Source organism: Mya arenaria, chromosome 3 (genome assembly GCF_026914265.1).
Source record: "Mya arenaria isolate MELC-2E11 chromosome 3, ASM2691426v1".
Lineage (NCBI taxonomy): Eukaryota > Metazoa > Mollusca > Bivalvia > Myida > Myidae > Mya > Mya arenaria.
Window position 1 is genome coordinate 43,290,287 of NC_069124.1, and position 72,089 is coordinate 43,362,375.

The 72,089-nt window shown below is 35.3% G+C and overlaps 1 protein-coding gene across 1 annotated transcript; it reads left to right on the forward strand.

Moving 5' to 3' along the window:
* Window positions 1-28,585: 28,585 nt before the first annotated feature.
* LOC128229425 (serine protease inhibitor dipetalogastin-like) lies at window positions 28,586-33,719 on the forward strand. Its single transcript, XM_052941342.1, has 6 exons — window positions 28,586-28,607; window positions 28,854-28,911; window positions 30,256-30,361; window positions 30,725-30,838; window positions 32,316-32,429; window positions 33,497-33,719. The coding sequence occupies exons 2-6, from the start codon at window positions 28,860-28,862 to the stop codon at window positions 33,534-33,536; spliced, it is 426 nt and encodes a 141-aa protein (XP_052797302.1). The 5' UTR covers window positions 28,586-28,607; window positions 28,854-28,859; the 3' UTR covers window positions 33,537-33,719.
* Window positions 33,720-72,089: the final 38,370 nt, after the last annotated feature.

Genomic DNA, 72,089 nt, shown 5'->3' on the forward strand with positions numbered 1-72,089 from the left:
ACATTTCGATATCTCTGAGTTTTTTTTACACAACATTAAATATACAAGATTCTTGCATTCTCAGCATGCTCCTTACTTTTTTAAGTTTTTGAAGTTCACTAGTGTAAATGAAGATTGTATTTGTGAAGTGTTTTTCTATAAAAATCATGTAAGACAGTGAAATGATAATAAAAATAATTTCCAAATTAAAAATTGTATTTTTTGCACAATTGAATGTAACTCTCATTTCGGATATACACATATATTGATAGTTTCCTATTTTGAACGCAAATTATTTGTTTATATTGAATAACCTTATATGAGCATTTATGACCGGTTTCCTTCCGCCTCTCCCGAATAAAATACGAGTCTAGACTAATTTTATGACACACAAAAATTTCTTTATAGGTGGACAATGACAACAGCTGATTGCAGGAAACTGTTCGTGTCTGATATGAATTGTTAATTCAGACACTATCGTGTAAAATATTGCGGTAATAACAAAAACAAACCATTCATCAAATATGAAGTGTGGTAGAATAATGGAAGCGGATCTGTACAATAAATCCCAATATAATTGCCTTTGCTTTGATTCACTGTGACATCGGCATTACGCCTAAGAATATGATCGACTAGCAAGAAACGGGCTATACGACATTGAGACCGTTTGGCCACAAGATATTGTCAGCAAACAAAGCATTAAGAATAGTGTACGGTCATCATACAAGATAACGCACAATGCACAAAAGGCATACAGGATTTAAAGCAAAAGGCACGTACATCTTACAGGAAATAAAGCAGAAGATACGGACATCAAACAGGAAATAAACTTCACGATAAGGAATCATACAGGAGATAAAGCATAAGTTACGGACAGCAATAAGGACATAAAGCACAAGGAAAGGACATCATCAAATGCATAACGCGCAAGGAAAACATAAAAATATTAAGCACAAGGCATGAACGTCATACCGGAGATATAGCACAAGGCATGGTTAGCATACAGGAGATAAAGCACAAGGCACGAACAGCATACAGGAGATGAAGGACAAGACATGGACGACATACCGGAGATATAGCACAAGGCATGGACAGCATACAGGGGATAAAGCACAAGACATGAACGAAATACCGGAGATATAGCACAAGGCATGGTTAGCATACAGGAGATCAAGCACAAGGCATGGTCAGCATACAGGAGATAAAGCACAATGCATGAACGACATACAGGAGATAAAGCACAAGACATGAACGACACACCGGAGATATAGCACAAGGCATGGTTAACATACAGGAGATAAAGCACAAGGCACGAACAGCATACAGGAGATAAAGGACAAGACATGGACGACATTCCGGACATACAGCACAAGGCATGGACAGCATACAGGAGATAAAGCACAAGACATGAACGACATACCGGAGATAAAGCACAAGGCATGGTTAGCATACAGGAGATCAAGCACAAGGCGTGGTCAGCATACAGGAGATAAAGCACAAGGCATGAATGACATACCGGATATATAGCACAAGGCATGGTTAGCATACAGGAGATCAAGCACAAGGCATGGTCAGCATACAGGAGATAAAGCACAATGCATGAACGACATACAGGAGATAAAGCACAAGACATGAACGACACACCGGAGATATAGCACAAGGCATGGTTAACATACAGGAGATAAAGCACAAGGCATGAAGGACATACAGGAGATAAAGCACAAACATGAACGACATACAGGAGATAAAGCACACGGCATGAACAACATACAGGAGATAACGCTCAAGGCATGAACGACATACAGGAGATAAAGCACAAGACATGAACAACATACAGGAGATATAGCACAAGGCATGAACGTCATACCAGATATATAGCACAAGGCATGGTTAGCATACAGGAGATAAAGCACAAGGCACGAACAGCATACAGGAGATAAAGGACAAGACATGGACGACATACCGGACATACAGCACAAGGCATGGACAGCATACAGGAGATAAAGCACAAGACATGAACAACATACCGGAGATATAGCACAAGGCATGGTTAGCATACAGGAGATCAAGCACAAGGCATGGTCAGCATACAGGAGATAAAGCACAAGGCATGAATGACATACCTGAGATATAGCACAAGGCATGGTTAGCATACAGGAGATCAAGCACAAGGCATGGTCAGCATACATGAGATAAAGCACAAGGCATGAACGACATACAGAAGATAAAGCACAAGATATGAACGACCTACCGGAGATATAGCACAAGGCATAAAAAACATACAGGAGACAAAGCACAAGGCATGAAGGACATACAGGAGATAAAGCACAAACATTAACGACATACAGGAGATAAAGCACACGGCATGAACGACATACAGGAGATAAAGCACACGGCATGAACGACATACAGGAGATAAAGCACATGGCATGAGCAGCATACAGGAGATAAAGCACAAGACATGTACGAAATACAGGAGATAAAGCACAAGACATGAACGAAATACAGGAGATAAAGCACAAGCCATGTACGAAATACCGGAGATAAAGCACAAGACATGAACGAAATACCGGAGATAAAGCACACGGCATGAACGACATACAGGAGATAAAGCACATGGCATGAGCAGCATACAGGAGATAAAGCACAAGACATGTACGAAATACAGGAGATAAAGCACAAGACATGAACGAAATACAGGAGATAAAGCACAAGGCATGAACGACATACAGGAGATAAAGCACAAGGCATGAACGACATACAGGAGATAAAGCACAGGACATGAATGACATACCGGAGATAAAGCACAAGGCATGAACGACATACAGGAGATAAAGCACAAGACATGAACAACATACAGGAGATAAAGCACAAGGCATGAATGACATACAGGAGATAAAGCACAAGACATGAAAAACATACAGGAGATAAAGCACAAGGCATGAACGATCCTACAGGAGATAAAGCATAAGTCACGGACAGCAATAAGGACATAAATCACAAGGCGAGAACATCATAAAATGCATAACGCGCAAGGAAAACATACAAATATTAAGTACAAGGCATGAACGTCATACCGGAGATATAGCACAAGGCATGGTTAGCATACAGGAGATAAAGCACAAGGCACGAACAGCATACAGGAGATGAAGGACAAGACATGGACGACATACCGGAGATATAGCACAAGGAATAGACAGCATACAGGAGATAAAGCACAAGACATGAACGAAATACCGGAGATATATCACAAGGCATGGTTAGCATACAGGACATCAAGCACAAGGCATGGTCAGCATACATGAGATAAAGCACAAGGCATGAACGACATACAGGAGATAAAGCACAAGACATGAACGACATACCGGAGATATAGCACAAGGCATGGTTAACATACAGGAGATAAAGCACAAGGCATGAAGGACATACAGGAGATAAAGCACAAACATGAACGACATAAAGGAGATAAATCACACGGCATGACCGACATACAGGAGATAAAGCACACGGCATGAACGACATACAGGAGATAAAGCACACGGCATGAACAGCATACAGGAGATAACGCACAAGGCATGAACGACATACAGGAGATAAAGCACAAGACATGAACAACATACAGGAAATATAGCACAATGCATGAACGTCATACCAGATATATAGCACAAGGCATGGTTAGCATACAGGAGATAAAGCACAAGGCACGAACAGCATACAGGAGATAAAGGACAACACATGGACGACATACCGGACATACAGCACAAGGCATGGACAGCATACAGGAGATAAAGCACAAGGCATGGTTAGCATACAGGAGATCAAGCACAAGGCATGGTCAGCATACAGGAGATAAAGCACAAGGCATGAATGACATACCGGATATGTAGCACAAGGCATGGTTAGCATACAGGAGATCAAGCACAAGGCATGGTCAGCATACAGGAGATAAAGCACAAGGCATGAACGACATACAGAAGATAAAGCACAAGACATGAACGACATACCGGAGATAAAGCATACGGCATGAACGACATACAGGAGTTAAAGCACACGGCATGGTTAGCATACAGGAGATAAAGCACAAGGCATGGTTAACATACAGGAGATAAAGCACAAGGCATTAAGGACATACAGGAGATAAAGCACAAAGTTAACATGAACGACATACAGGAGATAAAGCTTACACAAAACATGAACAACATACAGGAGATAAAGCACAAGGCATGAACGAGATACAGGAGATAAAGCACAAGGCATGAACGACATACAGGAGATAAAGCACAAGACATGAACAACATACAGGAGATAAAGCACAAGACATGAACGACATACAGGAGATAAAGCACAAGGCATGAACGACATACAGGAGATAAAGCACAAGGCATGAACGACATACAGGAGATAAAGCACAAGACATGAACAACATACCGGAGATAAAGCACAATGCATGAACGACATACAGGAGATAAAGCACAAGACATGAACAACATAAAGGAGATAAAGCACCAGGCATGAAGGACATACAGGAGATAAAGCACACAGCATGAACGACATACAGGATATAAAGCACACGGCATGAACAACATACAGGAGATAAAACACAAGGCATGAACGACATACAGGAGATAAAGCACAAGACATGAACAACATACAGGAGATTAAGCACAAGGCATGAACGACATACAGGAGATAAAGCACAAGACATGAAAAACATACAGGAGATATGGCACAAGACATGAACGACATACATGAGATAAAACACAAGGCATAAACGACATACAGGAGATAAAGCACAAGGCATGGACGACATACAGGAGATAAAGCACAGGACATGAATGACATACCGGAGATAAAGCACAAGGCATGAACGACATACAGGAGATAAAGCACAAGACATGAACAACATACAGGAGATAAAGGACAAGGCATGAATTACATACAGGAGATAAAGCACAAGACATGAACAACATACAGGAGATAAAGCACAAGGCATGAACGATCCTACAGGAGATAAAGCATAAGTCACGGACAGCAATAAGGACATAAAGCACAAGGCGAGAACATCATAAAATGCATAACGCGCAAGGAAATCATACAAATATTAAGTACAAGGCATGAACGTCATACCGGAGATATAGCACAAGGCATGGTTAGCATACAGGAGATAAAGCACAAGGCACGAACAACATACAGGAGATGAAGGACAAGACATGGACGACATACCGGAGATATAGCACAAGGAATGGACAGCATACAAGAGATAAAGCACAAGACATGAACGAAATACCGGAGATATATCACAAGGCATGGTTAGCATACAGGACATCAAGCACAAGGCATGGTCAGCATACATGAGATAAAGCACAAGGCATGAACGACATACAGGAGATAAAGCACAAGACATGAACGACATACCGGAGATATAGCACAAGGAATGGTTAACATACAGGAGATAAAGCACAAGGCATGAAGGACATACAGGAGATAAAGCACAAACATGAACGAGATAAAGGAGATAAATCACATGGCATGACCGACATACAGGAGATAAAGCACACGGCATGAACGACATACAGGAGATAAAGCACACGGCATGAACAGCATACAGGAGATAACGCACAAGGCATGAACGACATACAGGAGATAAAGCACAAGGCATGAATAACATACAGGAGATAAAGCACAAGGCATGAACGACATACCGGAGATAAAGCACAAGGCATGAACGACATACAGGAGATAAAGCACAAGACATGAACAACATACAGGAGATAAAGCACAAGACATGAACGACATACAGGAGATAAAGCACAAGGCATGAACGACATACAGGAGATAAAGCACAAGGCATGAACGACATACAGGAGATAAAGCACAAGACATGAACAACATACCGGAGATAAAGCACAATGCATGAACGACATACAGGAGATAAAGCACAAGACATGAACAACATACAGGAGATAAAGCATCAGGCATGAACGACATACAGGAGATAAAGCACACGGCATGAACGACATACAGGAGATAAAGCACACGGCATGAACAACATACAGGAGATAAAGCACAAGACATGAACGACATACAGGAGATAAAGCACAAGACATGAACAACATACAGGAGATTAAGCACAAGGCATGAACGACATACAGGAGATAAAGCACAAGACATGAAAAACATACAGGAGATATGGCACAAGACATGAACGACATACATGAGATAAAGCACAAGGCATGAACGACATACAGGAGGTAAAGCACAAGGCATGAAAGACATACAGGAGATAAAGCACAGGACATGAATGACATACCGGAGATAAAGCACAAGGCATGAACGACATACAGGAGATAAAGCACAAGACATGAACAACATACAGGAGATAAAGCACAAGGCATGAATGACATACAGGAGATAAAGCACAAGACATGAACAACATACAGGAGATAAAGCACAAGGCATGAACGATCCTACAGGAGATAAAGCATAAGTCACGGACAGCAATAAGGACATAAAGCACAAGGCGAGAACATCATAAAATGCATAACGCGCAAGGAAAACATACAAATATTAAGTACAAGGCATGAACGTCATACCGGAGATATAGCACAAGGCTTGGTTAGCATACAGGAGATAAAGCACAAGGCACGAACAACATACAGGAGATGAAGGACAAGACATGGACGACATACCGGAGATATAGCACAAGGAATGGACAGCATACAAGAGATAAAGCACAAGACATGAACGAAATACCGGAGATATATCACAAGGCATGGTTAGCATAAAGGACATCAAGCACAAGGCATGGTCAGCATACATGAGATAAAGCACAAGGCATGAACGACATACAGGAGATAAAGCACAAGACATGAACGACATACCGGAGATATAGCACAAGGCATGGTTAACATACAGGAGATAAAGCACAAGGCATGAAGGACATACAGGAGATAAAGCACAAACATGAACGACATAAAGGAGATAAATCACACGGCATGACCGACATACAGGAGATAAAGCACACGGCATGAACGACATACAGGAGATAAAGCACACGGCATGAACAGCATACAGGAGATAACGCACAAGGCATGAACGACATACAGGAGATAAAGCACAAGACATGAACAACATACAGGAGATATAGCACAATGCATGAACGTCATACCAGATATATAGCACAAGGCATGGTTAGCATACAGGAGATAAAGCACAAGGCACGAACAGCATACAGGAGATAAAGGACAAGACATGGACGACATTCCGGACATACAGCACAAGGCATGGACAGCATACAGGAGATAAAGCACAAGACATGAACGACATACCGGAGATAAAGCACAAGGCATGGTTAGCATACAGGAGATCAAGCACAAGGCGTGGTCAGCATACAGGAGATAAAGCACAAGGCATGAATGACATACCGGATATATAGCACAAGGCATGGTTAGCATACAGGAGATCAAGCACAAGGCATGGTCAGCATACAGGAGATAAAGCACAAGGCATGAACGACATACAGAAGATAAAGCACAAGACATGAACGACATACCGGAGATATAGCACAAGGCATGGTTAACATACAGGAGATAAAGCACAAGGCATTAAGGACATACAGGAGATAAAGCACAAACATGAACGACATACAGGAGATAAAGCATACTGCATGAACGACATACAGGAGTTAAAGCACAAGGCATGAGCAGCATACAGGAGATAAAGCACAAGACATGTACGAAATACAGGAGATAAAGCACAAGACATGAACAACATACAGGAGATAAAGCACAAGGCATGAACGACATACTGGAGATAAAGCACAAGGCATGAACGACATACAGGAGATAAAGCACAAGGCACGAACGACATACAGGAGATAAAGCACAAGACATGAACAACATACAGGAGATAAAGCACCAGGCATGAACGACATACAGGAGATAAAGCACAAGCCATGAACAACATACAGGAGATAAAGCACAAGGCATGAACGACATACAGGAGATAAAGCACAAGGCATGAACAACATACAGGAGATAAAGTACAAGACATGAAGGACATATAGGAGATAAAGCACAAGGCATGACAACATACAGGAGATAAAGTACAAGACATGAAGGACATACAGGAGATAAAGCACAAGGCATGAAGGACATACAGGAGATAAAGCACAAACATGAACGACATACAGGAGATAAAGCACAAGGCATGAACAACATACAGGAGATAAAGTACAAGACATGAAGGACATACAGGAGATAAAGCACAAGGCATGAAGGACATACAGGAGATAAAGCACAAACATGAACGACATACAGGAGATAAAGCACACGGCATGAACGACATACAGGAGATATAGCACAAGGCATGAACGACATACAGGAGATAAAGCACAAGACATGAACAACATACAGGAGATAAAGCACAAGGCATGAACGACATACAGGAGATAAAGCACAAACATGAAAAACATACAGGAGATATGGCACAAGACATGAACGACATACATGAGATAAAGCACAAGGCATGAACAACATACAGGAGATAAAGTACAAGACATGAACGACATACAGGAGATAAAGCACAAGGCATGAAGGACATACAGGAGATAAAGCACAAACATGAACGACATACAGGAGATAAAGCACACGGCATGAACGACATACAGGAGATATAGCACAAGACATGAACGACATACATGAGATAAAGCCCAAGGCATGAACGACATACAGGAGATAAAGCACAAGACATGAACAACATACAGGAGATAAAGCACCAGGCATGAACGACATACAGGAGATAAAGCACAAGCCATGAACAACATACAGGAGATAAAGCACAAGGCATGAACGACATACAGGAGATAAAGCACAAGGCATGAACAACATACAGGAGATAAAGTACAAGACATGAAGGACATACAGGAGATAAAGCACAAGGCATGAACAACATACAGGAGATAAAGTACAAGACATGAAGGACATACAGGAGATAAAGCACAAGGCATGAAGGACATACAGGAGATAAAGCACAAACATGAACGACATACAGGAGATAAAGCACAAGGCATGAACAACATACAGGAGATAAAGTACAAGACATGAAGGACATACAGGAGATAAAGCACAAGGCATGAAGGACATACAGGAGATAAAGCACAAACATGAACGACATACAGGAGATAAAGCACACGGCATGAACGACATACAGGAGATAAAGCACAAGGCATGAACGACATACAGGAGATAAAGCACAAGACATGAACAACATACAGGAGATAAAGCACAAGGCATGAACGACATACAGGAGATAAAGCACAAACATGAAAAACATACAGGAGATATGTCACAAGACATGAACGACATACATGAGATAAAGCACAAGGCATGAACAACATACAGGAGATAAAGTACAAGACATGAACGACATACAGGAGATAAAGCACAAGGCATGAAGGACATACAGGAGATAAAGCACAAACATGAACGACATACAGGAGATAAAGCACACGGCATGAACGACATACAGGAGATATAGCACAAGACATGAACGACATACATGAGATAAAGCCCAAGGCATGAACGACATACAGGAGATAAAGTGCAAGGCATGAACGACATACAGGAGAGAAAGTACAAGGCATGAATGGCATACAGGAATAAAGCACAAGGCATGAACAGCATACAGGAGATAAAGCACAAGGCACGAACAGCATACAAGATATAAAGCACAAGGCATGGACAGCATACTTGAAATTCAGCACACGGCGGTAACGACATCGTAAAGGGCATGGTGCATAACACAAGGAGAGCATACATGACACAAAGCACAAGACAATGACAGCATACAGGACATACAGGACATGACAGGAACAGCATTAATATAACAGAACAAAACATCAAGTCTACAACACGGACACCATTCAAGACGAACGACAAAAAAACTGACAGCATACTCGACATAGAGCAAAAGGCACAGACAACATACAAAACATAAAACACACTACTCCGACAGAATATAGGACAAAAGGACGGACAGGATAGAGTCCATAACGCACAAGCAACGGACGCACATAGGGCATAAAGGACACAAGACGGACATAATTGATAAAAGCATTTCGAAATTAATAAGTGAATATTTTATTACAACTTTAGCAACTGACATTAAAAAGATTACTTAGTCACGAGTTAAACAAACTGTTTATTATGTACATAACAGTAGTTTGATTTATCCAGTTCGTGCATATTGAATGCCCAAAATGCCAAACGTTATTTTTCATTAACTTTAGTAATCCAATTCTATCAGATACACAGAAATGTTTCTTGTCAATCTGGTAAACTCGTACAAAATATTAAAACAGAATCAGATACTGTTCATCACATTCATTCTGCTTACCAGTGTCAAACAACATTGGACGTCCTTAATTTACAAGACATATTGGCAGTTCGCCAGAATGGGATGGAAATTTTGCTAGACGCAGGCCAGTTTGGTGTATTTGTTTACTATGCATTTAGGCAATGTCTATACTTTTTGCCCGATTTGGCAATTGGCTCCTCCGTATTTTCAATCAAAATTCTGATAAACATGATTTTTCTTCGTTTCATTACGTTAACTTCTTATACCGTGAGATGTATTGATGGAGGCAATATTGTTTTACGCCTGAAGGTTAATCCGAAGGAGAAAACTGGCAAGTCTGGCTGGTACAATCGACAGCTAACAAATGAATAATCTGAAAATAAATAACAATTTTCCTCGCTATAAACGGTAACGATGCGTGTGGTAATAATCTCATATTAGACAGATGTGGCAATTATTTCTTCTTCTGGTTGCATTTTATTGCTGTGCATTTATGGTAAATAACATGGAACTACGTACTAAAGTATATTTAATACCAACATGATATAAAAATGACGCATCATTCTGCGGGCCGTGTGAAAAAATCACCATTCTTTATTCTATTGCTGATATTGCTATTTTTGATGTTTATTGTATTGTGGTTTCGATTGTGTGACATGTAATGCGTTGTCATTGACTATGCCGTTTCAACTTATATTTCGCTCTCATTGGCAATAAGTGAACTACCATTATAATCTTATTAGAATTACAGGGATGAGCCGAGCAGCACAGTATAAAGTTATGTGTATCTGTTTATCTGTGCCTGTAGATTATGTCTGTACTTGACAGAGTTTCAGGTTGATCGTAAGCTATGCAAAGTGTTCTGCAGGAATGAAGCAATCAGACTTTTGTACATCATGTTTTATGTTTGCAATTTTGCAGTTGGCTGAAATAAAACGTTTCTTTACATCACCATTGTTGTAATTATTGACAACTTGCCAAGATTCGTTACAAAATGTATTACCATTGACATTTCTTTGTTACTTATATTCTAGATTTGAATTGCAAAAATGGCCAGTATTTTTGGGAATCGAGACTGAAATCAGATTTAAATGACAAAAACAAAATCTGTGCAATTCATTAGTTTGTAAGCTTACCAAATAAGCTTGACTATACAAGGTTAGCTTGGTCGTCAGGATAAATTCAAGGTTCTGTTTTAAAGGGACTCTAAGATCGGTAAATAGCATCTTGTAGGGAAATGTTTTTTGGTCTAAATGCAAGTAATGCAAACTGTATCTAGTGGTAAAATTGTGTTTGCTTGCTACATAGCTAGCACAAATATATTAAGAGCGAGATTGGTCTAGTGGTACAGGCGTCCATTAAGGAACAGTTTCTACCTAGAAAATCGGCGCGAAAGTGATCCATATCAACCTTTAACTGTCTTGAATATCGAATTAAATCGATCCAGTCTTAATACAAGGTTAAGTGTGTTTTCTTTGCTGTGCCAACTGCGTCAATATCACGGTTGGTATACAATTCAAGTGCAGCGCATGATGTGCATCTGGCAATTCAATAATAATAAACATGCTTTTTAATACTATCAAGTGCCAATACCGCTTCCCTTTATTGCGTTTCACGATTGCTATAGTTTGGTAAAGGTCAATATAATTCAGGAAAGAAAACAAACATAATTGGTAAGTATTTAATGGATAATGCATTTGTTGCCAAACTATAAGAGAGTTCCTTGCATCACTTGTTCAATCGTAAATAAAGGTCAATTTGGCTTCGTATGATTCCGAAGACAACAAGAGCTTTCACAGAGACAGCGCGCTCGACTATTCCGCCGCTTTTCAATGTAAGGATTGAAAAGTTTTGGCGAAACATGCACGGATCACTGTTAGATTAGATTTCAATGCAATACATGGTGTGCTGAGATATAAACATAAATGTGGTTCCATGCAAACTATTAACGAGAATTTCTAAGTCTAATAATAAAGGGCCATTATTTGCCAAATACAGTTATCTAACTTGGTTATTATTATATTAAGTTGGGTGGTTGAATACCATTGTATAAAGTCTCAATGCAATACATCAAATAGTTGCTGAGATATTATCCTATGTGGTAACATGCAAGACCTTAACCAGAATTTCTAAGTCGCATAATAAAGGGGCAAAAATTATATATAATAAAAGATAGAGTTATCTTACTTGATTAAATAAGAAGTTTAAATAGATGGGAGCCTGTGTGTAAAGTTTCAATGCAATACATGATGTATTTACTGAGATAATGACTTAAAGGTGCTAACATGCAAAACCTTAACCAAGATGTGACGCCAACGCCGACGCCGACGCCACCGCCGACGCCGACGCCGACGCCAGGGTGAGTAGTATAGCTCTCCTTATTCTTCGAATAGTCGAGCTAAAAATGGCATTATTTGGTTTAATTGTTCTTCTTTTGCCTAACACCAACACATGGGAAAAGTACAACACATAATACACTGGCGGTCGTTGTTTTCAACTTGTTTTAATGCGAAACCCAAGGTGTACATTAATGAGCAGTCTCAAAAAGTTGGTCCAAAGAAATGACTCTTGAAAATGAGTTATACTGCTTATTTTTGTTAAGAAATATGTATCTAAAAGCAAATATCTGACTAGCACAAAAGCAAATTTCTGACTAGCACATTGCCTTATAACAACCAAAACTGATGTAGTTAACTCTTCTGTTAATCCTTACTGGAAACAGCTTGAAGTGCTGAGCATTAAGATGGCAACTATTCTTACTTACTGGAAGGACATATATGTCCGTAAGAATCGCAATGAATCATACTTACTCTTATGACATATATGTCCGTCAGAATGGCAACTATTCTAACTTACTGGATTGACATACATGCCCGTTCAAATCACAATGAGTCCTACTTTCTGGAAGGCCAAAAACCAATATCTAACTGAAAGAACAAGACAAAAACATCCATGATCTAATGAACTTAAATTGGTCGCAACATCTGAAAAAGGATTGATAAAACATTGATTTAGATCAAATATTATCTGTGTGCGTTCAACGGAAAACATTGTGATTAGTTTTCCCGACGTATTGTATATTATTTTAACATGTTATAAATATTAAACATCAAATGAAGTACTATCCACATCAAAATGCAAATCATGTGATGACGCTACTATTAATTTTTTTCATTACAATTTGGATTACGCTAATTTGGAGTTTATTCTTGGAAATGTCTTCCATAAGTGATATAATTCGATGAATCTGCAAATCAACTTAACCCGTCATCCATCTTTTAAATGGTTTATAACTAAACAGAACGGATTGAAAATTATAACCCCGAAATATATCCTGTTTCGCTGACAAGGCGGTAACCAAAACCTGTATTAATACAAATATTTGAATGCGTTTGTCATCTATCATTGTTGATGTGTAATTATGTCGTTTGTCTCTCATGGTGTGGCTTTAAAGCCTTAAACTTTTGCCTCTAACTAGGATCATCCACTTATGGGATTTCCAGGTAGTTTCCATTGGGTAAATGTTGTTACATAGCTACAATGGAAGTTATCTATGCCATGTTGGTTTGTTTGCAACCTAATTTACAGACGAGTGTCAACGTTTTTGTTAAATGTAGGAATGGTTATAGATATCAACGCCGTTCACTTTTAAAGGGAGAAGACCCCAGATGTGACAAAAATAGCAAACAAAAATTGACATAAAATTGATTTTGTGTACAACGCATTGCATCTTACTTATTTGATGTATCATAACGCTAACGTCATATTTATCGTATTCTTTGCGTATTATTTCCATTCGACTTTTACTGGGGTTGTTTACCCGGTAAGTTAATACATAACGTCTGTATATGTATTGACACTCATCACGTGACTTTTTCATGCCCGATATACACACTTCATGACCTTCCAAAAGGACGGACAGTTCAAGGAAGCGGAAAACTGCTGTAAATAGCGTCAACACAGACCCCAAGACACATCGGTGATGAAATTGATGGAAACATTTGAAAGAGATTAACACTGAAAGGTTCAAGTGCCTTTAAAAACCATTACGCGTTATATGTGAAGAGAGGACCATTCTGTTCTATTTTAAACGTGGAAAGGTCAGCTAAGATTGTTGCGTTCATTCTCTCAATTGCATTAAATGATTTTTTTGGCCATATACTGGCTCTTATTGACAATTCTAAGCTTGTTTTAATGAAATACTGTATTTGCTGATTTTGGTACCATTAAGTATCAAGTCCCTGTAATATCATAAAGCGTAATCAGGATATTCGTGAAAATAATTAATCCTTTCCGTAAATATTTACAAGACTATCCGCCATGCTTATGTAGTCATTAACAAGACCGTGTCTGCCTCTAGAGAGTTTGTTTTCCAGTACAAGATGTTTTAATTTCACGCAATATTGGATAGCCGAATCAAGCATGCAACATGAGTAAGATGAGACATAACAATCATAATTGTTTGCAGCTCAATAATTCAGGCATGGTCTTTGTCTGGCTAAACAACCACCGAATATTGCAGCTCAATAATTCAGGCATGGTCTTTGTCTGGCTACACAACCACCGAATATTGCAGCTCAATAACTAAGGCATGGACTTTGTCTGGCTAAACAACCACCGAATATTGCAGCTCAATAATTCTGGCATGGTCTTTGTCTGGCTTTACAACCACCGAATATTGCAGCTCAGTAATTCAGGCATGGTCTTTGTCTGGCTAAACAACCACCGAATATTGCAGCTCAATAACTAAGGCATGGTCTTTGTCTGGCTAAACAACCACCGACTATTGCAGCTCAATATTTCAGGCATGGTCTTTGTTTGGCTTTACAACCACCGAATATTGCAGCTCAATAATTCTGGCATGATCTTTGTCTGGCTTTACAACCACCGAATATTGAAACTCAATAATCCAGGCATGGTCTTAGTCTGGCATAACAACCACCAAATATTGCAGCTCAATGATTCAGGTATGGTCTTTGTCTGGCTTTACAACCACCGAATATTGAAACTCAATAATCCAGGCATGGTCTTTGTCTGGCATAACAACCACCGAATATTGCAGCCCAATGATTCAGGCATGATCTTGGTCTGGCATAACAACCACCGAATATTGCAGCTCAATGATTCATGCATGATCTTTGTCTGGCATAACAACCACCGAATATTGCAGCTCAAAAATTCAGGCATGATCTTTGTCTGGCATAACAACCACCAAATATTGCAGCTCATTAATTCAGGCATGATCTTTGTCTGGTATAACAACCACCAACTATTGCAGCTCAATAATTCAGGCACGGTCTTTGTCTGGAATAACAACCACCAAATATTGCAGCTCAATGATTCAGGCATGATCTTTGTCTGGCATAACAACCACCAAATATTGCAGCTCAACAATTCAGGCAAGATCTTTGTCTGGCATAGCAACCACCGAATATTGCAGTTCAATTATTCCGATTTATGTTCTTTGTAATTAAGTTTATTTTAATATACTTGGTGGGTGAAATAATATGTTTGCATTGACCGGTTTAAAAAGATTTTGTTTAAAGTTTAACTGTTTTTTAAAATGACGAGACTTAACATTATTATTCGAAATTATTGGTTATTTTTTACGAATGCAAGGTGAATTTCAAACTAACATTTATGACGTGTCGACTATAATGAACAAAATTATAAAAAGGCCCAGAAGTTAGATTTTAACCGAAAATCATCCTATTTGATCCTAACATCTAAAACGCTGTCGAGTGTGATTGAGGAAACAATACAGACTGTTTATGTTTATTGGCAAAATCAGCAAATGCTTTCCTTTGGTCACATTAAACAACACCATGTTTACACAGATAACCAGAGAAAAGAAAATTAAGAATATTTACATCTGAAGAGTATATTCAACATACATGAATATCAAATAAATAAAGCAAAACCTTATTTTTTGTCATACCATTATACCTAGACATGATGAAAACAAATCTATTGAAAGTGTTAAAAGATCGATTCAGATTACAAGTTTAGCAGAAAGTGTTTGAAAAAACACGAACAGGTTTTAGGAATCAATGCAATTTGGACAGAAGAACAATATAAATAGTTAACAATAATACTAAGATAGTGATGGCTTTAGACATTAAACATAGTTAGTATTTTGAGATTAATGCTAGTATCAAGTAGGATAATTTAAGAAATATTACACACCACTGAGAGTCATATGACATTATAAGGACCGGCCAGTCAGCCCCCGAAAGTGTATATGGACCGAGGCGTAAGCCGAGGTCCATTCACTTTTGGGGGCCGACTGGCAGGTCCTTATAATGCCATATGGCATGAAGTGGTGTGAAAATCATTTCAACATTTTACCGAACATTTTATATAACCAATAGTTTTAAAGTACCTTAGATGTGTTTAATTGAACTAAGTTAGCGGTCCATATTACATTTTTGGCGAGGTCCGGACCAGCCAATAAATGATATGGACCACGTTATACCACTGAAATAATATCCGGGAGGGACGTAAAAACGGGGGTCCGGTGTGAAAGTACTATTCAATGTCAAATATTAAAGAACAAGAGGTTTTGACAAGGGTCACATTTTAACAATCGAAGAAAATTGCCACTCCAACCGGTGCCGAAGCCGTTGTATAGGCTATTAGCGGTATTAAGTTATCAGCTATGCAAAACGTTTCAAATGATATACAAATTTTATGTTATTTTTTATGATCGACCTTATGAAGTTTTGTATTTGTTTAAGTCGTGGAAGGCGACTCCAGAAAGTCGTGTGCCTGCCCATATTATTTCTTGCCTGTATGTGGCGTTGCCGGGTTCACCTACGCCAACGACTGTGCACGGAATTGCGCGTAAGGAGAGATATGTATACGATTTAATCTCATAGGCTAATACTTTTAAGACACAGACAATGATCTAACAAAATACCTTTTTTATTTTACGATGACGGAATATATATTCCTCAGTTATTTTTCAACAAACAACTGGAAAGCCTGAGATCAAAAAGCTTATATTAAAATAATCATCCGATGTTCACTGCGATAAAAGTAAAAGACTTCCTTAATGTTCAATCACTTTCAGGATTTTTACAAAACATTTCAGACTTGTACTGATTTTTGAAAATTATATTTCTTTTTGAATTAAAAAACAAACAAACAAAAAACAACAACACGTGTTCTCTATTGCAAATGCGTCGTATAAGTTAACAACTGTTGTTGCAGAGGCGTAGCGAGGAACAATTACGGCCTTTGTGATTGTTTTTGCCGAGAAGATTACGATCCTGTGGCAGGGATGATGTCACGTACCCTACTCAGTGTGTAATGGCTTGCATGTAAGTGTTTGGACATGTTATTTTATTAAGAAAATATGCATTTTTTTTGTGTATTTTCAGTTGTATTAATAAACAAATAACACGACACGCGATAGCATTAAACATATGCAACCAATCGTTAGATTGTGTTAATTTCCACTCTAAAGATTTAACATACTGCAGCATTAGCTTTAAAACTAACTCTTACTAAACATTTAAATCATTTATCTAATTTAAGTAGAAGACATTTAATGAAAATTAAAAATCTTTTTTGTTAATACAGAGGAACATGGGGATTGCTCATGGTAAAAATAAAAGAGGTTTAAATTCCAAAATATTATTACTCAAATCGGATATTCAGACATGTTTCTTGTTAATCTAGTAAGCTTGTACAATATCTTATAACACACAGCATAACAAAAACAAGATAGAGGACATATAGAATAAGATATAGACAACAAAAAGGACATACAAAAAACGACACGGACAGCACACAGGCCTAAAAGCTCAAGGCGCGGAAAGCATACAGAACATACAGCAAGCGGCACGGACAGCATACAGGACATATAGAACGCGGCACCGAAATCATAAAGGAAATACAGAATAAGATACGAACAACATACAGGAAATACAACACGCGGCACGGACAGCAAACATGACATACAGCACGCGGCACGGACCGCATTAATGATATACAGCACGCGGCATGGAAAGCCTACAGGACATACAGCACGCGGCACAGACAGCCTACAGAACATATAGCACGTGCCACGGACAGCATACAGGACATACAGCACGCGGCACGGACAGCATACAGGACATACAGTACGCGGCACAGCAGACAGCATACAGGAAATACAACACGCGGCACGGACAGCATACAGGACATACAGCATGCGGCATTGAAAGCCTACAGGACATACAGCACGCGGCACAGACAGCCTACAGAACATATAGCAAGCGGCACGGACAGCATACAGGACATACAGCACGCGGCACGGACAGTATACAGGACAAACATCCCAAGGCACGTGCAACATACAACACCTACAGCATAAAATACGGACAACACACAGGACATACAGCAAACGACAAGGACAACATAGAGGACATACAGCATAAGGCACGGACAACATGCCGGACATAAACCACAGGGCGTATGCACCAAACAGGGCATGTAGCACAAGGCACGGCCATCATACAGGAAATTGATCACACGACACGGACAACATGCAGGACATAAGCATACGGCATTGACAACATACAGGGCATGAAGCTCAAGGTACGGATAGTTAACAGAACATAAAACGCAAGACATGGATTACACACTGGACATACCACATAAGGCACGAATTGTTTAACGGATTTAACAGGACATGAAGTCAAGGACACATACACAATACAGGACGAACAACAAAAGGTGCAGACGGCATACTCGACATAAAGTAAATGACACGGATAGCACAAAGGACACAAATGACAAAGGACGGACAGTTTACAGAACATAAAGCACACGGCACGGACAGCACAATAGGGCATTAATAACAAAGGACGGACAACATACAGGTCATGGAGCAGAATGCTCAGACAACATACAATAAAAAAGGCAACACAAATATTGATACAGGCATTCCTAAATAAATAAAGGAATATTTCATTTCAACTTTAGCAACTGACATTGAAATTAATACCTAGTCACAGGTTAAACAAAAACAAACTATTTAGTATGTACAAAACGGTTGTTTTATTGATCCAGTTCGTGGACTTATAAAATGCCAAATACCAAACTTTATTAATCCAGTTCCTTTAGATGCGCAGAAATGTTTCTTGTCAATCTGGTTAGCTCATACAATATATTATAACACATTTTGATTCAGTTCATCACATTTATTCTGCTTACCAGTGCCATGCGGCTAGCAAACAAAACAAACATTGAACGTCCTTAATTAACAAGACATATTGGCAGCTCGCCAGAATAGAATAGATAACGTGCTGGACGAAGGCAAGTTGGACGTTTTTGTTATTTTATACGCAATTCAATGTTTATCATTCCTGCCCTATTTGGCAATTGGTTCCTCTGTTTTTTCGATCAAAATTCTGATAAATGTTTTTCGACTTAAGATATATATCGAGCCATAAGACAGAACTGGCATGTTTCTGATGGCTAATTTAGCTTACAAATAAAAACTCTGCAAATAAATAACAACTTCATATGTTATACACGTTTACGATGCCTGTGGTAATAATCTCATATCAGACAGATGTGGCTACTATTTTTTCTAGTTGCATTTTATAGCGGTGCATTTATTGTAAATAACATGAAACTGCGCACTAAATAATATTTAATACCCACATGATTATAAAACTGACGCATCATGCTGCGAGCCGTTTAAAAAAACAAACTTACTTTATTATATTGCTGATGTACATTGTATTGTGGTGTGTATCATGTGAACTGTAATGCGTTATAATTGACCATGCCCTTTCAACTTATATTTTGTTCTCATTAGCAAGTATTGAATCACCCATATAATTTAACTGAATTTACGGGATGAGCCGAGTAATATGTGTTTCTGTCTCTCTATATCTTTAGAGTATGTCTTTACTTGACAACGTTTCAGAGTGATTGTAACCTGTGCAAAGGGTTCTGCAAGAATGAAGCAATCAGACTTGTTTACATCATGTTTCATGTTTGCAATTTTGCTATTGGCTGAAATAAAACACTCCCCTGCAGCACCATTTTTGTAATTAAAGACAATGTAACAGAAGGTTGTCTAGATTTGCGTAGATTTGGTGCAAAGTGTTTTACCATTATTGACATTTGTTTGTTTTTATTCAAGATTTGAATCGCAAAATGGCCAGTATTGTGGGACGGGATTTAAGTCAGATTTACATGTCACAAACAAAAGCTATGTCAGTTATCCTTTCCTAATTTCGTAGGCTGTCGAAAAACACCTGACTATACAAGGTTAGCTTGCTCGTGAGGATAAATTCAAGGCTCTGATTTGCAGAAACTCTGAGACTGGTAAAAGGCAACTTGTAGAGAAATTGTTTTCTGGTCTAAATGCAAAATATAGTAAAATTGTGTTTGCTTTCTACATAACTTGCACAAATAGATCAAGAGCGAGATTGGTGTAGTAGTATAGGTGTGAGCCTCTTACACATGAGATTGTGGGTTTGTTCCTAAAATTGGGTTACTTTCGCATTACCACTCAAAATGGCTTCAGTAATGGTTTTGATCTAGAAAAAAAGCGCGAGATTGATTAATATCATGAATATCGACCTAAACCATCTTGACTCAGTCTTAATAAAAGTTTAAGTGTGTTTTCTTTGCCATGCTAACTGCGTCAATAACGTACTTGGTATACAATTCAAATGCAGCGCGTGTTGTGCATCTGGCAATTCAACAACGATTAACATGCTTTTCAATACTTTGAAGTGCCAATATCGCTCTCATTTATTTTGAAATGCGTTTCAGGATTGCTATAGATTGGTAAAGGTCAATATGGTTGAGGAATCAATACAAGTATAATTGGTAAGCGTTTGATGGAAATGCATTTGGTGACATTTTATAAGGGAGTTCCTTGCATCACCTGTTTAATCATAAAATACCGGTTAATTAGGCTTCTTCTAATCCCGTCGACATAAATGACATTATTTGGTTTTGTATTGTGCTTGGGCATACCACCAACACGTGGGAAACGTAAAGCACATAATACACTGGCGGTCGTTGATATGACATTGTCTTATTACGAAACCCAGGGGTACTTTAATGAGCTGTTACAAATAGTTGGTCCAAAAAATAAGCCTACGTGGTATATAGTTATATAATTTTTATATGCTCCCTACGTATATTTGTTTCTTCGATGTTTCGTTAAACGAAAAATAAAGATCTAATACCTGCGAACGTACAAAACACAAGCGTTTTTTTACATACAAAATCCGTTTTGACAATTTTTGACGGAAAGACGAAATTACTTCAGACGTATGTTTACCTAAATATACAACTAACTTACTTGAAATACAAAAACGTCCGTTAAAATCGCAAAGAATCTTACTTTCTGGAAGGACCAACATGCACGTTAATATGCAATGATTCTTACTTACTAGAAAGACACACATGACTGCTAGAACAGAAATGATTCTTACTTTCTGGAAAAACATACATGACCGCTAGAACAGAAATGATTCTTACTAACTGAAAATACTCACATGACCGTTAGAATCGAAATGATAATTCCTTTCTGGAAAGACTCACATGACCGTAAGAATCTAAAATGTTCCTGCTAACTGGAAATACTCACATGTCCGTTAGAATCGAAATGATTCTTGCTAACTGGAAATACTCACATGTCCGTTAGAATCTAAATGATTCTTGCTAACTGGAAATACTCACATGACCGTTAGAATCGAAATGATTCTTGCTAACTGGAAATACTCACATGTCCGTTAGAATCTAAATGATTCTTGCTAACTGGCAGGACTCACATGACCGTTAGAATATAAATGATTCTTGCTAACTGGAAATACTCACATGTCCGTTAGAATCTAAATGATTCTTGCTAACTGGAAATACTCACATGACCGTTAGAATCGAAATGATTCTTGCTAACTGGAAATACTCACATGTCCGTTAAAATCTAAATGATTCTTACTTTCTGGAAAGACTCACATGACCGTTAGAATCGAAATGATTGCTAACTGGAAATACTCACATGTCCGTTAAAATCGAAATGATTCTTGCTAACTGGAAATACTCACAGTCCGTTAGAATCAAAATGATTTTTACTAACTGGAAATACTCACATGTCCGTTAGAATCGAAATGATTCTTACGTACTAGAAAGACACACATGTCCGTTAGAATCGCAATGATTCTAACTTACTAGAAAGACTGACATGTCCGTAAGAATCGAAATGATTCTTACTTTCTGGAAAGACTCACATGACCGTAACAATCGAAATGATCCTTACTAACTGGAAAGACTCACATGTCCGTTAGAATCGCAATGATTCTAACTTACTAGAAAGACGAACATGTCCGTTAGAATCGCAATTCATTCTTACTTACTAGAAAGACGCACATGTCCGTTAGAATCGCAATTTATTCTTACGTACTAGAAAGACGCACATGTCCGTTAGAATCGCAATTCATTCTTACTTACTAGAAAGACGCACATGTCCGTTAGAATCGCAATTCATTCTTACTTACTAGAAAGACGCACATGTCCGTTAGAATCGCAATTCATTCTTACTTACTAGAAAGACGCACATGTCCGTTAGAATCGCAATGATTCTTACTTACTAGAAAGACGCACATGTCCGTTAGAATCGCAATGATTCTTACTTACTAGAAAGACGCACATGTCCGTTAGAATCGCAATGATTCTTACGTACTAGAAAGACGCACATGTCCGTAACAATCGAAATGATTCTTACGCATTAGAAAGACGCACATGTCCGTTAGAATCGCAATTCATTCTTACGTACTAGAAAGACGCACATGTCCGTTAGAATCGCAATGATTCTTACGTACTAGAAAGACGCACATGTCCGTTAGAATCGCAATGATTCTTACGTACTAGAAAGACGCACATGTCCGTAAGAATCGCAATGATTCTTACGTACTAGAAAGACGCACATGTCCGTTAGAATCGCAATTCATTCTTACGTACTAGAAAGACGCACATGTCCGTTAGAATCGCAATGATTCTTACGTACTAGAAAGACGCACATGTCCGTTAGAATCGAAATGATTCTTACGTACTAGAAAGACGCACATGTCCAAAATAATTTTAATGATTCTTACTTTCTCAAAGGACATACATGTCTGTTAGAATTGCAATGTTTCTTACTAACTTTAAAGACAAATATTTCCATTAGAATTGCTATGATTCGTACTTTATGGAAATACATATATGTAATACGTAAGAATCACAAAGATTCTTACCTAGTGTATGGACATAAATGTCAGTTATATTAACAGTGATATATATTAACTGGAAAATATGTGATTGTATTAAATAGCATGTTGAAGTTTATTATTGAGACCGTTTGGAAACATCGTTTTCGTTGTATGCAAGTATTCCTTTGTATTAACGGTCTATGTTGTTATCAACAGCATCTAACGGGAAGGAAAAAAGGCAGACAAAGAGCATCTACGATCTATTGACCCAAACTTGGTCGCAACATCTGACATTGGATTGTTGAAATATTATTTTGGATCAAGTATTCATGTCACGGGAAACATTTTGATAAGTTTCCCCGACATATTGTATATTACTTTTCTATACATGTAATAAGGTATATAACATTATGTGAAGTACAATCCACATCAAAATTCAAATCATGTGCAGGACGTACTACAATTAATTATGCATTGAAAAGGCTGAATATATATTGAACGACACGTCCAAAGCATCAGCAACGGCCACAACAGCAAAACGATGACACCTACATTTCCCGAAAGTTCATACATTAGCGGAGCGCAGAAAAATAATGCGACATTCCTAGATGCAGAATATCCTTTCCCGATTATCCGAATCAATAGTCATCTAAGCTAATGTCATCCGATTACGCCAATTTAGAGTTTATTCTTGGAAATGTCTTCCATAAATTAAATAATTGGATGAATCTGTAGATCATCTTACCACACAATTAATCTTTTAAATGATTTATAACAGAACAGAATGGATTGAAATCTTATTAATTAAACCCCGAATAAAAAACTGTTTCGCTGACAAGGCGTTGACCAGAACATGTATTAATACTTAGTGTGAAATAATATAAGTAGAACTGAATATTTTTATCAAAATGACGAGCATAAACATGTTTATTTGATATTGGTTTAGTTAATGTGATCTGATGAAGTCTCATGATACATTTTATTGACAATAATTTTAAATCAGTTTTAAAAACATTCAGTCTGCTTCTACTCTTCATATGTACAGCATTGTGGCTGTACCTTGAAATATGTTAAACTTAACGTGAAACTATTATTTATAGTATTCCAGAGTTAAGCCTTTTTAGATATACAGCGAAAGTTTCCATTAAAACGTCAGCTTAAAAGAACTGTTAGTAAAAGTGATACTAGATAAGATTCAACGTTATCAATCGATTTTTTTAAAGGGATTGTTATTCCTGTAGCGTTGTGCGATTTACACTGCAGTAAAGACTCGGGAGTTAACAAATTTTACCTTAACAGCGCTGTTAACAATTACAAAGATCTAAATAATCTGCCCAATGGCATGTTGTGACATAAATACTTTGTTATGCTTAATAAAACGAACCCATGTCTTAATTACCCAAAAATACTAGAATAAATACATTTGGTTCGGGTTATCCGACCCTACCTACGAAATAGGCGCCGACCCTTCCGTTTTTATAGTCAGTTTGAAAATAAAATAAAAAATAAAATATAAAAATATTGGTTTTCAATATGTAGTTTAAAACCTTGAATGTAACATTATCCTTTAGATTATCTGCTTTAAAACATAATAAGACATATAAAATTTTCGATCATGCCATGCGGTTCCTCGGTAAAATAAAATTGAACATGAGATTTGATCTGCAATATTTTGGTATTTTGGAGCCTGGTCCCAAGGGGATGGATAATCGAAATTACGTCTACATACTTTATCGTTGAAGATATAAGCTATTAAAATATTCCAAATTAAATCATTCATGTTTTAGCAAGTAAATCATATCTCGAAAACATAAAGGTTGTAGTAATATAATATCTGTCCAATGTCATTCAATTTATTTTCAGACATCTTTTCTTAAATAGAATTCACGTCAGCGACTCGAGACTTTGTGTCTATGGACAAAATGGATGCTTGTTGAATTAGGTTCAAACTGGAACTAATTTGTTATCATCTAAGCAAATGATCAATCATCTGTATTATAAATAAAATAAAATTCTTGACTATATTAAATGAATGATAAAGCCATTTGATACCATGCAACCATTCATGCAGAAATATTGTTTTGACTAAAATATCGTATTTATCTATAGAAGTGTTTGTCATTAAATAAAAAAAAAACAAAGAAAAAGTGTTGTAATCCCTAACATCACTCTGATATTTTGCATTTTATTGGAAATTAATGAAAAGATAACTGCACAAAAACATCAGACGACAGGAAATTAACGGTGGAATCTTGTTCTAGATATAATTATTTTATTATGTTATATTTTGTTTACCTTGTTAAATTTGTTGTGTTAAATGAATAACCCCTCGGGTGACATTCTGCTCTCGGGTTGACAATATCAATTTCTCCCACCTCAGATAAGTAGATCCCATAATTTAACAATGCTAGAAATTCTTATCTTGCCCACGGGTGAAGATAAAATGCCCGTATGGAACTCCTTTTTTATCGTCGCCGCATAGTAATTACCTCCCTTGTTGAAAACTGTCGTCGGTAGCATCATGGAAACCTTGTCTTATGGCAATATTTAGAACGCTAATTAATTATTTCTCGATTCAAATCTTACCATAAAACAGTTTTCACGCACCTTTCAAGAAATAATGCTTCACTCTCCTTAGAACTATTTGGCTATTAACATAATGTGTATCACTGTGCGCATATCCATGACAACTACGAATTATCGCATATCCATACGCAATTATTTTCACTAAGCACAAAAGAGTTCCAGCAAAAAAATACATTTTTTACTTTATTTTGTTTAACTGTGGTGGGAGAAAAATCATCTACCATAGCCGCCCGTGTAAGATAACGCGGTAAAACAGCGCGATAACGCGATATATCAGCGCGATGACGCGGTATAAGATGAATCATAAATTAGTCTTATCAACGTTAATAACTTATATATCGATAAACATTCAAATGAATATGTTTAATCATACACCGAAGTACTGAATCGATTTTCTTCGACGGGAGAAAAAATTCAGGAAATGCAATATTGACAGTGGGAGTAGAAATAAAAGATAACCCCATAAGACATAAACTCGAAAAAACGCTTCACTATGTCGTTTGCCGTGGGATGGGACTGGTAATTTCAGTGTTGCTTATGTTTTCCCATAAAACACAATTATCACAAATAAGTATCCACCAACAAACAGGTACACAATTAGCAGAAATGTATCCGAATAATTATTTAGTACCCAAATAACAACAGTTTGTGTATACCACGTGATAAATTACGTCATATATGCTACGTCGGAAGGCAACATATTTCCTTAAATAAAGACTTAAATCAAAGATAACTTTCTTTTACTACACCATTTTTAATAAAACAAAGGGCAGTATATGCTGCTTACAGAGCCCCGCCTTCGTGTTATTACAGAATTTTTATAAGGTGATTAATTTCATCAAACACTTCGACAAACCTGTTTCGAAAATGATGTTTTGACAGTGCTCCGTCAGACGGCCGTATTGTGAAAAGGTTTGTCGAAGTGTTTTAAAAAACTAAACTCTCAATCAAACTCTGGTAAATGACCGAAGGCGGGGCTCCGTAAGCAGCGTAGACTGTGCTATATTTCATTTCAAAGTGTGAAGAAAAAGTGAAGTTATCTGTGTTTTAAGTCTTCATCCAAGCAAAATATTGCCTTCCGACGTAGCATTTATGACGCAATTTATCACGTGGTATACACACACTGTAACAACATGTATTCACATTATAACCATAACACAAATCACAAACAAATCTCCACAACGGAAAGAGGTATTCATTTAACAAACCTATATCTAAATAATCAGAATAGGTAATAAAGTAATCGGTCAAGCCATTTCGTGTTCATATATTAAGTGATAATTGAATAACAAATTACATGTGATGTTTCCAAATTCAACAATGAATAAACATAAATGAGAATTCTTGACCTTGTTATGTTTATAAAAAAATAATTTAGCTAGATACTGAATTATTTATACTGCTGTTCACCTTTTTGATATTTTATTTATATAGAGGATACTGCCACTTAGTAAATATCGTGAAGATTTTTGTGAAAACTTCTTCATGTTATTACCCCTAATATATTTTAATATGATAAATATAGCAAAGAATATTAAATGTCGAATATAACTTGATGGCCTTGATTTTGCGCTTATAACCGCTACGATTATTTAAAATATCGCCTTGGGATTGGTTACAGACTGTTACATAATGATCTAGTTCTACTTTGGGCAAAACAGCACAATGAAAATAATGAAGTACAAGCTAGAGGCAAAACATATTATTATCTTTATTGCACCACTGCAAATTATGCGTTTATATTATGTACGAATGCTTTTCATCCACATGAAAACATATGTTGACTCTAGGAAAAAGCTACTCTGTTTTCTGACTTAATTCCATTAAATATCACACGCATTATCTTTTTGTATTCTTGAAAACTGGTGGATCTAAATTAGTTATATAACAATACTGAAATCTTATAGAAAAAAAAACGAGATATATCAATATATCAAACAAGAAAGTGTTTTCACTCTGAAGAAAGATTCAAACCTATATCATCCGATTTATAGTCCTTGGTTCTAAAACACTGTCGACTGTGATTTGGGTAATTTTTAAATTTGACATTACAATTTTGGCGGAAAGCTTTTGAAAAAAAACAATAACAATTTTGTTTAGGAATCCGCTGCAATATGGACAGACGAACAATAGGAATAACAATAATATTGAGATATTTATGACTTTAGACATTGATTTTGGCATAATAAGCATTTTCAATATTAAGATTAGTGCTAGCACCAAGTAGTAATATATACAATTAACATGAATCAGAGGGACATTAATTCCGCCTACTCACTTTTCTTTACTTTGAACCTGCCAACCGTGTGCGCTTTTGAAGCTTGGGTGTTTGAAATGATACATTATGTTATAGCAACAGATGTCGTGGCGGCTGAAATGCGTTGTAGCACAAGCTGTCTAAAGACTATAAATACGTAACAAAAATCAACTATCTGAATTCAAAACTTAGTTGTGTTAAGGGGAAGATCACGCGATATAAAGGTATTCATTTTTTTATTTGTTTTAATGACAAACTTCAGACTTTTTCATAATTCTTCAAGTCAAACATTATAAGAATTTTGTAATATTCTGTAAATTTGCATGTAATGGCTATTCCTAAGTTAATTGATATCTGTCATAGTAAGTAATAAAATCACCAATAGAAACACCGTCACACTCATTCAAAGAAACCCCTTTTTCCATGATGTTCTGTATACATTTTATTAAAGTTGCTATTTCTGTTTATAGTTAACCATGTGTGGCAAACTTTCCCTCGTTTTGTTGTGTTCGGTTCTTGCTGCTTCAGGTTTTTCTCTAGCTGTTTCTGTCGTAGATATTTAATATATTTTTGCTGTGTGTGCGTTTGTCACTTGGGTGTGGCAAATCAGTGGGCAAGGGATATGTCTGTTAATCCACTGGCATATCTATGAATTCTATTTAAGAAAAGATGCCTGAATTTATTCCAGGCATCAGAGGTGTGATCCCGCGTCACACAACACAATGTCGCACATTAAAGAACACGGGTGGTTTCTAACCAGGGTCACATTTCAACATCAACAACAACAACAACAATTACCTTTATTTGTCATGGTAACATTTGTTACAACAGACTATTAAATCAATAAAGCATCGGTAAACAAGATGGTATCGAAGTGAAATTATTACGAAATATAATAATGTTAACATGTACAATTGAAATAAAGCTTCATAAACGTATGAGCAGGTTCAGTGACATGGGTAAAGTTAGTTAAACAATTTGTCTTAACATTTTGAAGTAAAATAATTTGGAGAGGAAATGTAGAATATTTATGGTATTAGTTTTTTTTTCAGCAAGTAAATAGTTGTCTTATTAAAAACACAACAACAACAGATAATTATATATGCATCATTCATTATAAATGCTGCTATGAAAACATGACGCTTTAAAAATAGTGTAATCTGGCACAGATCGATATGAAGTGCGGGTCATTCACGGAAAATTATTTCATTAATCAAAGACAACGGATACTTTCACTGGTTCCGAAGCCCATGTATAGGCTATAAGCGTCATTAAGGTATCCGGTGAACGAATGTGTAATATATCATTTACGCTCGATATTTAGTTAAAATAAAGAACGAATATATGCAAACTGAAATAATTCTATGTATGATATACTTTCGATTTTTTCATTACATATAAGTTATTAGCCATTCAATACCTTTTAAATTATATACCAATTATATGCATTCCTCAGGCATAAAATTCTAACATAAAGGTTAAAATGCATTTTTGGGTCAGTACGTTTAACAAACGTGCGTCTACCCTTACCCTTTGGAAAATGTATAAGGATTTTGTCAAACGAGCTTGTCAGTTGATTTGACGTTGTGGATGGATTTAGCGTAAATCATGGAGTGCTACTATGAATAAAAATAAAATACGTGCTGTCTGTTTAGGAAAGTTTCGATAACGTTCCTTTCCGTTATTTTAACAGGTTGAGTATCTCTTGTTGGAAGAATATAAATCTTGATTGATCACCGCTAATTGACGGTGCTGTTAAAGAGCTGTGTTAGCAGCTTGATTTTTATTAACTTTTGTCTCATGATATGTTCTAAAATCTGTATAAAGCTTAATTTTGAAAATCGATCCATTTAATTGTTGCGTTTATTTTAGTCGTGGAAGGCGACATAAGAAGGTCGTGTGATTGCCAATGTATTTACAAACCCGAATGTGGTGTTGACGGGGTCACCTACGCCAACGAGTGTGTACGGAATTGCTCGTAAGGAGAGATATGCATACGATTTCGTTTTACAGACAAACACATTTACATAGACAGACAAAGTTCAGACGCAACACGTTTATATGTTACGATGAGTTTAACGGCTATATTACACCGTTATTTTTCAAAAAACAGCTGGAAAGCATAAGAGCTTATACAAAAATCATCCGATGTTCAATGAATCATCCGGGGTGATAAAATACTCCCTAAATGTTCAATCACTTCAGACACTTCAAACGGTTCAGGCTTACTGTACACATTTAAAACCTTTACCAAATATCTTAAGTAAAAATAAATAAAAGAAATACAACACTTCTTTTCTATTTTATTTATTTGTGAGTTGACAACTGTGTGTTATTGCAGAGGCGTAGCCAAGAGGAATGACGGCCAGTGTGATTGTTCTTGCACGAAAGAGTACGCTCCTGTTTGTGGCACGAATGGTGTCACTTACCCAAACAAGTGTGCATTGGATTGCAAGTAAGTGCTTGAACATTTTGTCAAATCAAGGAATGATATCATTGTATGTGCTTTCGGTTGTATGAACGAAGGAGACTAAGCTAGTAAATTACACGACTCGCGGTAGCACGAAACATATGCGATCAATCTTTATAATTTTATTTATTTATATTACTACATTTTATGAATTACATAATAAACAAAATAGAGTATTGTCTTTTAAGGATGGTTTTACTTTACCCACCATTACTAAACCATTGAATCGATAAATGAAAGCAAGTACACTTTCAAAATATTAAAAACATTTCACGATGGAAATATGTGGCGTAGCTGACCTAGGCCCATTGCAATAAACTGTTTTATAAAAAGGATTGTCCCGTTAGAGAAAACTTTTTACAGTAAATGTGCATGTGCCTGTCCGGAAAACTTACACGCCCGTGTGTGGAACTGATATTAAATTTTCTATTTCAACGACTGCTCGAGGAAGTACGTGTACGTCCTGTTGTGGTTCTCAGTTCCAAATATGTTCGCGCTTGTAGCTTTAGGACTTTACAAGAAAAGTACAAATCTGCTCGTGGAGAAGATATAATTACTTCTTATACACTATTCGTTGAATCAAATACATACTGGGCTACTATCAAAATAGAAGAGTTAATAAAGCATTCGTGTGTTCCATGTATCGTAAGGGCTGAGGAGATTTTAAACATTTTATTCCATCATAAATTAGGGCACTTCTTGTGTATTCAGATAAATGAATGCATGCTGATTAAACTCTTTCATCTACTGTTCTAGATAAAGCTAAATTACTAAACCGTTTTTTAAAATAAAAACCGAGACATAAAACTTGTGAGTACGTCGTTGCGGGATTTTTGCACAACGGCGAAAATTGTGGCAAGTAAACATGACAAGACGTTCAATTCAACACATCAAAAACGCTTTAAAATATAATGGTAATATAAAATGTTTGGTATAAAAGGAAACAGAACACACTACTTTGGGCCATATGACATTGTAAGGGACGGCCAGGCAGCCCCGAAGCTAAATGAGCCTCGGAAAACAAATCTAGAACATTTTAAAACAAAACAAATCATTTAAACGCACGAGTCTTCAACTGTGTAACATTTTTTTATCTCGTGACTATTTTTGTCTACAAGCCTGATTTTGTTTGAAAGCAAACATGTGCGCAGTTTAGGGAGTAGCCAAAAACTATGACCGTAAATGTGCGCGTATCTGTACGGCAGACTGCAGGTCCGTGTGCAAAACTGATGGTCAAACCTATTGCAACGACTGCTCGAGAAAGTGCGCATACGTCATGTTGATTTTCCTTAACTTATTGTGGTTGTTTTTTTTCAGGATGTTTTACCATATCGCTCAAACTTGGTGTAAACATTTAAGGAATATTCCATGAACTTTACAGTACAATTAATAAAAAACAAGTGAAACATGTTTGTTTTCTTCCTTATATATTGTATAAAGAGGCAACTGTGTTTTCTTGCAGAGGCGTGGCCAAGAAGTATGACGGAGCGTGCACATGCACGTGCACGAAAGAGTACGCTCCTGTCTGTGGCAAGGATGGTGTCACGTACCCAAACAAGTGTGTAATGGCTTGCAAGTAAGTGTTTGAACATGTTATTTTTTCAAGAAATAATGTCATTTCTTGTATGTTTAGTTGCATGAGTAAATTAATTACACGACGCGCGGTAGCATTAAACACATGGGATCAATCGTTAGAATGAGCTTATTTCCACTATAAAGATTTAACTTCTTATAGCATTGTCTTTGAAATACAATTTCAAAACTTAAGCATTTATTTTGCATGTTATGACCATTTCATTATGCTGTACATGCTCAATGTATGCTCAATGTATGGTAAAAATGATATTTTTTACGAGATTTTCCACTCCGTCTTAAAAACAACTATGCCAACTTTCAATTTAAATGAAGAAAGGAAACCGTGTTTCTTTAATTTATTGGTAACGTATAGATACACACAGGCCTTTATCACTCATAATCACTTTATAGAACCTTTTCCTTTCCTTCTGCCAAAAAGTTTAAGAAATCGTAAAGCAGAGGATGAAGGGGGAAAACAGTCAAAAGCGAGAAATTTCATTTTAATGAAGTATGAAAAATGAACGTATAAATTATAATACAGGCTATATTTCCTTAAAATCCCAACAGCCAAGTTGCAGAAAATTGCAACACATTCAGCAAACATAGTTCTTTAAAAAAATGTTGGATTAAGAAAATTCCCACCAATAGAAAACTTTCTGGCCTTTATGTGTATGAACCTGTTTATTGTTATAACATTTGTAATATCTTGTTTATGATGTTGTCGATATTGTCATATAGTCGGGACCCACAAGTCAGAACGCACTTAAGTTTCACTGACCTTACCGATTTGGCTGCTCCGAAATGTATTAATTAACAATATTTAGTGTTATTAGTGTTTTGTGTTCGTTATCCTGTGACGCTGTTATCATTTTTAAGTTACGTTTAAATGATTGATTTGGATCGATCCCTTTACTTTCAAATAGGAGCTTGTTTAAAAATACAGGCTTCAGGTCCTATTAGGCTACAGAACTTGTCCATGTTGCTGGCATTATCTTGTTGTCCCTGTTGGTGAACATTGACAATTCTTTATACGGTTTAATAAAACCTTTTGTTCTTCTTTTGTTTTAGAAACGTTGAAGAAAAACACAAGGGCCCATGCAGTAACTGATGATCTTTCAACGACAAAACAATTCAACTATTAACACAGTGCACCGTCTTTTGTGATTTTCCATATTTCTTCTATGAATTACGTACTTTAGTTGAATTCTTTAGTTTTAAATTACATGTTCAAAATTTGGGGTGGCGATTTAAGACCTTGTTTGTATCATTTATAATGGAAAATAAAGCTAAACAAAACTATTCAGGTTTGTTATGAAAGGAAATGAAAAAGAACTACATGTTTTATTCTGCAACAATCATGAAACTAAACTTACATTGTTATCCGTAAGGCCTAAAAAAGTCTGTTTCCTGTAACATGCTGATAAAAAGATGGGTCGGTAGGTAGGGATTTTTTTTTAATTCTTGTTTTAAAATGTCAGAATGATCCATCCAATATTCATGTTTATTTCAGGTGAATTATTTTAAAAAGAATTCAGTGTGATATATAGATTAAAATTTTATGTCTAAAACTGCTAGCTTGACAGCCATTGTACATGTATTTCAGTTGTAGAATGCATCCGTTTGAAGGGCAAGACCTAGGTTCGACTCCCAGCGGTTGTTATGTGCAATTTTGAGCATTGTCAGTATGTTCATCTTTACACTTAACAAATATAACCCAGTGAAAAAGTGAATCAAATAACATTTAGACAATTTGCTTTTGGCAAATGTTTTTAACAAAACTTTCAAAATGCATACATTTTGTAGTAATCAAACATAATATTATTGCACAAACTATTTTAAAATAGACTGTGATATAATATCAAGTTGTATTACAATTAAATGTACATGGCAACTATTATAAAAAAGACAGTTGGCTAGACATGGTAAGAATCATAACTAGACTATAAAATCTGACTAGCATCTAACCGCTGATACAACATGAACTAACAAGAATCTCCACAAAACATAATTTTATATAAATTAATACTTCGAATGATAAATGACTGGAATAAATGACTAAACCATTTAACTCTTATAGCGCTGTCAGAATTGTACAGGTCTTAGGGACCAGTGTAGACCCATTGTCTGCGCTGTTCACTACTTTGACAATTAAACCTTACCTAATGACTCGGCAGTGTAGACCCTGATTGGTCTACTACACTGGTCACAAAAGCCTGATAAAGTCGTGCTTCACGCTATAAGGGTAAAAAGTGCTCCCCTCCCCGTACACGTACAGTACCTTCATTAAATAGTTTCCACAACTTAAACAAAAACAAAAAAACAGCAACAATTTCCAGTGTTTTTAAAGGTCTGCTGTAATAGATCCACTGTTCATTCTGTAAAAATTTCAAGCACGATGAAAAATAATCAATACAACTTTTAATAGAATACCTTGTCTTATTTCCTTTTCTGGACTATACTGGACTAAAGTGGTTAAATAATTCCCAGAGTCAAAACTTCTGACTCTGACGAACGTATTATTTAGTTAATGCATGTTCGTTATGTAACCGAATGCATCCTTGTCAAATTCTTATATGTACCAGCGATTGTTTAGTTGCAACCAACGACATCTTTCTTACTTTAACTTTCAGTTTCACTTTCACGTTTACCTTTTTTCCGGAAGTAAACAAAAAATTCAACGTTCCTATTGCCAATATTGCAACATTGTATTTTTCATAAATGGCATAACCATAACTGTTATACAATTCTGTTTTGTATAGAACCTAACTGGAACACTGACAACGATCTACGCAGTTCTCCTTTCACTTTCATTAAAATTGACAGGAAGTTAGCGTGCACCTGTTTCCCGCGATTTTTAGACCATGTGCTACGAAAAATGTTTATTTCCCTGTTAACTCATTAAAAACATATCAGAACATTTTTTTTTTAATTAACCGGACATATAATAAAACAACTAAAACTGAACAAAATATATTTTAGACTTGTTGTTTTTCAAAACCATCGCACTTAGCGAAAAAGCGGAAGGTATCCGTTAATTTGTATAATGGGCGGAGTTAATATTACTTCATTGAGTTTGAGTGCTGCTAATTGACAGGGTTACCGTTCAGATTCCAGATCGATAATCACTCGTCACTTCGGGTGTAAATTGCTCTTGCAGGTTAAACAAACATTCAGACCATGCATTGAGGCTCCTTTCAGATGATACCGACTCTCACACCGAAATATCCCGGGTCAAAACTGAAGCATACTACAAATGTATGTTGCGTCAAGTTCGGGTCATTTACGATTTCTGTGCGTCAAAACCCGTGAGCTCGGGTCAATTGAAAGCCCGGCAGGTTAATGTAACAGCCAATTAGCTTTTTGCCAGTGTTTCAACTTGTCACACCGGAAACGTTTGTTACTATGCGACGAGTTCAGACACGACTAATTTATTTAATTATCGTTGTCATCACAGGCCAGAGATCGTTAAAAGTCCGATTTATTGAATTTTGTGGCATAAAAATATTGCGGTCGGCGGTAAAAATTTACGGTCGGTCGGGTTACAGGAAACATACATATTTTTTTAGGCCTAATGTCCATTGTCCCTATTAAAATCGGTTTTTGATATGTAGTTGTGCCAAATATCAGTTTAATTACATTTCCGCCTCGGTCATCGATAAAGATTTGGAATATAAATTAATAAGCTAAATGAAATAGCAACGAGAATCTGATTCCTTCCAAAATAAATATTGCTGGCTAAAATACTTTCAATGTTCCAATGTGAAACACGGCCAATGGAATCATAACCAAAGGTTCATTTCCAAAAGTATTGAACCAAGATAAGATACACCTAACTTCTAAAAAAAGATTCCCCCTTACAGAAACTACTATTGACAAATTGGTATTTTACCAACAATGTCCAAATTATCTGAAAGGGTCAGTAGTGATCAACTGATAAGACATTTGGATAGCACTTTCTGCATCCTTTCATTGCAGCTTTCAAAACTATTTTTGGATGTCAAATGCCGTTCAGGTTGGTGAAAGAATGGAAAAAACCTACACGAGAACAACTGTTTAGGCGCCGTTTTTATGGACCCCGCAAAAGCACTTGACTGACTGCCCCATGATCAATCTTAATGCGTATGGTCTTTTGGCCCCAGCATGAAAACTAATACACAGCTATTTGACAGATATAATACAGCGGGTCAAACTTTGACAAATTACCAGTGAGTGGCATTCCACCCTAAAAGGCGTGTAGCAAGAATCAATATAATATGGCCTCAAGTCTTCAACATCTTTCTAAATGACATCTTCTACTTGATCAATCAGGCAGCCTTGTATGATAAGCAGATGACAATACTCTTTCCGTGTTCGATAACAATCCTGATGTCTAAAATACTTCTCTTGAAGAAGAAAGTAACACTTTATATACTGGTGTACTATCTATCAAAGGCAGGCTAATCGTGACAAATTTCAAGCAATTTCAGTTTGCTAAAAGTCCGTTAAATAAATAAAGCAAGTCAATATACTTGATCACACTATTGGTAGTGAATAGAAAAATAAACGTTAAGGCATTGGGATAGATAGTTTAATAACTTTTGATGCCCATTTAAAACAATTGTAAGTAATCTTTTAAATACAATTTTTTAACAAACTATTTTACCTGGAATTAAATGGGAACTTTGATTAAAGACCACATACTTAGTTTTGATCATATGTGTTCATGTTGAATTGTCAAACTGGTAGTAGACTACGGCAGTAGGTATATATGGATAGATTTTATCAATCACTTGGACTAATCTTTGCTAGACATAGTTATTGTGACACAATTACATTTGACAATGGGCCGCCATTTCCAACAAGTCAATTAAGGAAGTTCATGTACAAATGCGATATAAGGCATTTCATTTAAGGAATAGAAGTTGAGGTGTTAATATAAAATCTTATAACATGCTCTGATACAGTCATTCATTCTCATCTCACTCTGTTTACTAGTGCCAGGCGGCCAGCGCACACGCACGCACGCACGCACGCACGCACGCACACGTACACACACACACACACACACACACACACACACACACGCACAAACACACACACACACACGTTCGTCCTCAATACCAAGACAAATAGTCAGTTTGCCTATAGAACAGGATTGAAATCTTGCTGGACGCATGCCAGTTGGGAGTTTTTGTTGGCTATCCATTATGTCAATGATTATCCTTGTTGCCCAATCTGTCCTTTCAATCCAAATTCTGACAAACATGATTTTCCTTGCATCATGAGGTATACTCCTTATATCAGCACATTTGTGAACAGATGAAATAATGTGTTATGCCTAAGGATATTTATCGAGCCTTATACTATTTCTCAAATGCAAGTTTTTAATAAGAACATGTATCCGCTAATAAATGAATAATATTAAGTAAAGAACAATACAAACGAGTAACGATTCATAGTCGTATCTGTCACATATCAGACATATATAGCAATTATATTTCTACTGGGTGCATTAAATATTGGTGCCTTAATGGTTAAATGACAGGAAACTACGTACTGAAGTACATTTAATATCAACAAAAATATAACCATGTTACACTTATTGAAACTACCTCTAGTGGTGTAGACCGGGTTGTCAAATAAGTTGTCACGTGCATCTGTCTGTAGAAAATGCCTGTATTTGACAAAGTTTCAGATTAGTCGTAAACTTTGCTAAGCGTTTTTTTAGGGAATGAAGCCATCAGATTGGTGTTCATCATGTTTTATGTATGTAATTTCGCAATTGGCTAAAATAAAACTTCCGTTGACGGCACCAATATTCCGTAGATTTTTGTGACAGGAGGTCTTCTATTTTCGTTTATTCTTTACAAAATTGTATAAACATTATTGGCCTTTGTATGTTACTTCAAAATCTTAATTGCAAAAATGGCCAACATTGTGGGACGGCAAACGAGATTGAAATCGCATTTAAATGACACAAACAGAAGCTATGTAACTATTTATATTTTTCGTGATTTCCCAGAGAGTTCTAGTGATGTAGGTGTTTTTTCTTACACAAATTAAGAACCTATGTTTGTCATTTTTTATGATGCGATATCTCGATATTTCATATAAGCAATTTGTTTATATTGCTGTGATATAAAACATTTTCTTCTTATTTTACTCAATAAAGTGAATTCTGTAACTCTGAATTGTTTCTCTGGAGAAGGGAAATGTCTCCCTCCAATACACAAAAAGTACGTAACATATTCATACGCTCAAGCATTCCATATATGGACATTTTACAGATAGCGATAACTTTAGATTAAATTGAAACTGAAAAATAAAAAATGAATAAATAGCTAGGTATATACAAATGAAATATTACGATAGGACATCAATATTCATTCTATATTTTGCCGGTGACCGATTTGTCATAAAACAGCTTATGACATTGATGTAACTTCTGTTATATGATTGATTCTTGTTCCTACTGATTAATGGGTCACTTCGAAATGTTCATATATATATATAAGTTATACAAAACATAACGTTTTCGTGTGATATTTTTATAGGTATGTTACAGAGAAGACAATAAGTTCAGTTATAATCGCAATGAGTCATACTTACTGGAAGGAATCGCAATGTTTATTTCTTACTTGGAAGATATCTCCTTTAAGAAACCATTTTTTGTTTGTTACAAATAGGATTCAAAAGCAGATTGGCGAAATACATGTTACCAGGGCCAATTCTATAAAACTCCTCCTTTTGTAAAAAGCGAATGCACCAATTCTGAAATGATATCAGACAGATTAGTTTATTGGTATTTTATCAAGTATTTTCCAGCCGTCAAGATCGGCAAAAATTAAAACCATTAACGAGAATGAAACTTATTTTCCTCAGATAAATATGGCTTTAAAGCCAGTTATTAAACGTCTAATTACCAGAGACGTATTGCTTAAATGTTAATAGGTACAACCGCGACCGTTTGATGACCTATGCGACATTAATAAACAAGAAAAACTGTGATACAAAGTATCACAGCGGGCCCACAAACAGATCTACAATGTAAATATTTTGGTGATGGCTGATGTCGAGTCAAGGCTATGAAGGAATTCAAAGAGACCTAATTTGGTAAAACATAAGTCTATGCACAACTACAGTTTATATTAAACACTTCTTCCAGGTTTCAGTACAACTATAAGTTTTACAGGGGACAAAGTTTTGTGACAGACAGACAGCACTAAATCAATATGTCTCTTGCTTACTCGGGAAAAGACATATATAAGGCAAACCAAAGTTACAGTTCTTGCACATGCACAGCTGTCAATGGGTTTAAAGTAATTCTTTTCCATGTACATGAACTATTTCATTTGTATAAACCATTGAAAGCAAAAGAACAACAACTCAGATATTGATGTCACTGGTTTTTAATATTGCATTTTTGTTTAAAAAATCTTTAATTTCAAAACTTGTTTTTTTTTTTTCCTTTTTTGTCTATATGGTCAGCAATTGGTCAGCAACGCTACTCTATTTCTATATCGTCAGCTAACTCGTCAGCACTTTAGTACTCATTATAGTAAGAACGACAACTCATGTATTTAAGGGAAAAAAATGACTGTGTCTACATTTTCAGCTAAAGAGTACTTGATTTTTTTTAGGAAAAAGAGACGCATATTTTTAACCAAGTTCTTAAGTCTCCATAAACCTTTTACTCACCACGTATTAAATATAGCGGGCCGCTGCAGCGGCCCGCAAGAAACTAGATAAATGGCATTAATTTTCAAATTCAGCCCAGTGTTGTATTATGTTTGTCCTCACCTAAAATATAAGTAAGACCATCATGTAATCCGTTTCTGCATGATAGTTGTTAATCAATAACAAGTTAAATTAGTTGTCCACAGGTTATCCTTTGACCAGATGACTTAGCAAAGCAATTGACTGCGGATTATGTATCTTGATGTAACCTTAAAGCTGCACTTTCACAGATTAAACGCTTTAACAACTTTTATATTTTGTTGTCTTGGTACGAGCCAATTTTTACGACATTGCATGGAAACCAGTTACATAAAACTGCTGACAAAAATAGATCGCAGATTTTTATATTTAAGTTCAAAAATTGATGCTTAATGCATTTTTCTTAAACCGTTAGTAACGGTTTAAGCCTTAAAACCTTATGCGATCTGATTTTTTGTCAGCAATCTTTTATCATTTGTTTGCAGACATTTACGCAAAAATTTGCTCTTTCCAAGACAAAAATAAAAACAAGTTGTAAAAACGGTATATCTGTGAGAGTGCAGCTTTAAGTGAATTCAAAGTAGGTATCCACAAATCCAATGACATTGTGTTCGCATCCAAAAAGTGATAAAAACGCTAAACTTCACGCGAGTATCTCTTCATCGAAGAAATGATGACATTATCTGTGTTCATAATTAAGGTAAGTAGATGAACTCAAGATATAGTTGTCTTATTGAAACACAGTTATTCAGTTGCCTAGATTTGTTTGCTGACGGAAGAAGTTTACGGTTGCCATTTCAAGATAAATATTTAATATTTCGTTTTTAAATCTTTGTCATTCTCTTACACCCTGCCTTAGCAATATAGTAATAGAAAAGACAAGGACACAAAACGAAATTTTCTTTCCTATAGACACCACTCATATCTTCCAATTGATACCATTTTTCTAATAGAACGAACTGTTTAGACCGTCATCTCAGTTGTTTGCAACTGAAAATAGGCCCCAACCCATATGACATATGGTACCTGTGTACTTCATACATTATATTTTTTCTGAGTGCTTGAGTACTCTCAAGCCCTAAATATTTTCATCAACCCACAGACATATTTTTAAGTGCAAAAAGATGACAAATGTTAAATAACACCTTTTCCCACCATATAAAAAACAGCGTCCGAGTTCAAAAATGAACTTTAATATTGATTTAGTCTCAATCATCAAGAAAAACAAACGATACAAAACAAAGTATGTGTCTAACTGCCAACGGTCAAAGCTACCGCCCTACTACTACTCCTTGTTTTATTTGTCATAATAAAGAAATTATTTACGATGTGAAGTACCCACTACCTAGAAATATGCATTGTCATGTTATTGTTTTTGCTGTTGGTTTTTGTGTAATGATAATGATCATGTGTTTTGCACGACGCGTCTAAAGAATTAGCAGTTGCCATGACAGCAAAATCTAACATCAGCAAAATAAATTTATATGCAAGAGGTCAATAGATTATTTCAGACACTTATTGTTTTGTTTTTTGGTGCATTCGTTAGAATCGATCTACGTAAGCTTAATGAACAGAAAATTTGGAAAGTCATCGATTGTCATTAGCCCGACCAAAATAGAAATTAGATGTATATACTTCGTTTTCTTTTTACTTTAACTGCTAACACTAGTTTAACAAGTAAACACACTGACTAAAATATTCTATTCAAACTGTTTGTTGGTATCGTTAGAATCGACGTTAGATAAATAAACAGAAACATTTAGAGAGAAAAAATGGATTGTCAATGGCCCACACACAACTGCAAACACCAACCATTAGTGATGGGCCGATAATCGCCGATAATCGATTATATCGGCAGACATTTGTAACTCGGCGATGGGCGACCTCATCATTCCATAATAGAATAATCGAAAAAAAGAAGAAGGTTTTTTGAAACTAGTAAATTTCCAACTTTATATAGCGCAGTAACTTAGAACATCTCTAGAACAATCCAAGACACAAATATAATCACAAGAAAACATCATGTTGACCATTGACCCGACTGTCAAAATTGAGTTCAAATACATAACCGTTCCGCCAGGGAGTCAATCGGCTACAAACAACTAATTTTCAGACTTCCATAAGCTATGATTTTTCAAATATTTACATTGAAAACTATCAATTTCTGCAATAGAGTGTCAAATTCAGTCAAGTTCTCTGCAAAAAGAACATTTTTTGCTTTTTTTTCATTCAATTTTAATAAAATATTGGTACTTGAACACAAGCACTCTTTTTTCTGTATTCACATCCGGATCTTGGTCAACGGGGGGCAGATAACTGTGGTCTTGAGCCAGACGGTCAGGGGAACATCGATCTCAAAAGATTTGATTACCCTAGTAATCGGTCGTCCATGTGCTGAAAAAGTGCAACATATTCCAGCGAAATGGTTAGGGTCATTCAAGCCCAGATTCTAATGAAACTAGGCTAGATCGATTCCAGCTATGCTCACATATTGAAATGAACGTCAAGATCAGTCGATGTAAAAACAAGAAATATTTGAAGAATGGAAATGTTTGCCGTTCAACTCCGAAAATACGTGAGAAAACTTTTTGCTATTTTATTTCCAATTGCTCGTTATTTCTAAAAGCTAATGCTAATCCAAAACCAATTTGTTATGTCTCATTTTTTTTCAATTAAATTTTCAAAACCGGTTCAAGTCATTGACAAATTTGTCCAAATGACAAAACAAATGTATCATACAGGATAAGACATGGTTGATAATTGACCCAGTGAAAATTAATTACCCTCGGGCAATTATTCTTCGCACTTGGGCAATTATCAACCAAACGCCATGGTCAACCATGTATTATTTTATAAATAACATAATTATGTAATAATATAATATTTTAATAATATTAATTTATTAGTCAACTTAAGTAAACCTAACCATGAAATGTTCCCTTACTTCATTAACCTTTGAATATTTATTTTTTTAATTATTTTTAGAATATTTCAATATGCCAGAAATATTACCTGTTTTCCGACTGAAGCATTAGAAATGAAATAAATACACATGAAAACTAAGGTCCTTATTGATATATACATCAGAAAATGATGCTTTTATGATACTGTCCGATCACAGCCGATAAATCGGATAATCGATTGATCAGGGTCTCCGATTAATCGATTATGAAAATCCAAGCCGATTGCCCATCTCTACCAACCATATTTAAAATGACATATATCTAAAGCAATTCGAAAATGTAAAAGCCTTACCACGAGTACAGCGTTTTTGTCCATTAATTGTCATAAACCTCATAATAAAATGTTGCTTATTACTGGGACAAGGCATTGTTGTCTGGTGATTATCTTTAAAAATATTGACTTCAAGAAGAATCTTTAATGCCAGCTGACACATCAACTCGTCCGTTAATGCAAATTAGGCCTGATTTTCCCGACAGTTCACACATTAATGGAACGCAGACAAAACAATGCTTAATTCCTAAATGCAGAATACCTTCCACGATATCCGAATCAATATTCATTTCAGTTTATTCTGAGAATTGCATTCCATGAATGAAATAATTTACTCCATTAACCATATTTAAAATCGTTTATAATAAAACAGAACGGACTTAAAACTAAAACAACAACAACATAACAACAATGACATCTTGTTTCACTGAAAAGACAGTAAGCAGAATATTTGAAAATACATTTTTAATATATTTAAATACATATCTAATCTATCGTTGTATTATGATGTTGTTCGTCTCCCGTTAAAAGTCTGCTAGACCTTAACCTTGTGCCTCTAATCAGGGTCATCTATAAATGTTGACTTATTGGCTTGCTCCTGTAGTTTCGTTCAAATAAATAATATCCTAGCAGTGTCCACTTAGTATCCTAGATCGTAGTCAAGCTGTTCGAGGTTATTCTTCTTATTGTAATTTGTAAGTACATCAGCCTTGTTTGTGTAGTCAGGAGTTAACCTGTGTCTGTCGAGTTTGTTTTCAAGGTTAATATAGTTTGAAATCACGAAGTATTGGTAAGCCGGATCAGGTATGAAACATGTGTTATATGTCTGACTTATCATCCAACGAATATTACAGCTCCATTCTTCCTACGCAGGGTCTTTGTCTGCTATAACTACCACCGAGTATTGCAGCTCAATACTTGAGATGCAGGGTCTTTGTGTGTCAAGGTATTCGCCAACGGTCGCTTTATCCTTGTAATCAGTAACGTTTGATAAATTGTCAACGTCAAAAATGCTCGCCTATTCGTCCTAGTGAATAACGCTCGCTTCATCATCGTATTTAATAACACTCGCATTATCATGCTACTTAATAACGGTTGCTCAATTATTTGTTTTAATTGATGTATATTTGAACTACACGTTTTCTGTATATATGTCGTTCTGCCTAAAGCCATGTGCTCTGTCAAAGCTTTTGATCTTTAATAAACCTTTTGTATATGCATGGAATGCTGTAAAATAGAACAAAGGTTCAATAAAGCGATGATCAAGAAATATTTCCTATTTACTTAAGATGTCTTTTGGAAATAAAATATAGGGCAAAGCATAAGTATCCCTGGTGTTTACGTCAATTCTTCATGTATAAAAACAAGTCGCATGTGATTTTGTACCGTCTGTATGTTCGTATGGAAGCATTTCAACATTTTTTATAAGTAACTTCATATGTTCCGATGGCTGTCGCTGTTTTTTTTTCATACACATCAAGTGGGACTCTGACTGTCAGTTAACGCGCCCGTCATACAATGCTTAGTAGTGTTAATATGTTTGTTTAGATATAATTTCTTCATATTTCTTATATGGATAAAAAGCAAACCCACGCGGAATGTATTGATATCAGTCTAACATTGCATTGTGCATGGAAAGCTGGCCGAGTTTTAAGAGATCCAAACGTTGCATTAATTTCATTACATGATTCCATTAGGTGCTGTTTGGAACTTCCTTCCGAATAACATTAGTACAGACACTTTTCTGACACATTTCTAGCATGTAATGGGTAAATCAACACTTAAGAGCCCTGTGGAAGCTGGAGGTAATTGTAAAATCAGTGATAGACAATTGTCCGTGAATTCGCAATAAATTACGCTGTTGTATGGCGCCTGAACCCCTCCTTCGAAAGTGTCAAGATGTTGGAAATAATTTGCACTTGAACCAATAGTTGTTACAAGATTGGGAAGGTATTATAAAGCCTGAACGACTAACAACTACACCGATCGCTGTGTAGTGAACTTTCCTAAACTGAACAGTATGGGCAATATAGCAAAATCTAACAAACTTTTGCAAATAAATTATACTGCAGCCAAACGTAGAAAAAGGTTGTTAAGTTATTCATAGGTTCTCGATTAGCAAGTTTGCACATTTATATGATTGGACGGTTAATAGTAAGTATTGGATAAACATGACCAATGATAAGACTGATGTACTTACTTTGACCTAACCAAAGCATTAACTTATTTTATGTAATTGGCTACTGCATAGTCTTTTGTCAAAACAGAGCATCCAGAGTGTATTGCCATAATTTCATCAACTCCATGCAGCAAAGAAAGCGCTATTAGATTATTACTATGGACTGTGTCTTTTAAACTAATGTTTGCAATTACAAACAGCATTTCAAGTGTTTGATGCATTGTATGATCGTGTCTTAAAGTACCGCGTCAAATCAAATCAATGACCTTCATCATTGTGTGTCGATCGACTCCAACACCAATGGAGACTGTAGACATCAGCAATTTGGCGTATGACCATAAAAATAAAATTCTTAGAGGCGGGCCCATTGCCCACGGAAATCATTCATAAGTGTACCGTTTCGCTTGGTTTCATATCAACTGCCAAGGTAAAAAAAAAGCATTAAAAACGACACGATCACGACCTAAACTCATTTAAGTGCCAAAAACTCACCGTTTCAATTTGTAATTTGGGACAATACTAATTTTGCGAAATCATAACTTTGACCAATACATCAAATTTATCTATAAAGTATTTGGTATTTAAAACAGTTAAAGAGAGCTTTATCTTACCATCTATCAGTTTGCATTCTTTTTGGAAAATTTGTTGAAATAATTTAAAATAATTTCAAAGACCATTGCAAACATAAGAAATAACACATGCATGCAAGTGAAAACGATGTTCTATTCTCGGATTCAATGAGAATATAATCTTTATAAAGAAGACGACCATAATTTAAAAAATTAGATATAAAAACGTGTTGGCGTAATGGCTATGACAAAAAACAGTTTTATGTTACGATATGAACTAACAAAACAACGAGTATTTGTTTTAACGTCTTAACTACTCTCTAATGATTTATAAAAATGCGGTTAGTTCATAATAACCTGAAATATTTCAAAATGCCCCATAAATACCAGCCGCAAGGTGGGGTAAAAAACTTTAACAGAAATGGCTTGCAGCCAGTCGGGTTAGAACACTAATAGCCGGAACAGCCTTGCGCAAGGTGGGGTTTAACATGTGTATCCGGAATAGATTTACAGTTGCAATATATCGCTCACGAGATATAAAAGAATCTCTCAGCATCATAATGTATACTATGGCATGACAAGACACATATATGCCATGTTAAATGCTATTGTATTTATATCGATTTATATTCAGATGAGTATATATGTTAAACCCATTTTTTATCATACACCAAAGTACTGAATCAAAAGTCTTCGACGGAAGTAGAAATTTAGCAAATGCGATATTAAAAGTGGAAATCAGAGGTAAAAAATAGCCTCATTATGATACAAAATCGTACTAAAACAAGAAGAAGTCTTTAGACGTTGTCCGGGATACGTACTATTTCAGTCTTGCTTAATCGTGATATATAAGCATTTCATGGAGAAAAAAAGTCCCAAAGTCTAAACAAAACACAGTCCTGCGTGTGGATGTTCTTTGCGCGTCTGATTTTATCAGTTCTGTCCGTTTAATTCAAAATTGAAACAACAACGACCTTCAATACTTGAAAAGGGCTCGAATGGCGTATTTTTGCTGACGTTTACCTATAACCCGCAATTATTCATAAACAACTATCAACTTACAAAAAATTATTCAATTAGCAGATATATTACCAAATAATAATGAAGTACTCAATTAACAAATATGATTCCACATTAAAAAAACTATCCAAACAACAAAACAAATATCAACATAAAAATACCAAAAGAACTAAAAAGTATCCAAATGGGAAATAACTATTACCATAACAACCCTTTACAAATAATTGGAAAACTTGATAAAATAATCCAATATAATAAGCCATTTTGTGATAATAATTGTTTTACACTTAGTGAGATAAAAGAACAACAAGTTGCATTTGATGTTCACCAGTGTATTTAGCAATGAATAAACAGTAATGCAAACTCTTAACATTGTTTAGTATGACTAAAATTCGTTAACTACTAAGTTTCATTTTTCGTGTTTTACCAAATGATTCACACTGTTGTTTTACACACGTTTTGCTATATTACTTTTCAAAAAAAAATACCGTCACATAGCTGTGATCGATTCTGCAATCGTCGACCTCAGTCTTAACCGAAATATTTTCAATAAAATATGAAAATCGTTTTACCCCTAGTAAATTTCATCTGATAAATACAGCATACTGAAGTAAACACATACTTTAACCTATTTTTTGCAATGCAGTGCTATAAACGGCTGAGTTTATTTTACATACCGCCAAGAGACGGTTGGTGACACATGTCTTAGTTGCGCTTGTTTCAGGAAACAAAAAACATATAATTGAAATTCAGTGCGTTGATTGGTTACAACTGTTGCTGTATGCTATATTACAACTTTGGACAAAACGATACAATGAGCACAATAACGTGTCACATTGTGTCAAATTAGTACATTAACATTATTGCAACATATTGCATATACATCACGAATATTTTGCAGAAACAGTTTTGATCCATGTTTTGTTTTAAAAAAAATAAAAATAATCTTATTCCATTGAGTATTACGTGTTTGTTATTGTTCTACTTTTGCTTGGAACCAAATCAAATAAAAAACAATACTATAATAAAGCAAGAATGATAATAAAATTAAACATGAAAGTAATTCGATAAAATACAAATTGAGAACAATACAGTTTAGATAAAAACATTAAAATAAATATTTTGACCGCAGGGCGATTCGAAACCATGTCATCCGATTTGTAGTCCCTGTCTTAAAATTTGAAACACTGCCATGTGTGATGGGTTTTTATAAACAAAACACCTAACCAGTAATTGTACTTAATAGGGTTTACATATGGCTTGATATTACTTATTGAGGTTGTTTTTGATTTGACATTACACATATTCATTCGAAATGAATGGTGTCCCTTTGACAAAATAACAAAACAGTTTTGACGACTCCGCAACAATTTAGCCTGGCATAATGGTGTGTATTCAGGAAGGAAGTTTAGGTTCTGTTTCGGTTTATTCGAAATAAAAGCGAAAACATGCCTTGTACTAACCACAAGTATTATAGTGTATACGCAAATGGCCACACAAAAAAATGATAATCAGATTTATATCTGACAAGTATATACAAAATACGTGTGTATCATACAACAATTGACTTGATTTGGACCTTTGGTCCAACTGGTCACTTGTCGAATGTTGTTTACCTAAGGTGGTCAAACAAAATACATTCAAGTAAATATTTTTTATATCATATAATTATCTATTGGCAAAATGGAATAGGTATATTGGTCATTTGAACGTTTGCATGACAACCAGTATCGAATAACCTCTATTGAGCCAGTCATGGGGGAATTCTGGCAAGTAAAACAATAACGTGAACATTATTCGACATTTACAACACTTTTAACTGGTCAAAAGTGCGCTTTTAAACACGTATGTATTTATACAGTTTTATCATTAAACATATTGATACGATAACGTACACACAGGTAACTTTCAACCTGCCAAATGAATGCGTCTTTTTAAGCCTGCTGTTTTCGGTTCTTGCTGCTTCAGATAATTCTACAATTACACAAGTTGGTTCTGTTGTAGATATTCAATATATTGTAGCTTTCTTTGTTCTGGATCTGTGGACAAGGAATTTGACTGCAAATCCATTGATCGGAAATTCGACCCCGTTTCACCACTTAAATAATAACCGTCTTCCAGGATGGACGACGTGGATCCTGTGTGATAGTGCTATGCAATGTGGCACATGAAAGGGCAGGTTGGTTCTAACCAAGGTTACATTTCTACAATCGCACTTAACTGACACACTCACTAGTGCCAATACCCAGGGATGGGCTCTAAACGGAATTTAACTATCACCCACAAATGTGTGAATTTGCATATCATGTGACTCCATATTATCTTGTTATAATTCTAAGGTTGTTTTTTTTTGTTAAAAGTAAAATGTAAAATGGTTTCAGAAAAAATAGAACTGCCATCTCTAATTGGCTTTCCCAGTTTGTCAAATATGTCGTTGACGTTCAATTTCAGTTGAAACAAATAACAAATATACACACTTAAATAACTACGTGCATGACGTACTTCTGGCTATATATTTTACAGATAAGTAATCAGTCATCGAATAATTTTCAAACGATGCAAAAATTGTATGCACTCACCAGGCATTATCATTGGACATTAAAGCTTCCGGAAAACTAACTCATTTGTTGGCGGTCGAATACTTACAAAAGACTTACAACACCCTTATCAATTTGCTTTTGACCATTTAGCCACTAAACAAATAAAAAGGGATTTTGACAAATGGGCTGCTAAGCATTTGTGGCGTTGCGGATGAAGCGTGTCTAAGGGAGTGCCACTATGAAACAACCCGACAACTGTGTGTTCTAGCAGAGGCATGGCCAAGAAAAAAATAATGGCGAGTGTGATTGTATGTATACGAAATGGTACTTTCCTATTTGGTGGTAAAGATGGTCTGGCGTACTCAACAACAAGTGTAGTTTGGAAGGAAAATTAGTGTTTGAACTTTTCACCGAATGAAGCGATGATGGCATTTCTTGGGCATTCAGTTGTTAGAGAATACTAGCAAAATACACGATTCGCAGTGTCACGAAATTAATGCGATCAGTCCTTTTAATTATTTATATTTCCGATTTTGAAATTACTTTTATGATAAAGTTCTTCCTGCTAGCTAAAACATCATTTGGAAATCATCACCATTAACGAATCTGACATTACACAACTATGTTTAGACATGGTTCTCACGTTACAACCTTAGTCTACCACTGACATTTTATGGGAGTGGCGAAAATCTATGACGGTAACTGTGCAAAATCAATAGCCGTGTGTGGAATTAATGGCAAAACATATGGCAACGACTGTAGTGTTTTTTCAGTTTCCAAATTTATGTAGTAAATTATCATATAATGTTCATTAAATCACATAAACACAGGCATATCAACACAATAGATCAGTAAAAGAAGCATTATTATGTTCAATGCCATAGTCGCTGCTGATACTTCATGAATGTTAATTGCCTTCAGGATGTGTTTACCAATGGCTTATACCGAGTGTACATATTTATAAATCATTCCATAAACCTTACAGTAAAAATATCCAAAACTAGATAAAACAAGTTTGTGTTATTGTAAATATATTGTTTACCATGACAACTGTCTGCTCTTGGAGAAGCGCAACCAAGAAGATAGACGGCAATTGTGATAATTTTGTTAGCAGGAGATAGTACGCTGCTGTTAGTGGCACGAATGGCGTCACGTACCCAAACAAGTGTGTATTGGCTTGCAAGTAAGTGTTATTAAATATGTCATTCATGGTATATTCAATGGTATGAGTAAGCAAATTACACGATGATCACTAGAAGCATTTAACACATGCCATACTTCTAGAATGATTTTATTTCGACTACAAAGATTAAACGCCTTCGAAGTGTCTTTAAAAATCACTCTTTCTAAATATTTCAATCCTTAAATGAAAACAAATTCACGTTCAAAACGTTTGTACGCATTTGCTTGTTAAGGAAATGGTTAATGTATGGTCAATAGTAGAACTTTGGTTTTCCCACATTGATTCTGAAGAAAACAGATTTGAATAAAACTCCCCCGGAGGAAGGTATCACGTTCTAGTCCAAGTTTTCATTAGCCTATTAACCATGTTTACACTGTCTTAAGCATCTTGTTCATGATGTCGTTGTTATAATAAAATAATCTTCACTCGCTAGTGAATTCCCACTCAAGTATTACTGATCGAGTCGAGCTGTCTACCCAAACATTAATTAATTACAATATTTTGAAATATGGAACTAATGTGATTGTTTTCTGATAGCGTTGTTTTCTCTCGTTAAGTATTTATTTGCCGTTAAATAGGAGCATGGCTAACATCTTAAGCTACAGGGCTTGTTTGCATTGTTTTACAATGGTTGTCCCTCTTGGTGGAAATTGAAAAAAACAGTAAAGGACTTAAACCTGCCTTTTCTATTTTAGAAACGTTGAGGAATTCTTCTTGATATTTCTGCTATAATAACTTATTTCTGTACATAACTATTCTTTTCTTCTGTTTCAGATAATATATAAAAAAAATGGTTTTGGTGTGTCATCAATTTCATATTTGACATTAGATGTACGAATTAAAATTGTACTAATAAGTACTATTGTCTATTCATACAGTCTACCCGTCATACGCTGTTTCCAGCCTCAACACATATATATGATTAAAGATTCCAGCTTCAACATCAAAACATATACTTTAGTATATAATTTAAGATTCCAGTTTCAACGCATATATATGATTTAAGATTCCAGCTTCAACACATATATATGATTTAAGATTCCAGCTTCAACGCATATATATGATTTAAGATTCCAGCTTCAACACATATATATGATTTAAGATTCCATCTTCAACAGATAAATACATAACTGATTCCAGCTGCAACACTTAAATACATTCGCCATAAATGATATTATATACATGCCAGAAATAAAAGTGTTAAGATTAAAAGGAATTGATAACAACGCTTCAGACAAGAGTTTAGGGAAATACCATATGTCATATGTGTTGTACAGAAAACGGAATATCTAACATACGATTACATTTGTTATTTTAGTTGTATAGATACCTAATTAGTGTACCAGACAAACGCAGTTGATACACCACGGCCCTTTGAAAGCAAAGTATCCAAAGCAAAGTATTAACATTCAAAAACACGTACACGTGATTGACTTCATAAACATGAGTTGGTTATGATAATTATTTTCTTTCACAGTACGTGCCCTTACTTTAAACATTATATATTTTACAACAATCGTGAAGGAAGCTGTGATAGCTTATACTAAGTCACTCTCGTTGGCACGATGTTGCGCGAGAGTGTGGTCTTGTGTTGTGGGGGAAACCGGAGTACCCGGAGAAAACCCACTTGTCCGGCTTGGCTACCACTAACCAAACTCACATGCGCCCAGGCCGGGAATCGAACCCGGGTCGTCTTGGTGGGAAGCTAGTGCGCTAATCATTGCGCTAACCGGACAACCGGTTATAGTTAGCCCTTGTTATAGTTCAATGCCAAAAAAGCCATAATGCCGATCAAAGCCTTGTGGGTTGTATTGCAATATATGCACGTTATGAAAATAGACAACTAAAGCAAATCGGCATTAAACATTTTGGAAGGCTGTAAAAAGGTGTCTTTCTCTGAAGCATGTTTTCTTTAGTTCTCGCTGGCAAATCACGAAGTACTGAAATGTCAACGACAAATTGCAAGATGAACTGCTCGTTCACTGCCCTAAATCCGTCTGATCTGAATTTTATATACAGACAGTATTATGTGAAGTACAACAGTGATGAGTGATTAGAAATGGAACCAACGTTCTTTTTGTATATATAAAGGAGAGCATACAAAGGGCGAGAGATGGTCGGCCGGAGAAAGTTATCAGAGGCAAAATGCCAAATTACCTTATATAGATAAGTAAATACAAGCAGACAATATTTGGCAGCGTTCGATCTAATCTGTCTGGAACGTCTGTGGAGCTGAAAGTAAAAGCTATTTAGATGTCCAAAATACAAGTAAGAGTTTCGTATTGTGCCATTGTTAGGTTTTGAAGCCTACTTACCCATATAATTGAAGCATTATTTAGTCAGAATTTTGATTAATTAAACGAACATTCATAACAAATAATAATGAGGTAGGTTACACTTTTACGAATCAATTGAAATGAGAAGTGAAATGACTTTTTTTGCAATGGTATGACTTAAATGCCGTTAAATCCTGACTGTACTATTTTTTATAACTTTTAAATATTCTTTCACTCCACCAAAAAACCTTCTAAATGAATTCAACATAAACGAATTCTAAACAGATAGATGTGTTAATCGGATATATTACATGCACCTTTGGTCTATATGAATATTTAACAATAAATATTGTAAATTTGCAAAAAAACAGCATGCTTTTGATATATCGCGTAGGTACAATGTCAGTTTGTATACAAAACAAATAAAAACATCTTTTCAAATTTAGATTCCATCTGTTTTACACAGATACTGATATAATGGTCATATATTTGCCTTTGATTGGACAGGTAGAAATTATGGGCCCTTGTACACGAACTTCAATTTCCCGTATATGCATTTTACGCCGCAGAATAAACACGACAGAGAATAGTAAAAACACAATTACCTCCCATTTTAGACCGCGAGGTAACCTTGTCTTCTGAAAAAAATAGTTTATAAGCGTTTTGATCGTTTGTCAAAAAAATACGAAAAGCTGTATTCCGACAATCTTCCAGGAGCTAGCCCTCTTTTCATGTGGATTCATGATTGGGGGTCCGGGGGCATGTCCCATCGGAATATTTGAAACAACGGGGCAATCTGGTGCATTCTGGGCGTTCTGATGTGCTTTTTTAGTACTGGAAAATGGACAGTTTCAGGATCATGTAGTCAAGTACGCATACTGCAACTTTGGCTGGCCTTTATTATTTTTGTTGTCAGAATCATGTGGATTCAGCCGCGTACTCGCGTATAGACAGCCACGCGCCTGTCTTTACAGAACATATTTATGTCTGGCTGATTTCTTACACATATTTTGCAACATGAACATCGAAAGTTAACTATGAGTCAATCTCTACACTACCTTCGCAGAGAGGTTTGTGTTCTCATTTTCAATTTTCCCTGTTCATGAGAGCTCAGGGGATTGGTTAATATGTTTAAAATGAAAGAAACGTGGATATATAATCGAAATTGGTATCCATGGGGGCCTACCTTTTAGAACTTTATTAAAGTTAACAACGTGATTTTCGAGGTTGTTATTTACTTTAAAACGTGAATTATTTTATAATATGCTCTTATATTCAAATACATCATTTTCTAGATGTCGCCAATCTGGTGCAATCTTAAAAAAAAACGCAGATCACAAGTGTATCCATTGAACTTCCACAGCAGAAAAATTGTAAGTTAATAAAAAATGATGTTAACAACTCTATTAACATAGCCACAATTCAGAACAATCGGCCCACTGTTTATCTTTATTCTGATGAATCAAAATGTTATTATTTACAAAAGCAAAATGTTTCAAAGAACATGTCCAGAGCCTAAATATCTCATAAATGTTTTTCGTTCAATAAAAACTTATTTGCATGTATAATCTTTGCAAAAAAGGCATTTCACACAAAATCCTTTTTTTAACGGAAAGCAGATTTTAAATGTATAAGAACAAAAGTCCAAGCTTAAAAACATACAGTTTACACGTCTAGCTTAAATTACCCAAAGAAAGGGCAAACTTAAAACTTTCAAATTACTTCGATTGATTTACAAGTACCACAACAATTTGGGGATGTAGTAAGGCAGCGATCGCTGTTGTATTGAAGTGAAAGTAATGACATAACGCTGCATTACTTACTGAATTTTAGTAATGGCCGAAGATCTGTCGGGCTACAAATATCAGAGCTCCATTATGTTCATCGACAATAACAGAGGTCTGGTTTATTTGGGTAATATTGTCTCGATTCCCTTTAAATTTGGTATGATTATATTTCTTGTTATAAGAGAAATTTATGAAAGCAAAGATATGTACAATAGTTCTGTACTATACAATAACTAATACGAATGACTGCTTACGACAAACATTACGCAGTAAACGACTTGCCCTGTGGTTTACTAAAGCTAACAGTCGCTAACATAAGCAAACTGTTTTGTTTTGTATCTATGTTTTATCGTAGCACATACTCTGCAAGCGGGGCTCCAAATTGCAAACGTTAGCTATCGTGAACAATTGTTAGTCTCAAAATAAGCAAAGCAGATGCAGCCATCATTTCCTAAAGAAGCAAACTCTGGTAGGCAAATATTTAAACAAGCAAAGCTTTTAAGGGATTAAAACGGAATTATCGATGCAAGGTAAGTGAAATTAGTTTTACCGTTAATGACACCTTCCGTATTTCAGTAGAGAGTACTACCGGAAACCGTACCGGATGTTGACATTCGATGAAGGTCAAAACGAAGTAAAACAAGGAAATGGTTTTGCGAAATGTTTTGTTTTACTTTTTCTGCTGAAAAATGGTAATTATTCCCAAATAGCTAGGGTCATTCCAGCCCAGACTCTTATGAAACTGCTGCTAGGCTTGATCGACCTAGCTATGCTCACATATTAAAATGAACGTCAAAATCAACAGATGTACACTAATAGAAAAATGGAAATATTGCCGTCCTATTCCGAAAAAAATGTGAGAAAAGGTTTGCTATTTTGATTTCTAATTAGTGAATATTTGAAAAAGGTAATGCCATTTAAAGCCAGTTAATTATGGTTCATATTTTTACCACCAAGACTTCCTGCGAATAAAATATTGTTTCATTAATTAACAAATGACAAAACATGTATATTATACAGGCTAAGACATGGTTGACCATGGCTTTCGGTTGATAATTGCCCCTGGGAGAAAGTAACTATCCCTAAGGCAATATTTCTTCCCATTGGGGCAATTATCAACTCATCAAAACCATAGACTATATCTGAAGGTTTTTATAACGATTCAAAACCCTTTTCATAATGACACCGGGTTCTTGTTTCCCTAGAGTAAATTAAACAAACACAAAGGACTTCTACTAGAAAATTGTTAATTGTCCGCTTTTGACAAAGGTAGTCTACTCGGAAATTGTTAATTGTTCGCTTTTGAATTCAAGAATCAGATCTGACAAAATCAGACAAACGATAAGCACCCGCTAACGGTGCTTTGGTCTGTGTTCGTTTAAGGAATACAAGTTCAGTCTTTATAAAAGGCTAATATGTCATGAACCAGCCAATTCGAAATGCTCGTTGTCCCAGTCTAAGGCGATCGAAGCTCCAGCAGACCAAAGTTGATTCTTTTGAGAAAGTTCGATACTTCAATCCGGATGTGTTTTATCTCCAATCCAGACCAAAATTTATAGAAAGATCTGAAGCGTAACATGCTTAAGTAGCTTATTGCGGCCCGCTATATTTAATACGTGGTGAGTAAAAGGTTTATGGAGACTTAAGGACTTGGTTGAAAATATGCGTCTCTTTTTCCTAAAAAAATCAAGTACTTTTGAGCTGAACATGTAGACACAGTCAATTTTTCCCTTGAATACATGAGTTGTCGTTATTACCATAATGATTGTCTCGTCATTAAATAAACGGTGCTACTTTTGACATTAATAATGTAGACACAGTCTATTTTCTTACAGAGTTTTCTTTCGTACGTTTGTTTTCGGAACGTTTCTGAGCACGTACTTAAGTGCTGACGAGTTAGCTGACGATATAGAAATAGAGTAGAGTTGCTGACCAATTGCTGACCATACAGACAAAGAAGGAAAAAAAGTTTTGAAATTAAAGATTTTTTAAGACTATTTCGTTTTAAATACTCCTAAAAGTGTACGTAAAGACGGATGTTTGTGTATTTTTTTATTGAAAATGGCAGTTCATTAAAATGACTCGAGTATTTTTTTTTTGCTGGTTTGGTGAAAAGATGAGAAGATATCACGGATTAAATTACTTTTTTAGGTGTTTCATTTACAATTGTTTGAACCAATTATTTTAATTGTAAATGTAGCTTTAAATGTTAGCCTCACAACTTGTGGAAAACTATCTGCACTACATCAAAGAACGATCAAAAAGAATGTTGTTTGCCAATCCATTATTGATCATTTTAAATGAAATGTATTTCTCTTTAATCTGTTTAATTTCGAAGTTGTTTTGTGGAAAACATGGCAAACTGTTGCTAATGAAATGTTCATATGATGTAACAAATAAAGCATGAATCATTAATGGCGAAATAAGTGTAATATTTTCATTTTTATTTATTATTTGTTCATTAACTTGTACAGTCCATTAAGCCTCAAAGGCGTGTTGTCACATTTCGCACAAAGCCCCTCGGGGTGTTGAATTGTTTTATGGTCATTACATTTCATGGTTCAGTGCATATAGATGACCAATTACTGCCTCATTTAGAATTTAATGACCAATTTCTTAGCTGACCAATGTATGCTCTAGGGAAACTTGATACTGCCGTATTGATAAGTTACTGACCAATTCCTCAGCTGACCAATGTAACATATATGAAAACTTGACTCTGATGCATTGTTAGTGTCAATTTACATAGTGATTTAACTAATATGTTATTGAAACTTATTTTCAATATAAGTAACTATATGTCCAGAGAATTGTTACTGAATTTAAAAATGGGTACCAAGAAAAAACTAGAGCTATCTCTGAAGGTGATTAATACCCCCGAACGCCGCCCTGATATGAAATTGCAGTCAACTATTTGGAAAGCCAACCTATAAATGACAACTTTATTTTATGGTCTATCGTCAATAGGTAATAGTTATTTATTTTTTGATTATGTTTTTAAAAGTTAGAAAAAAGGCTTTAAACAATATCAGTGATGCTAATACTGAGATGTTAATACTGATATATTTAATGTTCTGAAGCACAGAATATACGATTGCCTATGACCATCTATAAATGAGCTAAGTTACTTTTTTATACCAGTAGTTTAAAAGTAATGGTTTATATAAACATATTTAGAAAGGAAAACACAAAAAGGCAAAAACTCTGTAATTTGCTAAAATAGTGTAATGATTCATGTACACTGAACTCATTCTCATTGCGCTGTACCATTGTAAAAAGTTTTATTACATTCCATCCGGTAGTTTTCAAGTTATGCTCCGGACAAAAAAAAGTAACAAAGGGCAATAACTCTGTAATTGGCTAAAATAGAATTGCGGTTCCTGTACATTGCACTTCCTCTCATTATGATCTATCACTGTATGAAGTTTTATTAAATTCATCCAATAGTTTTCAAGTCATGCTCCGGACAATAAAAAGTAACAAAGGGCAGTAACTCTGTAATTAGCTAAAATAGAATTGCGATTCCTGTACACTGCACTTCCTCTCATTATGATCTAATACTGTATGAAGCTTTATTAAATTCCATCCAATAGTTTTCAAGTTATGCTCGGGACAAGAAAAAAGTATTAAAGGCCAAAACTCTGTAATTAGCTAAAACAGAGTTATGGTTCTTGTGCACTGCACTTCCTCTCATTGTGCTTTACCATTGTATGGAGTTTCAATAAATTCCATCTAGTAGTTTACAAGTTAATGTCTGGAAACTAAATTGACAGCAAAAACAACAAATAAAGGGCAATAACTCAGTAATTAGCTAAAGTAGAGTTGTGGTTCTTGAACACTGCACTTCCTATTATTGTGTTTTACCATTTTATGAAGTTCCAATGAATTCCATCCAGTACTTTTCAAGTTACACTCCGGACAAACAAAAAGTAACAATGGGCAATAACTCAGCAATAAGCAAGAATAGAGTTATGGTTATTACACTGCACTTCCTCTCATTATGCTCTACCATTGTATCAAGTTTAATCCAATTCCATCCAGTAGTTTTTAAGTTATGCTCCGGACAAGGTAAATTGCAACGGACCGACCGACAAACCGACCGACCGACCACAGGGTGACTCCAATATACCCCCTTCAAACTTCGTTTGTTGGGGGTATAACAAAAAATTGTTACAGCTGTGCTTGTGCAAGAACTGTAACTTTGGTTTGCCTTATTTATGTCTTTTCCCGAGAAAGCAAGAGACATATTGATTTAGTGCTGTCTGTCTGTCACAAAACTTTGTCCCCTGTAAAACTAATAGTTGTTCTGAAACCTGGAAGAAGTGTTTAATATAATCTGTAGTTGTGCATAGACTAATGTTTTACCAAAATAGGTCTCTTTTAATTCCTTCATAGCATTGACTCGACAGCCATCACCAACTTCAAAATATTTACATGGTAGATCTGTTTGTGGGCCCGCTGTGATACTTTGTATCGCAGTTTTTATTATGCCAAATGTTTAAATAGATCTTCATTAAACTATTAGGGTATCGTGATTAAAATAAAGTTAGTTTTATATTAAGTGTGTTGTGGCCAATAAAGAAATTCAGAAATTAAAATTGACTTTTATACGGTTATAAACTACAAAATAAAGGTATAAAACAAAAAAGGATCAAAGACTGTAGGGTGCTACTTGATGTAATTTTCCTTTTATTGTATGCCATCTTTGCTGATGACTTGATAATTTATCATTTACAATTCAACTTTATGTTCAATTTAGTATCATAAAGTTCGTTTCGCAGCAATCAAATCTAACTGCTGCTTTAGTGGCTACCTCCTTGAGCTCGTTTGCAATCTAAGCAGTTTTATGGACTTAAAAATCAATATTTATAATACAAACACAGCGGAAGATAAAAGAGGTGAAATTATCCATCACGTTTAAAATTGAGTTTCAATCGCTTAGTGAACTGGAAGTAGAACGTCGATGAAATAATGAAGCGTATTTTATAATCAGTGTACTAGTTGCACTGATTGGTACAAAAACGGCCACTAAGGGGATTAAGTGGCAGAGACCGTAAGGTGAAGGGTATTCTATTCATTTGCAATATTAAGTTAGAGTTTGATATATTGGCTGTGCATTTCATAGGTTTCCATCTAACAATTAATCGAAACGCACTTGAAATATGTTTCAAATCTGTTTGATTTTGTTGCGCAAACAAAGGAACGTTTGATGGCCTCCACTCAATACAAATATAATTCCATTATTTTACTACTTTTCGTATAATTAAAAGTTAGCAGTTGTGGGCATTATTGACGGATGTTTGCGAAGCAAATATTTACACAAAATGTAGAGATTTACAACACATTCACTTTACCTTTGAAAACAGGTATATCATATTTAATTGTATTGTGTATTCATCTATTCATCTTTTAGTTTTCAGTGTAGATTATTCCATTCCGCATAAACCGTCTGAGAGTCTTAATTTGAGAAGATTCCTTAATTGCTTGTGCAACTCTTATATACATAAAAGAAACATGCACCTCAATAAACAATTTTGTAATGATTGTGTCAATTTGATGTTTTATTTATGAATACTTCTCCAATAAATGTCACCTACTGTTTGTGTATTGATGCGGATATTTGAAATGTGAATAACCTGTTTTCAACAAAACCTTTCTTTTATTTTAAAAAAAAAATATAGAGGATATTTGTTTATTTCAGTGTAAGATCGTATTTTATTTTACGAGTGTCATAGAAAAACATATTTTCAGGAGTGGCGAAGCCACGAGTGAAAATGTAGTTTTTTATGATCACGAGTGAAATTAAATACGATCTTACACTGAAATAAACAAATTTTCTGTTTCTTTTATGCTCATTTTCGGGGTTTTATTTGTTTGTTTTTTTATTTATTTCTAAATTACCCCCTTTTTGAAAAGGGTGGGCTTTACGCCGCTACCCGTGGGGCGCCCCTCATGCATAATTATAGCTGTCAACTTTTCTACTTTCGGTTTGCTGAGAAATAGTTCTCTGCTATTCATTCTTATAGCTTAATATTCGCTCGTTTTTTATTGCAAAGTTTTATGAACAGTAAACAATGAAGTATTATTAGTGCACATGTGTTCCAAAAAATAATGAAATCACTTTTTATTTTAAGATGGGCATGAATACATAACCAAATTACTACGCCGCGATTTAAAGAATGAAAATTTGGAAGGTCAAATGTGTCAGCAAAACAAATGTGGATACTCATTGGATTTTAACCATTCTTCTTAGTTTAAGACTGCATGTACGCGTGTTTTTATAGTAAGTTAATATTCGGTCATCTTACTGTCAGAGACCAGTCTGTTTCGCTTTAAAATGATTGTTTTCCAGATAAAGAGTAAATGTCACGCTAGTTTGTTGACACATTTTGAGGCGTGGGTGGGGTAAAAAATATCGGATCTACTGTGAAATCATTAATGTTCGTGGGCATGAAATTTCGTGGTTTGCCGAAAAAAAACAATTTCGTGGGTACTTGAATTCGTGGATTTTCATTTCGTCCTAGATCGTCTGCATAATATCCACGCGCTGGCCCGTGATTTCCGTCTTCTACGTCACTCGGTTTATGATACTCGCTAATGTGGTACGAAATGCCAATTAGTGCATATACCCATGTCACTTATCGATTTAATTGGGAATTAAAGGTAATAAAAGAAGATGTACTCTGATCATAAATACAGAAAGGGGAAGCCATTGCAAACTGTGAAAACACCGAAAAGGTGCGTATATTGTCACGTTCGGTGCTTAGTAACCTTCAATATACTAATAATCGATTAATTATTTCATTAAATAAAAACAATCGAGTATGGACACTTATCACGCACATCTTGTAAACATGGAGATTTTCATGCACAGCATATAACTGTCATTTGCTGCATAAAACACATTTAATTGATTTGGTTCATTTTTTGTTAAAGGCAGTTGTAATATATTAACAGAATAATGATCGTAAGTTGTACAGTGAGACAGGTTTTAACACTGTATACTGCGACCTCTGTAAAGAATATACTAGAGTTTGTACGTAACAAGGCAATTGAAAAAGTGAATAAAGGGGTTTATATTTCGTGGGATCTTGAATTCGTGGATCACCCAACCCACGAAAACCACGAACATTAATGCCCCACGAACATTAATGATTTCACAGTATCTGTAAATTGTTGTGTGAATTCTCCAGGAAGCTCATTTTACGTACTACAACGGTTAACAGTTCAAAATACATTTGAACGATGATATAAAATTTTATTTATGTTCGAACAGTTGTTTTTGTCTGTAATTTGTTTGGTATGAAAGCAAATGTTCGAACATTCAGCTTCAAAGATCAGTAAAATGTTTGATAAACGGGATAACCGGTAATAAACGGTAAGTTGTTAATTTCCAATTATATTTATTTAGATCTATAAAATATTTCTTTATTGTTTTTTTTTTAACATTTTTTTACATAATTTACTGAAGTCCAGTGTTCTGCTTTGATCAAAGCAAGTACATGTAACAACAAAGGAATTTAAAAGTAGTTCTGAAATTTGATATTTTCACTCCTTATTTTGCAGTGAAAATGTTGTTATTTCACTGTTAAAACCCCATATTTCATCATAAAGCATGAAAGAAAACTATTTTATTGTTGCAACAATATTATAATACGTGTAACCTTGAGTGTTAATATGGTGCAATGTTAAGTCTACATACCAAATAGGCTTTAAGCGTTAAGGTATTGATAAAAAAAGTTGAATCCTTATTGTATGGATGGAATTCTATTAGTACGAACCTTTTGTACGAACACATTGATTACGTAGCACTGTTTCGTTGTTTGCATATTTATGTAATTTCATCATTATTTTGCCTGCTTGGGAGGTTCAAATCTGATATATGTATATTCTATTTTATTTAAAATATAAAGAAGCAAAATATCAAGTGAAGTTTTTTTAGCGCCAAAGCCACACTTGAATACAGTAGCAAAAGTACCGGTTCCAAAACTGTTTTGTATAAATAAGATGTAAATAAACATTAAAATGCCTACCAGCGAACATTCACACCGTTCAAAATTGCATGTGTCTTGCAACTATTCAATAGGGAATTTATTCCTCATACTTGCCATGTTTCCCCCCCCCCCCTCCATATTAAAAACAAACACATATAACAAAACTTTATTTATCCATATACAACTACACTTTCATATAATGTAAACACAAATGATAAACATAATGTCTTTTTAACAATTTCTGCCTATTTTCGCTCAAACATAACCCTAAAGAAAGCTAAATAGCTATCATCGTCACATCACCTTTATATATGATAACACAAAATATACTTCATAACAAACATTTCTAATCTTTTTTCTCGTAAATAAACTTTACTTTCGTATTCTAGTCAAAAATCGCTTTTTACGAACATAACCTTTTCCATATTTGAGTCATACCCGACGATCGTATCGCCCTGTTGTATTTCCGAAAGACCTTGGAAGTAAGTATTTGTGTTGTTCATCGTGCTAGTTGGTGTCTGTGTTTCCATTTAGAAGCTTTTCTGACATATAAAGTGCACAAAGTCATCTCCATCTGCCATACAACTCTTTATCCGAGTGCGAAATGTTCATTTTTACCACACTATTCACAATTAGAAATTTAGAATTGACATGTTTGAAGAAAGTGAAAATAAAGTGTGCGATATCTAAAAGTACGTCGGTTAACCTTTGCAGTTAGTTCTAGATCTTTTATGAATAAAGCTAGAAAACAAATTTTATCGAAATGTTTTGTCAGCACTGATTCTTTTCATAAAACAGTAGGTTTGGGTAACGTGAGTTCGATAATGAAAAGAGCTTTTCGAGTCAAATGATGAAGCACGTTATATCCAAAACAATGATGAAAACGAGCATAATAATGCACGATTACTAAGCGAGCGTTTTTAAGAACCATAATAAAGTGAACGTTATCAGGTATTTTGATGAAGTTGATCGTACTCGAGTACAATGGTAAATGATAAAATTAAAACTACAGGGGCAAGCAATCATCATCAAGTACGGCGTTGAAGCGAGCGCTATCAAGTATGATATTAAGATGAAAGTAGTCAAGAACTTTACTACTCGATTACGGTGTTGAAGACGCGCTTAGTCTTTACAAGGTGATAACACAGGCATAATATGGTATTTCATTAAGGACTTTGTTTTTTATTACAATCATAAAGAAAGTTGTATCAACTGTTGCTTAGTAATATTCGAGTGTACGATGTAACGAGAGTATGGTTATAAGGGGATAGCCGGAGTACTCAACGAAAACCATCTTGTCTATCGTGTTTCCTCCAACCAAACTCACATACGCCTTGAGAAGGATTGAAGCCAGTAAGAAGCGAGTGTTAAGGATGAAGAAATGTTAAAATGCAAATTGATAAAAAGGTGTTCTCAAGAGTCAAACACATTGATGAGATTGAACATAGGGCAGTTCATTGGTGGAATGAGCGATATCAAGACGTGCTAAGAGAGAACGTTCGCTATAATATTAATGAAATGGAACCTTTTTAATACTGAACGAAATTTGAACTTCTTTTAATTTGACAAAAGAAGAGCTAAATCGACGAAGATAATACAGTAGAAAGTATTTGATCATCTCTTGGTATCAGATAAATTTAAATTGGAAGCCCCATTTTTAAATTGGTTAAAAAACTGGTGCTTCAAGAAACTGTTTCTTCATTTGTATGCCTTGTCAAAGTATGAGGTTATGGCCATATAAACAAGTATAAGCACTCCGTAGACTGTGTTTCATTGAACTCCTGTTTAATTACCGTCCCAAAGCTGTGAATCAATCATCTACTGGTAAAACAATATTGATGCGTATGTGGTCTATTGGTGCTTTTCGCATTTATGAATTTGTTGTTTATACGCTTGTGCCACACGCCCATTGTAGTTTGCGCACTTGCCTTGTGCCTTTAAACATTTAATCTAATTTAGACTACTTTGCTTGTCCCTGTTGTTTTCATTGTATTATTGTTCACATTATTACATGCGTAAGATTATTACAGGGGTCATTCAGGATGCATTCAGAAAAATAATAATTACTACTTAGTTGAAACGATTATTTTATTGAAAGGAAAACCAATACTAAGCTTATCCTAGCAACATTTCAGACATGCATTTTAAGTACACCATTTGCTAATCTACAATTATATGATTCTAACTCCAAATTTTTACTGTTTTAATCCTTTTTCTATACTTTTACAATGCAGTATTTGGTAATATATGCACGCCCATTCCCATTTCAAATGCCTTCGATTGGACTTTTATACAAAACCACTGGTTCATAATTATTGAGCTGCAATATTGTTCAGTGAGTGTTTTTCTATGCAACAGGCAGGTTTCATGCGTGATCGGGCTGACTAAGTCGGCATGACTTCAGAACGTATATTCTTTTCTGGAAAACAATTTTGAAACAGACAATGTTGATAAATGACTTCATAAGAATGACTGATAGACAAGGCAAACATAAGTAATTTATTAGACATACAGTACATACGGACAGTTATAGTTTGATTAATTTGTGTATTTTGACTCGTGTGTGCATGTTAGGTTTAAAACCAGTGTGTGTGAATGTGCCGACGTAGCATATATGACGTAATTAATCACGTGGTATACACACACTTACCTTGTATAGAAAAAAATACCTGACCAATACAGCAATATTTATATAAAAAACTACAAAAACAAGCACAGTGGTCGAATGTTGAAACATAACAACCATCTAATGTTTGGTACTCTGGATTTTTTAAGTCAATTTTCCCCTCCTGCTCGGTGATGTGAATCGATGTTGTTGTTTATTCTTTATAATATGCTTTATTGTAGATGACATTCTCTCACCTTTGTATTTGAGGTCACATGGATAGAGACGGTATTTCATCTTTTTATATGACAAACGGTGAATAAACTTTCAAATCGTATTTTGTTTGTTTCAAACTACACACTTACTACCATATGACTTGTATATTCTGTGGCATGAAATATACGTGTACGCGGGAACCCTCGGGTAATTTCAGATCTTGTCCCCGAATAGAAAATTTCTTCCCGTCAATACATTATCAGGGATACTACAAAAAATGATTAGGGGAAGACATTGGCATGGCCTCAAATGAATATATATCATCTGATTTATTGTTGCAATGAGTTAATACATCTAGATCTTTGATTAACTATTTCGTGTCTTTTATTGCTAATTTGACAAGTTTTAACATTAGTTCAAATTTCCGACACGTTGGTTTTGCTTCTTTTCTCAAAGGGATATTAAAATACCATATTAGAAGAAATGACGTAATAAATTCCTGATTCTTTAATCAGAAACAAACTAGGAGTTATTTGTTAAGAGATACTTAAAATAATTGAAGGAGATTCTTGAACAAATCTAATTTCAGGATTTGAGTGCAATCATTAATTCAGACAAATATCGTTAACTGCAAAAAGCGAATCTTGCGCTATTTGTAATTGGAAAATTTAAAGTCGTTCTCAAATACATTCGTTTAAAACAATCGGGAAAAAGTATCGGCTCTAGGATATCAACAACATTAATCACGTGTAATGCATGATAACCTGATTGAAGGTTATTGGATAATGTAGCCTCTTTTACCGTTTTTCAAGCCACTAAAGAGCAGTAAATTAAGATTGCAGAAGATAAGCTGAATAAAGTAGAAGAGCGGAGTAATGATGCGCAATTTCTCGGAAGGAACATTGTTAGCAATGTTAAATCGGCTGAAACTCTAGATAAGGCAACAAAGTGTTTCTAAAGCTTTAAATGCAAAAGTTAAAGGAGACGTTGCTCAATCTGAAGCGGTTTCTATTTTACGGACTCAAATTTGTTTAGTTATTATCAAGCGAGCACATTACACTAATGATTGATTTATAAAATATTAACGTGTTAATCAAATGCAGTCTGTTCTGGCTCATTTTCAATTTTTTACCTTAATCGTGGTTCATGTTGAAATGAAAATAAATAAATAAAACAATGTCGATCCCTTTTAGGTTTGAACCATGATGATACGAATGTCAAAAAGCTCCAGAATCGGTAGTACCCGCTTGCCAGCAATATTAAACAATGAAGTTGGTACAATTGTAAAATAGCGCCAGAATCAGCAAAAGTCATCTACTTCGTAAACGGTGGTTAATCACGTACGGGATCGGGGAGGTTCTAAGGGTCATAACGGAGACCGCGTGTGTTTTTTCCCTTTTTTTCAATTTTTGTTTTCATTTTTTCATTTTGTCACTTACAACATGAAAAATGAGGTTATTTTTTTTTTAAATGAGCCAGAACCGGCATTCTACTACTATTTAAATAATGGGAAAACACACAAAGTAATACGCAAAATGATTAATGCGTCCCAAATTAAATAACGTTCTGTGTATTCCTACTTTTTTAACATCTTTACTGCTACGGATCACGTCAAGTACTTTTAATTGAGTGTGATAAATTGTCAGAAGCAGAAATGTTTTATTTCAGCACTGCGCAGTGTCTTATATTTAAATTACCCATAACTTGTCTGACAAATGGCTTATTCTAAGAGAAGCGTACAATAATATGGGACATGTTTTAGTTTATTTTCTTTCTGATTTAAGTTGACTGTTTCCGCACCCACCCTTGAAATAAAAAAACTTGTATTTGTATATCAACACTTAAAGAGACACCATAAGGTCAGTCTATATTTAAACCGGAAATACTTATTTAATGTGGCGCATTGACTTACAAAGTGAATTATTAAATTAAAGTTAAATTGTTTTAAATGTGACCTAAGTGAACAATAACCATCTAGTTGTTGTTATGTCTGACTGTACGTGTCTTTTTATTTGTCACCCTCCGAGATGGTGTTGACGCGATGTCTATACAAACCTATCTCGTTGCTATGTTCCCTCTGACGTCGTTTTATCGCTATGGTGTGTGACCATACATCATCCGACATCGTGGTGTCGCTATTTCCGATTATTTTTGTCTGGCACCATTTGACATCATCTTGTCGTAAAGTTTAGGTATACCAGTCTTGTATGCACGCTCTGACATTGTGCGTTCTCATTGTTTTAGTATACCTGGCTTGTATCATTGCTCTTTCTGAAATTATGTCTTTGCAATAAGTTTACAAGTCCGGTTTCAATGCGTCCCCGACATCGTTTTGTCGCTATGACAGATTGTACCTGTCTCATAACAATGCAACTCAAATTGAGTTGTCGCTATGTACTTAAGTATACCTGTCTGGTTACAAAGCTGCCTGCGACTTCGTGTTTCGCTATGCAAGGATATACCTATGGGATTACAATGAAACATCCGATATGATGTTGCCGCTTTGATTGGTTATAACCTTCTGGTTACAGCGTTGTCGCCATGTCTCGGGAATCTGGGCATTCCTCTCTGGCTTCGTTGGTCCTGCGCCGCTTTCCCGGGAACCGGAACATATTTGTATTGAAAGAAGTATATTGGAATCTTTCCAAAATTGATCTGACTATTCTGTCTAAAATGGTGTATTCGAATGTAATTCCTTGAATATATATTTTTCACGACATTGGTATAACATGTTCACACATAAAAATGTAGGGAGGGGGTAGGGTGCCCACCCCTCCTCTTAATCCGCTGGTGATTAAGAAGGGCTCACGAATGGCAACAGTGTGTTTTAAATCATCATTACAACACTTTGAATTGATACATTTTGAAATATTAACTGCTTCCATTTTAAACATTGTTGATCATTGCAAAATCATATCAATATTCCAGTAAATCAAATCAGTAATATTCGAGAGGCGATATTGTCACTTGATAGTGTAGGTAGCATTTGCAATAAGTAGTTGGTACAAGCTTCAACTAACGATACACGATTTGTATTACTTGCAATTACTGATTGTATTCAATGTATTGTCAAATATTATTTGAATAAATTCTGTAAAACCAACTCTGTCTTCACATATCTGACGATGCCCTTCGTGCGGACATCTTTGTCGATGAACATAGCTGTTCCTATAATCGATGAAGTCCACTCGGAAAGCATTAGAAATGGCATCGTGTTAAACGTTATTAAATTTCCCATTTATAATTCAATAGTCAAGGCTGACCCAATTAGACAAGTGATTATAAAATATTTAGTATGTTTAAACGTATTTCTCAATTCAAAGATATTTGTACATGTTAGTTGAAGGTTTTATTTAAGAAATGTAAGGATTATCCATGGTAGAACTATGTTTCAACGTTAATCACATCTGCAATTTTGTCACTGACGTAGCCACTAAACTTTAAGAATAATGGGATCTCTCGAAAAATAAATCTTATCACTAAACCTTTCATTAGCTGAATGTTTCCCTGGAACTGATGAAATAAATATGCCTAAACATGCAATTTCAAGTGGGTTAACAAATACTGATAAGATGAAAGAGTACTAGAAGCTACAGAAACATGATCAGTAGCAAAAAGTTTAAATAAAACCCGGTTTAGTGGCAATGGGCAAACGCCAAATACATAGAACACAAAATCACAAACAAGAAACATAGAACAGCACAAAACTCTACAAACAGCACAGTGCATAATTACTAAATATATATAAAAATAATTGGTATGTTTATCAAGAATTGAAACCATATAAGAAAATACATTGGTGTAAATGCAGCTACAGGTTACAAAACCATCTTTACAAATGCATCGAATGAAATAATTCAGCTTCTGATACCTTGAAAACTTGGGGATTTTGTTCTTAAACAAGATAACGTCAGGCAATTTCTTATAAATCCTTATTTCTATAATCTTTTTAATTTTATACCCAAATAATCGCTGAAGAGATTCTCTGATAATTTAACGAAATTGCATATTAGACACAATGACTTGGCGGCAAAACCACGGAGACGTTTAAGTTACCCAATATTAAATTTTCTCAGAGAACATGTTTGTGTATTTTTTGATAGCTTTCTGGAATATCGCGTTATGAAGTATTTGTGGTTTCATTTTAAAGGTCCCAAACATAAAGAAAGTGACTTTGAAGGATCAAAAGCTTATTTTGAACATTCTCTTTCAAGCAGAAATGTTAACGTTCATTTTAACCATTTCTTAAAAAAAAATATATGATAAGATGTCATATCGATACATGATGTACAATTGACCTTAAATGTTAATGTGGTAAGGTAAAATGCAAGGAGAATCGGGAAAACAACAAGTCAGAAATTATAGGTGTCGGGACAAGTGATAAAGAGTTCAATGGTAGTTGTAGCACTTTGCATGAAACATATGAATAAAGGCAAAATAAAGGCAAAAGTGCTCACCGATTTTTAAGTGATTTGTGCCGTTTCCTAAAATATTGGAGCTGAACAATGTTGTGTAGAATAATTGCCTTTATAAAGTAATAACTGTATGTTTGCCGTGGGATATAAAACTAACACCCAACTAGTCTACTCTGAAGTTGTTAATATTAATGTTTGGGCTGTTTCGTTTATTGTGGATTTTATCATCAGATAATCGAACATCAACTTGTATTGCATGCTCGTGCTATCAATCCATTATGTTATTTGAATATAATCAAATCGTAAGCGATTTATTTTATTGATATTTAAAGCAGAAACAAAACACAATCGATAATAATCTTAACCTGTCACTCATATACAATCCTACCAGATCACAAAAATAGAATAAATAGAATAGCATCAAACCATGTAGACAGATAAGTTTGGTTTAAATGACGCATATGATATGAAACAGATATGAGGCAGGATATTAAGTAGAATAACAGGTTAGTGCCGCGAATTGGGAAAGTGATAAACTGCTTCGCATTGATAGAAAAACTTTATCCATCTACTGCACCAACCTATTCTTATCTTAATCGTCAGCTAACAAACTAGATAATAACAGCAAGGACGCGTCAATTTTAATCCAACGTTATCGTACAGTAAAACACGACATATAAAGTTCCATTTTTTTGCCAAATTCGAATTATAGTGTTAAACTTAGTAGTGCAAATACTATAGTTTTCAATGCGGGCTTTGGTGTTATTTCTACCTGAGAAGCCAGTGTTTACGGAATTATTATCATTTTGTATCTGGTGAATCAATGAACATTAAGATGGACTGATCGCGATGATAATTACCAAATCGTCGCATTCTGGTATTCGACAAAACTAATGCTCGTTTACCGAGATTTTCCAAGTTCGTGGTAGTGTATTTAATGGATCGAGTTTGCAATATTTAGTCAGAGTTTGATATATTTGCCATGAATTTTGCTTTTAATCTAATAATCAATCAGATCGCACTAAAATATTATTCAATTTGATTTGATTTAGATGCGCATAAAACCATAAAACGTATTATGGCGTCCAATCAATACAAAATGTAATAAACTAATTGAATAATTTTGATAAAAATACAAGTTAGCACTCGAGGAAGTTCATAACTAAGGTTTGCGTTACAAAGTGTCTATTTATAAAATAAAATTTAGAGATTCAAAACACATTACTTTATATCTTTATATTTTATCTTAATTTCTGGCGAGTCAATCGCTTGTGCTTTATATCAAAGAGAGATTCATGGACCACATCGATACATGTTTGAGCCTATTAGATATTTTATTTCTAATTACCTCTCCTAAACATCCCACCTGATCTTTATGTATTTATTCGCATTTTAGATATGACTATCCTTATTTCAAAGACCACCTTTCTTTAATTTCAAAATTTAAATTTGCAAAAAGATTATAATTTGGAAAAATAGAAAGAGTAAGGCATAACGTTTATATGTTGCAATAATGACTGTACATGTCAAGAATATATTACGGGTCTTCTGGGTGAGACTTTATTTTTTTTTATTTTTTAAACAAATCAGTAAAAAACAGAATTTAATTATTATGAGTATTATTTGCATTGGTTTACTAGTTTCCTCACTGAAAATAAATCCAAAGTAAACTGGCATTCCTAGTAGCCAACAATCTAATGATAACCCTGTTTTGAAGAACAATGTTCATCGCCTTACAGACAACGTATGCGAGCAGCAAACAATGTCAACATACTTCAAACTCAGCAGAGAGATGAAAGTAGACATGAAAAATGTACCTACCATGTCTGTTTTGGTCAAAATCTGCCTAACGCAGGGGACACCACTACCGCTCCTAAGTCATATAGGATATTGAGACTAAACTGCAAATATCGACAGGTCGATCATAGGTGTTTTCGCACGATTAAAA

What these genes read in the sequence shown, in the direction of transcription:
- LOC128229425 (XM_052941342.1), top strand. Translation starts at nt 28,860, where the DNA reads ATGTGTGGCAAACTTTCCCTCGTTTTGTTGTGTTCGGTTCTTGCTGCT. An exon ending in TTCGGTTCTTGCTGCTTCAG is followed by an intron (nt 28,912 to 30,255) that starts GTTTTTCTCTAG and finishes CGTTTATTTTAG; the next exon opens with TCGTGGAAGGCGACATAAGA. An exon ending in GAGTGTGTACGGAATTGCTC is followed by an intron (nt 30,362 to 30,724) that starts GTAAGGAGAGAT and finishes GTGTTATTGCAG; the next exon opens with AGGCGTAGCCAAGAGGAATG.